The 66406-nt window shown below is 39.7% G+C and overlaps 3 protein-coding genes across 3 annotated transcripts; 1 reads left to right on the top strand and 2 right to left on the bottom strand.

Moving 5' to 3' along the window:
• The first annotated feature begins 7368 nt into the window (after positions 1–7368).
• On the top strand, positions 7369–13337 carry LOC102699899 (double-stranded RNA-binding protein 6). The gene is made up of 3 exons (XM_006661805.3): positions 7369–7822; positions 10842–11061; positions 11892–13337. Exons 1-3 carry the CDS (start codon positions 7577–7579, stop codon positions 12992–12994), a joined length of 1569 nt encoding a protein of 522 aa, XP_006661868.1. The 5' UTR covers positions 7369–7576; the 3' UTR covers positions 12995–13337.
• Positions 13338–19729: 6392 nt separating this feature from the next.
• On the bottom strand, positions 19730–26128 carry LOC102699624 (homeobox-leucine zipper protein HOX9). The gene is made up of 18 exons (XM_006661804.3): positions 25720–26128; positions 25271–25430; positions 25089–25171; positions 24892–24982; positions 24707–24802; positions 24175–24288; positions 23994–24077; positions 23742–23897; positions 23582–23656; positions 22956–23062; positions 22688–22868; positions 22329–22517; positions 21961–22041; positions 21599–21733; positions 20995–21314; positions 20702–20807; positions 20446–20595; positions 19730–20259 (listed from the first exon to the last, which is right to left on the bottom strand). The coding sequence occupies exons 1-18, from the start codon at positions 25956–25958 to the stop codon at positions 20113–20115; spliced, it is 2514 nt and encodes an 837-aa protein (XP_006661867.1). The 5' UTR covers positions 25959–26128; the 3' UTR covers positions 19730–20112.
• Positions 26129–53187: 27059 nt separating this feature from the next.
• On the bottom strand, positions 53188–57626 carry LOC102699342 (auxin response factor 22). The gene is made up of 3 exons (XM_006661803.3): positions 56489–57626; positions 53609–54495; positions 53188–53511 (listed from the first exon to the last, which is right to left on the bottom strand). The coding sequence occupies exons 1-3, from the start codon at positions 57572–57574 to the stop codon at positions 53415–53417; spliced, it is 2070 nt and encodes a 689-aa protein (XP_006661866.3). The 5' UTR covers positions 57575–57626; the 3' UTR covers positions 53188–53414.
• Between the last annotated feature and the right edge of the window lie 8780 nt (positions 57627–66406).

Below are 66406 nucleotides of genomic sequence, written 5' to 3'. Positions count from 1 at the left end.
TTTACAGGTTCAGAAACATGGGTGCAGTGGCACATCATTACTCTTCGGGACATATATATTTTCTGGGCACCAGGCACGCATGAAGTTACTCTTGGGGGGTCATCATTTCGCTTTTTAATAGAAAAAACAAAATAGGATATTTATAAATAAATATTTTATATACATATTCTTAGTGATTTAAACGCAAAGATTGAAAAATAACAACGATAAAAAAAATCTTAAAATCCAGTCGAAAATTGAAATCTTGTTTTATAAACATAAGAAAAAAGAGAAAAGGTTAGGCCGTCGAAGAAAATCGACTAACTTCTTCGAGATGAGAGGAAAGTTGGAAACAGTTTCGCAGAAGAAAAAGAGAGAGAAAGATAATAAATTGAAACTATTCTCAGCATCCAAACATTCATTTTGGTTGCATGGATCAATTTGGTAGTACATGTGTAGCTAGCCCATGGGCCGCCCCTGTGGCCCAGTCCATATCAGAGTTCAGGCCTGTCTCGCCCCATTTAGGTCCAGTACTGTCTGGGCTTGAAATTGCCTGCGGCGTGTTGAACCAAAAGCCCATTATCCAATGGCATCTCTGCCTTCTGTACTGCCCCTCGCAGATGAGATGAGCCTGGCTGTAGCACACATGTACTTCCACTGTACTACTCTCTCTGTTTCCTCTGGAATTTAGCCCTTCGATTTGGTCCAAGGCCTGCAAAGAAAATGAGGCTTGGTGTTTGATGGACAGTTAAGGGCCACAATCGGTTGGCCAAATATAGGAATTATGCCAATAAGCGGATTAGTGTAAAAAAGTAATTTATAATTAGAACTTTTATATTTATGTTCTTGATGACTTAAACGCTAATTTTAAAAATGATAAGAAAACATCAAAAATAATTTCAATATTAAGTTTTAAAAAAATATGCAGCACCATATGCGTTAAAAAATTTGTGTAGAAAAAAAAAATAAAAAGGCTAAATTTATTAGTAAGTTATGATCATTTTTTTCTCGGTTCGGTAGCCGTAAGATAAACAGCACCCCGAAAGAAAAACGCGGGAATTTCTCTAGGCTCGTGAGGAGAGAGCGCTACGTGTGTGAGAAATCGCAACGAAAACCGTATGAAAGTGTTTATACATTTAAAACGGAATTATCACTGGCTTTACAGGCCGGAGTGCTGGACCATACTTATCTCACCTGTGCTTGTGCTAATAAGCTAAAACTCAAATTTAAAATTAGTTTTACGATTTTCTTTAATCGTTTTCAGCATTTATTTTTAGATCCTGATAACACGTACATAAGAGTTTTACTCATAAATACATTTTGTTCATTTGACGAACTGTTTCGCATAATCACGTGGAAACAACTAGAGGCTAATGACCTCGGGGTATCCCAGTGGGGAATCGAGTTCGTTTGCCGGCACGGCCATGCATGGCGTACGTATCAAAAGCACAGCAGCATGAGCTCCCGGGCACGAATCAAAAGCAGGTTTGAACTTTGACCCGTCAACCGATCCCACAGATTTTGCACAACCTGACAGAGAGACCAACGCCACAAGTCAAACAACTCTCTCCATCCTGTTGCTAGTCTCTGTCGTCCCAGATCATACTGCGGGGTGTTTAGGTAGGGAAATAAAAAATTTTTGATGTCATAGCAGACATTTGATCGGATATCTGAGTAGGTTTTTGGACACGAATGAAAAAATGAATTTCATGGTTCGACTAGAAACAGTGAGATGAATCTTTTGGGCCTAATTAATACTCATTAGCGCATATGAGTTACTGTAGCACTTACGGCTAATCATCGACTAATTAGGCTCAAAAGATTCATCTCATGATTTCCTATATAACTGTGCAATTAGTTTTTCGTTTCATCTATATTTAATAATCTATTTAGATGTCTAAAAATTCAATGTGATGTTTTTGGCTCAGGGTAGTACCAGTGGTACATATATACGTAATACGTACGCATCGATCCAGCTAGCTAGTGCGACTAGTGACCAGCTAGCTCGATCTTGACGTATACTACTATATCCGCATCAGATCGATACGTGCATCAATGGCCATCAGAAAATGTGCAGCTGCATGTAGGTAGCACGCACGGACGCAGGAGCAGAATGGTAGCACGCGGCCGAAGTGTCCAAGGAGAGGAGGGAAGATGTTGCCGGCGGTGGCGCGGTTGTAATGGCCGGCCGGTCGTCGTCGGTAAATTTCGACGCGCTGATCGATCGACGACTGCTCTCCGTGCGGCGACCGGTGGTGGAAAATTGGCGCGCGGTTGAAGGACCAAATATTGTGGTCACTGAGGAGCACCTCGCTGCTACTCGTTTTGAAGTTTCTAAAGCCACCTCACTGCACCGGCGCAACCCCCGCTCACTAATCTTACCACGCTAGCACCGCCGCGTACTCACCCTCCCCTTGATCCGGCCGGAGAAACTCGTCGCTGTGGTGCCACTGCACTGCTCGTGCTCGTCGCTATGTTGGCACCATCGTGATCATCCCTCGTTGCCGCATTGGCATTGTCACCGCCTACTCACCTCACTCTACACCGGCACAATCACCGCTCGCTGACCTCGTCATACTGGCACAGCTGCGTACTCTTCCTTCCCTAGTTGCGTTACCGAGATCCTCTAACAAAGAACCCCTACCTCCCTATCTTCCTCTTGCATCGCCGGACCAATGGTGGAAAGGATATGTCCACAAGATCCGGATGTACAGTAGTGAGGGTGAGCGGTTAGCCTCCCTCACTAATTTCCTCATTGGTGATAATAGTGGCCGCTCTCTCAAGGGTGTCGATAACGGCTGCACCTACAGATTTAAGAAGGCAGCGATTTCCAAGGTGAAAACCTTTGCTCCCCTAGCCTCTTCTCTCTATGTCTCTTTAATCCATAGGCACATGCAACAATAGCAAACACCAATGGAAAGTTGTATGTGACAGATCTAAGGTCATCAAATATGTCAAGCTTAGCAGTGATGGTAATAGAAGCTTGTTGATGATGGTGACAATGGCTTAGCCACTCCCTGTTATCAAGTACAGTTGAATACGGTCAGAAGCGGTTTGAAGAACGCTTAAACCATTTATGTTACCATATTTTTTTTGATAAACCAAATTGCAACATAGCTTCAAAAACAACATATCACAAGGGCAAGCAAGTCATATTCATGTTCACACTATAAATTAAGGGAATTAATGTCATAGACATATATTGTAGAAAATTCGAACCAATAAGTAACTAATTTCAATAATTCATAATGATATTATTACATCAGCAATTATAGTACACACGGATGCAAATTATATAACCTATATTCCAAGCCGATTGGATATAGTTTGAAATTTGTGATAACCAATTAAAATTTGTGGTAATCAATCAATGTTGCTCATTGAATTTTCTCTCTCATTTCGTTTTTACCTCCAGAAGGTGCATCACATGACTGGTTTTTAGCAACCAGTGGTGATAGTTGTGGACTATCACTTTTGCCTGCCTACCGTCGCGATAACATTTAACATGATAGTGTGTGATGATGTGTGTTACCTCATATTGGTATGTTTCTCAAGCATGTATTACTACTCACATCTACTGAAATGCACATGCTTATCCGTCACTCGTTGTTTGGAAGCAATTCAAAATGAGTTAAAATAATTACCTAAAACCAAAACTAAGAGAAAATAAGTTCAACATCACAAGAACCAGTGTTCAAAGAAATCTCTTTTTAATGGAAGGGTATGTGCACATTCATGGACCTTAGCCATCATCCTTGCATAGCCAATGTAACAAGCAATCGTAAGGCACCACCATTTATTTATTTCTATTGCTTAGGTACATCATTTTCCCTATGTCTCCACCCACTATACTTACACTCTTCATATTTATCTTCTCATGTAGGTTTCTAATGTCTATAGTTTCTTCTATTTCCCCATGTACAATTAATAAAGAAAAGACAGTTAGATATGAACTCCATTTTTCTTAGTTCAATATCCAAAAAAATATCATTAATGACACTTGTAAAAAAAACCAGTGAGTAATACATGTAAAAGAATTTCAAATTCAATGTATAGCACACATTGTATAGCAACCACAAGGTGTTTTCACCTAGCACATTGAGTACCAACAAGGGCTAGAAATGGTAGGAAAGATATATCTAGTTCAATTACATGGTGATGATTGGAACTCTATTGGCATCATGTTGGATCGATAATGGATATGTGCGTTATTCACATCGATATAAAATTAACTACATCTACAAAAAAAATTATAAAATACCTAGAACCAAAAAAGAGAGAAAGAAGTTCAATTTTAGATACAAATGTTCAAATCAACATGTTTATGAGGGAAAATGGCCATCATGGACAAAAAGTGAGTTTCGCTACTTTTAACCCTATTATTTGATGATGAATAGAATATGACATGTCTACATCTACGTACCCCAATTCTTATCCCCTCGCATAACCAACCCGTCTTATAACTAGGTCTGCCATCGTTTAACTCTTTCAAGAATATGAGTTCTAAAGAAAATAAAACAAGTCACCTTTGTCCACACTTGACACCATGCACTCCTCCACTAGATCTTTTAAGTAGAAACCTTATATTCCAACATGTCAATAATGGAGACTGTATAGAGGGATGTGTGCTCTATGAGGTGATTGTTTTCTCTCTCCAACCATTCAAAACTATACACAATTCTAAATAAGAATATGGCAATTACTGCAAAATATATATTCAATCATCACGAAAAGTTTTCTTTAGCACATTAAACAACTATCTCTTAAAGATATCCTTATCACTTCATGTTCCACCTGGCACATATGATGGTAATATCTAGAAATGATAATAAAGAAATATTTAGTCTAATACACTAAATCAGACCGAACAAGCTATGATGGAATGTGTCACTTCATTGGTATATTTTCTAGAGCATGTGTTACACTCGCATCCACTGAAATGCTCATACTTATCTAGGACTCATTGTTGCGAAGTTATTCAATATAAGCTAAAATAATTACTTAAAACCAAATTTGAGAGGAATTAAAATCATAAGAACCAATGTCCAAATGAAACTCCTTTTAATACAGGACCACCACAATTGGGCATAAGAGTAAATCAATGGTTTTCAAATTTGATAAATAGCAAAAAGGAGCCGCGTGTGCTCCATAAGATGATTCATTTTCCCTATCCAACCATTGAAAACTAGGGATCATTCCAAATAAGAATGGTAATTAGTGCAAAAGATGTATTAAATTATCTCAAAACCTTTTCCTTGGCACATTAAAGAACTATATCATACATATATGATGATCACTTGATATTCCACCTGCTATGTTGAACACTAGCAACAACTAGAAATGGTAGCAAATAAATATTTAAGAAAACACACTAGACAATATGTGTAATGTAGATTGTTGTTCAACTAGCACATTTTAGAGCATGTGTTACTAATTGTATAACTGGAATGCAACCGCTTATCTGTCACTCAATGTTTGGAAACAATTCAATACGAGCAAAAATAATTACCTAAAACCAAAAACAAAAGTAATAAATTAACATCACCAGAACAAAATTCAAATCAAACCTTTTTTTGAGAGGGCCATCACAAACATGGGATGATAAATCAGTGGTATTTCAATATTAAATTCTTTTTAATATGATAAATAGCAAAAACGGACATGTGTACTCCATAAGGTGATTTTTCCATATCCATCAATAAAAAATAGGAACAATTACAAATAAAAATGATAATTAGCGCAAAAAGATATATTCAGTCATCTCGAAACATTTTGCTTAGCACATTAACTATATCTTATAGATATGCGGAATCACTAGATCTTCCACCTGGCATGTCGAACACTGGCAACAGCTAGAAATGGTAGCAAACAAATATTTAATTCAGTACATTAAACATGCTTGTGTGATGGCGTGTATCACACTATTGGTACATTTTTAGAGCATGCGTTACTGGTCGCATCCACTAAGATGCGACGGCTTATTTTGGCACTCATTGTTTGGAAACAATTCAATACGAGAAAAAATAATTACCTAAAACCATAAATAAAAGGAATAAAATCAACATAATGAGAACAAAAATTCAAAATTATTTTTTGTAAGAGGGCTATCATAAATGTGGGGGTAAAAATGATGAATAAATGAATATTTTAAATCTTTTTAAATTTGACAAATAACAAAAATGGGCGTGTGCTCCATGAAGTGATTTTTTTGTATCCATCCATTGAAAACAAGGAGAAATGCAAATAAGAATGATTATTAGTGCAAAAGATATATTCAATCATCTCGAACCATTGTCCTTAGCACATTGAATGATTATCTCTTATAGATATGTTGATCACTTGATGTTGCAAAGGCACGTTGAACAATGGCATTGGCTAGAAATGGTAGCAACCAAATATTTAATCTAGTACATTAAACCAGATCAGGTGTGATGAAGTGAATCACTCTATTGACATATTTTATAGCATGCGTTATTTGTCACATCCACTGAAATGCAATCGACTATCTGGCACTCTTTTTTTTTTGTGGGGAAACAAAACAATACGAGCAAAAGTATTACTTAAATCCAAGGACATGGGGAAAAAAATAACATCACTAGAACTAAAATTCATCCTTTTGTGAGAGGACAATCATAAATCTGCAACAAACATATAAATCAATGGGATTTCAATTTAAAGTCCTTTAAAATTTTGACATGACAAATAGGTTTCTCCCTACCCATTTATTGAAAACTTGGAGAAATTACAAATAAGAATGGTAATTAGTGCAAAAGATATGCTGTATTCAATCATCTCACATTTTCCAAAATATATTAAACAACTATAAGATATAGATACGTTGATCACTTAATGTTCCACCTGGCATGTTGAATACTGGCAACGGCTAAAAATGGTAGCAAACAAATATTTAGCACGACAAACTAAACCGAACACGATGCGATGAATTGAGTCACTGCATTGGCACAATTTTAAAGCATACGTTACTAATCACATCCACTAAAATGCAACCGCTTAGCTGGCACCCATGGTTCGGAAGCAATTCAATTCGAGCAAAAATATAATTACCTAAAACCAAACGTGAGAGTAAAAAAATTATCACAAGAACCAAAATTCAAATCGAACTCTTTTGGTGAGGGAGGGCCATCACAAACGTGGGGAAAGATATGAACAATAAGTGGAGTATTTCAATTTAAAATCCTTTTTAAATTTGAAAAAAACAGCAATAAAAAAGTCTGTGTGTGCGGCCCCAGCTGTCATCCTCCCACTGCCAGCCCCAACTAGTAACCGCAGGGCGCCACCATTAAACTTCCCCCCAAGAAAACGAATCCAAAATAAAAAAAATAAAAAACATAAATCGCGTCCACCTCCGTCTCCTTCCACTCCACACTTCACCCCTCCTCCTCCTCCCTCTCCTCCTCCTCCGGTAGATCTCTCTCTCTCGCTCCCTCGCTCCCTCGCAGCAGAGCCTCCTCGTGCTGCGGCCACGCCGACCGGCATTAGAAGCGGCGGCGTGGCGGAGAGGTGGTGGGCGGTGGCTGGGTAGGTGGTGAGGGGCGGGTGGGCGGCTGCTGCTGCGGCGGCGGCGGGCGTCGCGGCGATGTATAAGAACCAGCTCCAGGAGCTGGCGCAGCGGAGCTGCTTCAACCTGCCGGCGTACACCTGCCTGCGGGAGGGGCCCGACCACGCGCCGCGGTTCAAGGCGGCGGTCAACTTCAACGGGGAGCAGTTCGAGAGCCCCGGGTTCTTCACCACACTCCGACAGGCCGAGCACGCCGCCGCGGAGGTCGCCCTCGCCGCGCTCGCCCGGAGGGGCCCCTCCTACTCCCTCGCCGCCCGCATCCTGGTACGCCCCCCCCCCTCCTCCTCGTCCGCCTCTTCTCCTCTGTTTGACTTCCTCTCGCGTCGTCAACCCCTTCTCTCTCCCGTGGTGTTTTTTGCTCGGCTATTCCTCATGTCGTGATGCTGCTCGTGGCGGAATTTGGGGATCTGTGGGATTTTTCTCTCTCGAGCGCGGGAGCTTGCATGATCGATCGTGGAACCGCCGCTACCATTGTTGCCGCGATTCCTCGTGGAATTCTCGTGGGTAGTTGCGCATGTAGCTAAGCAACCTAGCCGCGTCTCGGGTGATTGGGTGTTCATGCTCATGCGGAACATTTTATGAGCTCTCTTTCTACCAAAATGTCGCCGAACACGGAGAAATCTACCACCAAAACGCTCTTCATCTCCTGCTATCTCTACTTCTATCAGATTCGAAGTTTTTTTCCTCTCCGACGAAATCATCCGAGCTATTCTTCTCGTTCCTCGGTAGCTTCGGGAATCTGCTTCCGCTGAATTCCGCCTCGTCAGCGGCACGAACTGGAGCGAGCAAAAAGCGTCCAATCTTTTCGCGTCAAAAATTTCCGCAAACTTTTCTCCCCCTCTCAAAAGGTGTGTTGGGGGGGGGGGATTCTTTCGATTCCATTGGAGAAAAAGAAAAGCCACTGTACGAGCAGTACAAGTTCGTTCAATTTTTAATCACTTCGTTATTTTAAAAACAACAGCTAATCCCCAATATTTTACTGCTAATCCCTGACGCCGTAATTTTTGTTGCCCTTGACACGAGTTAATTAATGAACAAACACGCAGGCACGCAGCTTAGTTCCCACACTAACACGGCGTACTAATCGCAATTAAGCCTCTTAATCAGCTCGTACTCCGCGCCGGCCATCCCCCCACCCTCTCCGTTTTCAATTTCTCGTTAAATGGGGGGGGGGGGGGGGCGCTCGGCGTAACGGCGACGGTACTTGAATTAACACCCCGCATTAATTGCCGCTTTCGCAGCGGTAATAAAAGAAGCGGGATGCCTCGGAATTACCGCTAGGGTTCCGTTCTTTTCTCATTTTTTTTTCTTTTCACGCCGTTAATTAGTTACTGCTAGTAGTACTAACCACGAAAGTCTCCGTGCCATTAACTTCCGAACCCTGATTAACTAAATCGGGGTCCGTATAATGGCGCATTAATTGGGGGAGTAATTAATAAGTGGACGTATGGACTTGACCCGGGAGCCTCCCATGAGAACGCGTATGCTACGACGATTACCACCGCTGCTGGTAGAAATGGAGGAATGGAGAATACGCGATGGTTGATTGACTTGGTGGGAGCGTGGGATTAGTGCGCAGAGGGGAGAGATTAGTGTGAAAGGAGATGTGGGGAGGAGTAGATTAGGTTTTAGGTCTTTATAGTGGTGGTATTAATGGCGAGGGCGTGGGAGTGGGTGGGGGGAATTGAATTGGAGACCGCCCGCACCTAACCCAGCATCGCAGGTCAATGGCGGTGGGCCCGGGAAATTTAGTGGCGCGCAGGCCCCCACCACAGCCCACCATGGGGCCGCAGCAGCAAAGGGAGGGGAGAAGGTGCAGTGTAGTGCAACCATGGGGTGAATGGGATCATGGTGGATGGATGGATGGATGGTGGTGGTGCTGCCATTGGAGGAATGGGGGAAGTCTTTTGGCTTTTGCCACCACCACCACGATGGGGGTGCTGCTGCCTCTGCCCGCCGTAGCTAGTGCGTTTCGGCTTGCCCTAGTGCGCCGTGTTGCTTCTCCCTGTCTGGGCTTTAGGGGCCTTGGAGATTATCCGTGGGAGGATTTGGTGGGTGTCGTCGCTGGATGGTGGTGATAGTGCGGGCGTGTCGCTTTGGTTGCTGCCTTTTTAGGGTGTGCCTTTTGGTGCGGCCGAGTGCGACCGCCGCCGCGTTCGTCTGCATGGAGAGATTGTTTTGTGGAAACGGGGTGATTCGGTATGAGACTATCTTGCATGGACGTACGTTTGATGCCCTTGTAAGTCAGTTGGTGTTTACCTATGAGTAACTAAAATTGTGCACAATAGAGAAGTTTGCTAGTTGCTACAGTGTTTTTGAACGGTTCTTGTCAAATGTTAGGCGTGTTCAAAGCTCCTCATGGTTGACTAGTACTGAGGGTTTCAGCTCGGAGTTTTGACTGACAGAAACTGATCTGACCATTTTTTAAACGATCGTGTTTTCTTAATTCTAATTGTTGCTAAAAGAAATATTTAACTACAGGAGAAGCTATCATATCAATTGACCAAGTCAACAATGGCATTGTAGGTAATAACGGATATAGTAGTAAACTCACTGGCTGTGACTATACATGGAACAATTGTTCTTACATAAGTCCAGTAGTGCTACCATTAATGTTATAGCATTCCATTTTTATGTCTTGGAGTTCTTTTATGAGGTCAGTATATGGTACTCAATGCCGAAAAAGTATCCTCTAATTCCTCAATCTAACTGAGCTTTGCTGTCAACTCAATCCAGTCTTCTACTGCTACTGGTTGCATTATATATTAGTTTATTCAAAACTAATGTACAGGGAACAAAAATCTCGGTTCATTTTATCCTTAAATCACCTATGTAATTTAGAGTTGACTCAGGTGTTTCGGTTGGTTCGATGGGTGTCCCTTGTTATTCATTGCCCCTTTATGATCACCTGATCAGCTCACAGACTGCTCAACTAACACCTCTTGTATTAAAACCTCTTAAATCATAATCCTTACATTTGAAGTATTTCTCTGTTCAGCAATACCTTAATCCAGAAGTCATCTTCCTTAGGATTCTGGTGCCTTTTCTTCTTTTTTTATTTGGTTACTTCTGTTTCAATCAAGACTGAGTATTAAAGGAAATTTAACTAGCTGACCTGGACATCATTGTACTCCTGTCATCAACTATTTTAAATAAGCTGTCTGCTAACCTTTTGCATCCTGTATTATTTGTGTTTCACCTTGCAATATGATCTGGCACCCATTGTGGTTTGTGCTGTAAATTTTCTACTTACTCCAATATACTGATATGTTTCTTTAAACAGGATGAAACAGGTGTTTACAAGAACCTTCTACAGGAAGTAGCCCAGAGGGTTGGAGCACCATTGCCTTCGTATACAACAGAACGATCTGGGCTTGGCCACCTGCCGGTTTTCACATGTACAGTAGAGTTAGCTGGGATCACATTTACAGGTGATCCTGCTAAGAATAAGAAGCAAGCTGAAAAAAATGCGGCTTCAGCGGCCTGGTCTTCACTGAGACAATGTGAGTGTTACTATCACCAGTTCCTTTCATAGTTCATTCCACTGTATCATTGGTTCAAAAAACAGTATTGCTATTTCTTATTTATATTTCTCCCTGCAGTAATCATGTTTGGCAAAAATTGTGGAAAATCTTGCAGTACATTAAAAATCTCATTATGTCTTAAGATTCTTTTGTTTAGGTATTTTAGAATACGAATGATGTGCACTTGAACTTATCAAGCTAGGTGCGCTTGTTTATTTTAAGGAGATTCCTCTGGTTGGTCGGAAGTCTATCAGTCTTCATGTTTGTTTTAGTCTGTGCAGAAGAATACCTGTTTAGATGACAGTGTTCTTGACATGTACTGGTCCATGCCCCATAGAGTGTAATATCCATATTAGATAATTTAATTAGAACAGGAGGAACTATATGATAACTTTGGATGTCATCTCAGGAGAAGACAACTTAAACTCTAAACTATTGGTATGAATAATAATTAGATCAAGGTTGCTTGCCAACACCATATTTGTCACCATGTAACCTACGCTTAGATCACACAAAACCTTTGGTTTATTTTAAACCTCTTACCGCAATCAAGGGTAACAAAAACATTAACAACTGCAAGAACATACTTACTTAAAGCCACTTTATCACGCTATGCATGTTTTTAATGCCACAATTTATGCAAGCAAAAAATTCTGTTAGTCTGGGTTCTGGGTTTTAATTAGAACCTGAGATGAGCTCTACTTATGTGGAGTTTCATTGCAAATGTTAGTGTTATGTGGTTATTCTGAATTGTATCATTGCTGTTACATAAAGCCACTTTCTTACATTATTTTTCTTCTTTGGAACAGTGGTACGTCAGGAGGCAAATTCATCGAATGAACCTGAGAGCAATGATGAGCAGGAGCAGATCAGGATTGCTCGAGCTCTTCTCAACTATCGCCTGAAAGAGAAGATGGCGATGGCCAATAATCCACATGCTTCGCCTTTTCCCAAGAAATTTCCAATGCAACCAGAGCGGAAGACAGCGTTTCCTCAATCCTCTCACTCCAGCTACTCGAAGATTCTCCCTCTATTCCGCCCCAAGTCTAATTCAAGATCAAGACCAGAGTCACCAGCAGCATCTGATGCAGCATCACAAACACCTTTCCGGCTGACTGAAAGTCCGAATCCAAGGTCAAGGTTCCCCGCTGCAGAGGCAGCTCCTTATGTCCCAGTTGGGCACTTCCGCATGCCTTGCCATAGCATGGCTCCTCCAGTTACAGTGAGGACATCCATCCCTGTTTTCTCTGCTCCACCTCTCCCACCCCCAGGTGCACGGACACAACAGCTTCCCCCTCTCATGAGCCACCCGCCACCAATTCGGATGGCATCCCCAGTTCGCATCAGGCCAGCTCCCCCTCTCTTTACTCCTTCAGGTCCAGTCCAAGGGCCGAAATCTATGATGCCTGTTCAGATAAAGGATGTGCAACACCAACAAATAAAGGAAACCCGGTCACCTGTGATGCCTGTTCAGGTGAGGGATGCTCAACACCAGCTTCTTAAGGGATCGCTTTCACCTGCGATCCCCATTCAGATCAAGGATGTACAATCCCAGCCACCGAAGGAATCGCTGTCACCTGCGATCCCTGTTCAGATAAAGGATGTACAACTCCAGCCTCGGAACGAACCACTGTCAATTGGTAAGGGGGTGGTTCCATTGCCAGTAATTAAGCCTCCGGTTAAGGTTGAGGGTCCAGCTCATGTTAAGGAAGCATCGCAAGCAGCTGCCAAGGATGTGCCGTGTGTTGCTGCTGATTCTGCTGTGGTGCAATCATCTGGTGATACATCACCGGAATCTCTTCCAAAGACCCAGTCGAAGGTCGCTGATGCCGATAATGGGGACGCTGAGGATCATCTCCCAGTGGACGCTGAAGAAGTGGAGGACATCATCAGGCATCTCGAGCTCAAGTAACTTGAGAAAGGCGTCGGCGAATGGGCGTCATCTGCTGTCAGATTTTGTAATTAGCTGCCTCCTCCTGTGCACATCCCTTTCTGTTTTAGTTTTGTTTGCCTTTGGTTCGGATTAGGGGCGCTGGGCAAGCCGCATTTCTAGTAGGGGACACCTAGCTTTTTGTTCAGAAGAAAAAACACAAAAACAGACAGACGTGCAGTGGTAGGCGGTTTGCCCGTTGTTTGGAGATGGTTATACTTCCCTGGATATGCAGTTGTTGGTGGTCTCTGCTTTTTACCCCCAATGATGAGGTGGATATTGTGTGCCTCTAGGGAAGGAAATTATGTGGCGGCAGTTTTTACAACATCCTAAATTTCTCTTTACCAATTATCTTACTCCTGCTTTGCCATGCTGATCTTAGAAGTTGGTGATATCATCAAAAGACTAATGTTGAGGAGGATCAGAATTCAATTCAGAGGGAAGTAAAAGTAACTATTTTTTTTCCATCCTACTCAACTATATGCTTGTCCTTTTAGGAATCGAGTGTGTAGGCATTGAGATGTTACAAGTTGGTGTATGGTACTCTGGCTGCTGGTCCCTCACCTTGCCATGAGCAGCATGAGCGGAATTTGGGACCGCTGGCTGGCTACGGTTGCTTTCCGTTGCGCGATTAGCATCCGCATCATTGTCTTACCTTAAAAGAACATCACATCACATCATTTGCCTGGCAACAATGCACGGTAGCTCGAAGTAATCAAGTGTGTGTTTTTGGCTTGGTGACCACAAAACCTACCTGCTGTGACTGTGAGTTGGTGGTACTCGGTGCCATGCCATTACCACTCGATTAGCGGCTAATCAGCTGCAAGCAAAAAACAAACAAAAACACCATAATCATTTGCTCGTTCGCTTGCTTTGCTTTGCTTCGCTGATCTGATCTCTGCAGAAAGGGCAGAGGAAAAGGGAGGAGAGGAAGTTGCCGTTGCAGGATTGCAGCTGAGCTGCTGCTGCTGCTGCTGGGTTTTGGGTTTGTGGGTTTGCATGCATGGAGAGCATGTGGCACAGCAGCAGAAGCAGCAGCAGCGGCAAGTGTGGCTGCATGCGTGGCGTACTGGCGTTTTGACCCTGCTACAGCGTGCTGACCCAACCGCCGGTGCCGCATAGGGCCAATTGCGTGCGTGTTGTGTGTGTCTGCCTGCCTGCCTGCGAGGAAAGCGCCGGGGGGCCAAAACGCTCGGCTAGGTTGAGTTTGAGTTGAGTTGAGTTGCTTGCTCAGCCGGCGTTTGTACGAGAAGCAGACCAACCACAAAGGTGCATAAATTTTTTTTATTTTAAAAACTTTTTATTAAGTAATTTTAGACAAAAGTTTCATCCGGTGAAAATAGTTTCATCCGAGGTTTAATAATAAAATTACTTAATAAAAAGGTTTAAAAAATAAAAAAATCAACGGTGCAGGCCTAGAGTAATCGAGTATTTACGCTCCTTTAAAAATAAGTGATGATGGGCAGTGAAACCGATAAATAACCCTACAACTCTCGGTTTTTTGGAAGAAATATAGAATATCTAAATAATAATAATAACAGATTAATGAGGAAAATAATATGTGATTAAAGTTTTTATATATGTGTTCTTGGTGAGTTGCACCAATGCTAAAAAAGAAACTGCGGTGAAAAGTCATCAAAGACAATTTTAAAATTATGTTCTAAAATTTTAATTTTGACAACGTTTAGCCAACTATGAGGCACGTAGTGGTAACCACCAACTCTCTACTTATCTCTACGGAAAAGTAGAGTCCTTTGTCATCTCTCTACTTATCTCTGCAGAAAAGTAGAGTCCTTTGTCATCTTTCTCACGACATGTCACACAAAAACCACCGTTTTCATTAAAAATCAAGTAATTTCTTTAAAAAAGCTATTTCTTTTATCAATATGTCCATGCACTTGTACAGTTCATTACTAATTATATGGGTTTGTTGCAATGCATAGTAATATTAGTATTTTAAAAGCAATATAAGATCATATGAGTATATGACCCACCTATTAATTCCCTGCACCTACCCTCTTGTTGTGGGAAGAAATATAAATAACAATTAAGAGATATACACTGAAAAATTACGATAAAAATAGGTTAATACTTATTATTTTAAATTTAAATCCCACTTCACGCACGGGCAATATGATAATAGTAGTAGCAGCAGCAAGACTATCGTTGGGATACCGGATACGTTAACAGAATAGGCCTGGCAATCCCCTAAAAAGTTCAAAAGAAATTTAAATAGATATTTTTGTTTTTTGGTGAACTTTGTTTGATTTTCACAGCGGTAACCACTGACAATATTACCTCGCTTAGGCCATGTTCGGTTATTTCTCAAGAGGGAGGGATTGGAGAAGATTAAGGAGGAATAATTTCAGGCCATAATAGGTGTGGAATAAATTCCTCCATAATTCCTTTGAATACTTTTGTAATTGAGATTAACCGGATAAGGTCTTACTGGGATTACGACAGCGGTTTATTGACCTCCTCTCTGACAAGGTAGATCCTAGTAGTGCATTGACCGATCTGTACCGTACCGTTAGAATTGCTCACCAGGTTTAGGTCCATACCAAACAGATTTCACCATAAAACCAATCTAGTACCGTGCGAATTGCCGGCAGCATAAGAGCATCACCAACGATCGCTCAAAAGTCCATCCCAAAATTTATTTTCGGGTCCCCAATCATAATTTTAGTTTTTGGATAGGTGGATGTTTTCAACATATATATTAACTAAAATCTGACTCTCAATGATAAAAAAATAAGATTGGTCCACCCTATTTTATTACTAAAAACATAAACAAAAATCGCTCTGTTTTCCACGTTGGCTCTACCATTCTCTCACGTAGTATATTAGGAGGGTCCGACTTGGGGAGAACGAGATCTTTGGCATTAGGCAATGCAATTTTCGTACGTCTATTTTGTATAACTGTTGGAACCAACTTTTCACTCAAAAACCTAAAAATTTAGATTCATATCAATTTTCTGTTGGTGATCCTCTAAGTTGACCAAAATGTATAGTATCGTTTTGCTCACATCGGGCGTCTTCACAAGTGACAAATAAGGCTAACTTCTCTCTTTTCCGTGCATTCTTTCTGAACTGCTAAATGTTTGTTTTTTCCCAAAAAAAATACTCCCTCCGTTTTATAAAAAACCAACTTTTCGGTTTTTGTGTCGAACATTTGACCATCCATCATATTTGAAAAATTTTCAAGAAATTTAAAAAAATTAGTGACATTTATGTTTTATTATCTAATAAAAATAAAATTATTAATCGTAATTTTTTTAATAAGACGATGAGTTAAACATTGTATCTAAAAACTGAAAAGTTGATTTGTTTTTGGATGGAGGGAGTATATATCAAAGTTGTTTAAAAATTAGGTTAATCCATTGCTAAGCTTGTAATAGCTAATACTCGATTAATGTACTAATAGATTTTGCGTGTGCTGGTTAGCCCTGTTGGTAGGGGCAGCTGCCAACACGGCCACTCAAGGTTTAGGTCACACAAAATTCACCACAAACAGTTAATTGTACACCAAATCATAGACAATGGATATCAGGTGAAAACATCAACCAAATACCCCCCCCCCCGAAGAAACGAAACTAAAAGTTCTGTGAATTTACGAAAAAAATCGTTACAAATAGATATAGACATGAACTACATTAACACCAAAAAAAAGTCCAAACTGAATTACACTTGGTAGGAAAAAGGACAAATTTCACATAAACAGTGCTATGTTAATATTTGCCTGATATTTGGTGGTAACGTAATTCATACATACACCTGTCTATTGTAATTTTTAAGTAAATTTAGAACAAAAATTAGGTTTGGTTTCACGGGTTTTCACTTGTTTGTTTGATTTCAACGGATATTTCCCCTCTAAGGTCACAAAAGTATTGAAACTTTAAACGAGTTAATATTCATCTCTCAGCATTTTCAAACCGTCAAAATTCACTCACCTCACCAAAATTTTATATGTGTTCTTAGTAATCTAAATGCTAAGATTAAAAATTAAACTATGATGAAAAATAATTTAAGATTTAAAATTTAAATTTTGGCTTATAAGCATAAATAGAAATGAAAGACGAGAATAATTAAAAAGCAGTAGATACATGTGTCAGTCAATCCCCTTTATTCCCTCTGTACGTATACATTAATAATGCGATTGTTGAAAATAAATGATTTAATTTCTTGGGAATTAGACTAATTCTTATGAAAATCCTGTAAAAATTATTCTTTTTGAAAAAAAAACCGCATCTTCCCTACTCCTCCGTGCTCTATGAGCTACATTTTAATACAGAGAAAGTAGTTCTTTACTTTCCTCGTTCCAAAATAATTTAATCTTTATAGCTTACATTAAAAAAATAAAGTTGTTTTTAAGGGCCTATTTGGTTCCTATGGAATTTTTTTAATCCCTATCCCATCGAATGTTTGGACACTAATTAGAAGTATTAAATATAGACTATTAATAAAACTCACCTCATACTCTGGCTATTTTACGAGACGAATCTATTGAGCCTAATTAGTCCATGATTAGCGAATGTGATACTACAGTAAACATTTGCTAATCGTGGCTTAATTAGGCTTTAAAATTTGTCTAATAAAATAGCATTTATTTATGCAATTAGTTTTATTATCAATCCATATTTAATACTCCTAATTAATGTGCAAACATCCGATATGACAAGTGACTAAAAAAAGTCTCTGAATCCAAACAGCCCCTAAGACGAACGAATTATTGTAATGCGTCGCCTTTAGAGTCTCGATGACATACATAGGCCTGTTCGTTAAGGGAGGGGTATAAGTTAACTTATCCAGCGTGAAAAATATAGTAATAGATTAGTACTTGATTTTTCTATTATTAATTATTAAAAAATATAAAACAAATTAATATGATTTTTAAAACAACTTTCTATAAATTTTTTTTGCAAAAATACACCGTTTAGCAGTTTGGAAAGCGTGTACGTGAAAAACTAGTAGATAAGTTAACTTAGCACGGGGGACTAACAGTGGCGAAGCTGCACAAGAAGGGGGTTCGGAGGAACCCCCTTCGGAAAAATTTTTAATTAAAGTTTATAAATTTTTACCATGTATTTATTACTCCGATTCAAATTTAGATACCCGTGTCACCTCCTCTATTTCGCACTAGACCCTGGGTAAGAATGCGGCCATAGCTGCATACGTTAGGGTTTTGCGACTAAACGAGCAGTATAGTTGCTGGTGCTACATGCCTACATGTAGAGGTGGCCAGGCCCAACGCCCCATTTAACCGGCAATGAATTCGTCCTCGACGGAGAGGCATGCATGCTCCGGATCTCCATGGACTAGAGGAGAAGTAGCGGCCAAGAGGGTCGTCGTCGTCGGAGGCATCGTTTTCCTGCTCGCTGTGCCAACCGGAGGCAGCAGCTACTGCTAGTTGGAAGCAACAGCTACCTCATCACTCCTACTACTACTACCAGCAGCAGCGGCAGCAGCGAGTGCAGTGCAGTGCGACGCAAATGCAGAATTGATGCGGCGGCAGCATGGCCGGCCGGAGGGCGCCCCCCAATTTAATGGCCGGCTAGCTGCATTGCTGCCTGCCTTGCTGCTGGGCTACCTGTCTGATGGATCGATGCCATCAAAACGAGAATTTATTGCGGCCCTCTCGGTATCTCTGCACACGCATACTGTAGATACTACAGTTCTCGCTTTTGCACTTTGGAGTTGTGGTAGAAACTGTGCGCTTTTCCTGTGTTGCCTTTGCCTTTGCCTGCCCACTCCACTGCAACGTCGCTGCGTTTTGATCCCGTTCGTGCTAGCTGGGCCTGCAGAGAGGAGGCTAAGTTTTTTCGGCCAAAACCGATCGAAAACTGTGAAATTCTCGAGGGTGACGGCATATTTTCAAAGAAAACATGATTTATACATAAAACTTACTTTTATGTATATATTTTTAGCAATACAGAAGATAATAATGAAAAATAAAATTCAGTGAAAAAAAATGCAAAATCAACTTTTAAATTGAAGGTTGATAATTTATATTTTAGTTTATAAGTATAAGAAGAAGAGAAAAGATGAGGTGTGCTGGTGTTTTGGTTTCGACAATTTTAATTTGGAAGTGTAAGAGTTCGACCAATGTTTGATCGAAATTTGACAAAATGGTGTCATAGTGCTAGAGGCCGGGATCTGGCACTCAGTCGGGAAAGACGAACCCTGGCGGTGAGGCAGGCGTGTCTGTACAGTAGGTAATGGCCTAAGGCTAATGCTTCCTGGATAGTAGAAATTTTATAGGATTTCTTTTCTAAAAATCGATATGTTCCATAGAATTGGTAAGATTGACAGGACTATATTCTAGAAGGTTTACAAACACATTCTCAGTCTGAGGCTCATGGGTCCATCGAGATGTCGAAAACCAGAAAATTTCGACCAATTTCAATCGAATTTACTGTTTCAGATTTGAGTTTCTGGGTAAACGCTCATCAAATTGTTGCCTGGGAGATGTATTTCCTGCGTGAATGGTTTTTCATATTTGCTACTTGGGCCGACCACATGGTTGCGAGCCCAGCTACCGCTCCGATCCGAGGGCCGAACCCCCACCCCCCTCCCGGCCCAAAACCGGCGGCGCTGCGAAGGCGACCGCGACGAGGGCGCCGCCGCTCACCGGCGACGTCTCTCCGCCGCACCGCCGATCGAGTTAACGAAGGCGAGGCGGCGCAGAAGCTGCAGATCAACGGAAAAGGGGCGGGAGAATTCTTCCGCAACATGCCCATGAGTTCATCTTCATGGATCCAGGTGGAGATTTCCTGTTAGGAATTTCATCATACAGCTGGTGATCACCCCAAGGTTAGTGTCCCCTCACTCAACTCCGGCAAGCTAAGCCAGCTACAATCGCAGCCAGTACTGCCTCCTTTCGCCTGGGATAAAAAATAATCAGTGGAAAACGAGAGCAAATTTACACTAGGCAACACGCTCTTTACAGGCACCTGGGCAGCATTGGCCTTTCGAGATCTAGGAGAAACTAGCATCATATCATTTTTCTTTTTTTGCTAAACAGCTGAGACCCTGTCTGGTTGGTGTTCTTCCCTCTTCTTCTACAGGGATTGCAAAAATGGGAGACTGGTGTTTGGATCACATCACACGAAGGACCAGTTAACGAAGCAGAAGGCGAGGCAGTGCACGCTGTTGTCTTCCCCGAGCACCTTCCATGCCACGGCTTGCTCGAAAGAAACATGGCGGCCCATCCCGGACAGGCACACCCCACCCGGCAGGTACGCGTAGCCCTGAACAATTTTCAGATGATCTGAATGATTAGCTGTGGATAGTAATCTGCTTCCATGAATTGTGTGTGGCCATGGTTACTTGCTCTATCTATCTCTAGATCCAACTGGTTTGTTTAGCAGCTAAGGCATTGCTGTTACTTCAGCAAAAAAAAAATGGGATCTTTTTGGGGCAAGAAGTAGCTATACCTGTTCCATCAATTTTGGGATCTCGTTGTATAGGGCCTTCCTCCCGGCTTCATCGAATATCTTGTCCAGTGAGAGGTCTTGGAGGGCGACGAGAGATGTTTCCAACATGTTCAGTCCCATCTCGTTGGCGAAAGTAAATACAGGCTTTTCCTGAAAGAATATGAAGAGCATACGAAGGCTGAGTTCATTTTCTCCTAAACGCGATGGTGGAAATGTACAAGTTGGACGTTATGAAAAGAACATGAAAAAAGAATACCTTGAAAGAACAGCACAAAATAGCGTCTTCATAATCCCAGAGCATTTTCAGTAGTAATTCCCCAGCATCATCTGCCTGCCTAAGTAACTCCACTCCCAGATGGAACCTGCAAGTGTCATGAACGCCTATCAGATTGAGTATAAGTTAATATTTGGGTAATAAGTTTTTAGCTTTTGGACAGGTGCTGCTCTGTCATCTATACAGAAATAGTAACATAGAGAAGTAATGCAGCTCCTATCTATTAACACCAAAAGGTATTCATAAGATAGAAAGGAAACTAAACATGCACTTACTGGTAGCTTTGGCAAATCCAACGAGCTAGTGTTGGGGCTTCAGGGAAGCCTGAAATTATCTTCTGCCCAGCATTCAAGCCAGATCGAGGAGAAATAGCCATTGATACTCTCTGCACAGAAGAAACAATACTGCGGACGTACTGTCTGGCCATAGTTGCAACGCTATCTTGGAGATGCATTTCATAAGGGAATTGAAAGGCGATGGTTAGCACTGATCGTAGGTTACAGTCATCCAGAGTTGCATCCCCTGTGGGTTGTGTAGTTGAACCAACTTCAAGGCTAGACGCCAAATCTAATGTTCTACCAGTGGGTGCACCATCCTGTGGAAAACACTAGTGGTTAAAATCCTAGCAGCTGACAATCAAACCAGATGGGAGTAACACGGTAGAAACAAGATGTTTGGTCAAAACAGTTTTCGTCCTACTGGAGTTAAAAGGCTTTTACCCTATAATTGTTATGAACGGACAGGAGCCAAAATGCACGCAAAAAATTCAAGAATTATCCATAAAATACAAAAGTTAAATGCATTTAAAAGAAAAGGCTAACACAAGAAATGTGACACCCTAGACTATCCAAGAGTAAGTAAAATTAGTGAAAAACTCACTGTTTTCATGTCCAGTGGAATAACACGAAAGCCTGACGATATTAATGGAGCATCGTCAGGGAAAAGCTCATCGATTGGTGCAAAGACAAGCTGGAAGCAAGATCCCATTGATTTCTCATCTATTCCAGTGCAAAGCTGAAAGATCAAGCAAGATGGGAGACACATTAGAAATTCCCTCTAAAGAGATTAATTATAATCTTAGAATACAATGTTTTTTTACTGGAGGTTTAATTCTGAAAACCAGATAACGACAAAATAAGAGAATTATTACCTTTTTTTTTAGGGTAAACTTCGTTAGCAATTTATTCATCTAAGTTTAAAGGTTTACAATCTTCCTCGAGAAGAGCTAAGAGAATTATTACCTGAAGCAGGTGAATATCTCTAGAAAGAAGACCATCATCATGTGTTAGTGCTTGTCCTTCAAGACGGACAACTTCTAGAATCTGCACGTTGATAAACTCATCAACAAAATAGCATCGAAATTGATCAGTCCTGTTTTGTATAAATGGAACTTGTCTGTTGTTCCCTCCAAATGATATAGACTTCTATAAAGCTCACTTGGTGAACATCAGACAAATGGATCCCCCACACCAGCAGACAAGGATTAGAGAAAAATCAACAAGGAACTAGATGATAACATAGTCAAGGGTAATGTATAGAAAAGAAAACATCGAAAATAGGAGGATAACAGAACCTAGCAGTCATGAAATCAAAAGACTTATAAGCATACCTCCTCATTCTCCACTGTGTGAGCAAGTGGCATAATGATCTGGCTCCCCGAAAATCTCATAGGCCGCAACCCAGGAAGTGAACATGAACTTGTCTTCAGAGATGAAGCCGAATATGCATCGAAGTTATAATCCGCCCATTCAGAACGATGTTCCCTCAGAAATCTAACCAAAACTGCTGGTGGGACACTCTAGGATGCCAAGTAAAAACAAAAAGGTAAGCTCTTGAAAAGTTACAGTTAAGAGTTAAAACCAGTCAACCAGAAAGGAAGTAAATTCCCATCATAGTCACTGGTTTTATATTAAGTTAGAAAAGTAAACAGCCTTTATCAACAGAAACAAATTTATATTTAACCCTCACCTGCAGAAGCATGGATGCCTTAGCACATATAACACCTCCTGGAGGTCCAAAAGCATTGGCTATAGTGCTAGTATTCCTAACCTTCTTTGAATTGCAAGCAATAATCACATCTTCAATGCCATCCCCACCCATGACAGACCAACCATCATCATTGAAACCACTTATAGCATCATTGAAGCCTCTAAATGAGCATAGCAATGTGTTAAAATTTTTAAAAAACTATCCAAAATAAATAGGAGCAAATTAAGTATCTATATCCAGGACATACCTACTCAACCTCTGACTAAATGTTCGCAAAACAGCAGGTTGCCTCCCCAAAGCATATACAACCTCCCCACTTGTCTCTTGAGCTATTTGTCTGATGTGCCGTAGTGCCTTAATAATAAGAATAGTCAAGTAATGATCAAGAAAATAAAAATGATTCAAGCAGTCCAAAGATGCAAAGAAGAGCTATAGTCGCAATATAATCCAATGTCAAAGAAACCCTTGAGAACTTTAGCATACTTATTTGTAAAAGGTTAAGTACCCTTTCAAAAAAGGAGTAACGAAATTGACATAGCGAGCTCAACTATTATTCCAAACTTCCTCTCTAAAACTATATGCTTTCAGGAAAACAAAGAATTTATTGATATGTCAAACACTTCCTAGGTTAGGCATTGCAACACTTAATGTGGGGACTGAACAATGTCTGAACCCTCTAACTAAATGATGTCAACAAATTTGCCAAACAGGCATTGAACCACACGTTTTTAAGTTTTGAACTAGGTTAGTCTTGAAGAAACAATCGATCATAAGTGGACAGTAGGTATTTCGACAGATATAAGTACATAGCAAGAGATATATCATTGAAATTGTACAAATAAAAGCAAACAAGGCAATGTAATAGGAACTTACTGCAGTAGTCATTTTCTGAGCAACTACCCTAGATGACTCATAGAGTGGTCGTAGTACTTCAGGAACACTCCAAGCCTGTAAGTAGATTAATAAAAAATAATGACTCAAATGCACAGAATTTCACATCTAACTAGCAAGCATGCAGAACTTGAGATCACACCTCAAGATCTAGATGATCCACAATATGAACGATTGAACCACCACCCTCGCATGGGCGCACTAGATAGCCGCTAGGAAGCATCTCAGCTCTTACAAATTGCTGTGCAGAGGCTGTACTTGGCCCACCTCCAGAACCACTCAATGATCTCTCACAGACCTACAAGATACATGGCCTTAGGAAAAAGCAACCATCTGTGCTAATTTACAATGTACGCAAAGTAAGATAAAATGAAGATGCTCAAGTTCAACGCACCACAAGGCTACCATCCTCCATTGTAGTTGTGTATCTAAGCGTCCAAAAATCTCGGGCAGGAACCAAAGTAGTTGGAGCATACATCTGAGTGAAAAAAAAAACAAGAATGAATAAAATAGGGAATGCATGTGGCAAAAATAAATGAACCACTTAATTGTGCAAGAAGAAAAAAGACGCTCACCTGCATGTATATAAGTTCGATTGTGCCACCATTTCCAGCTGGAACCCCGGTGAAGACTTCAAGACTTCGACAATCACGGAACCAAGACGGGCGGTCTTTCAAGATCTCCACAATCTGCACTATCACACTATAAGAATCTCCCAACAATTTGCTGAAAACAATAAGGCTCTAGAAAATATTCACATCAATGAAGATTATGCAAAGGATCTTAGGAGAACCTCAGTTGTTAAGCCAGTGAGACTGAACTGTTTTTTTGTATGGCATGAGCTGGAAATTTGACAATTCTTTGCTCTAGTAAAGTGTATTTGCCCCTCAAGTAAAAAAAAAGGACCTCCAAGTATGCACAGCCAGTTATGCTTGTGATAGGTACTTTAAAGGAGATTCTTTGTTCGATAGCATGTCAGCATGAAAATAGAAATAGTTACTTGCAGACAAAGCTGGTTTTAGACACTCTTTTTCTTAGAAGGAACCAAGAGGCGTTGTAGTAGAATGAAGAAAAATAAATAAGTGAAGTGCTGACATACACAATTACCTTTGTTGGCTCTAGATTCACCAAACCACAGGCACGGGCGGCAACACCACGGCAACCATGTGAAATGGCCACAATACCAAACGAATCCGGACCAGGCTTATCAAAGAAAGGAGAACAAACATTAGAACATTTGGGCACACTTAGTATTCGCCACAGGTATAGAATCTCAGAAATTGGCAACCAACCTTCATCCCAGGCATCGGCACCCAATCAACAGCAGTCCCTGTAGCCTTGGAGAGGAACTCTGCCAGGGTCTCCTCCGCAATTGTAAGGAGTCTGGACAAAGATCATATAATTAGTGTCGGAAATGGTAAGCCAATCCCTAGAGGGCATCCAGTTCAAATTGCCCAGAATCAAAACATGTATGGTAAATTTCACTAACCCAGTCGGGTTACTTGCATCTCTTAGAGCGTTCTGAGGAGTGGTCACATTTGATTCACAGCTTGTATCATTGGCCAATGAAGGCTGCAAACAAAGAAAAGAGATGGTAAGAGAAAGTGAAAAAAACAAAACGTAGCGCCTTTTTCGCCCAGTATATGTGAGATCAACAACACAAAGACATACATTCTGAAGTTGCTGCTTCATGTAAGCATTCTCATGAACCAGCTGGGAGACCTGCTTCTGGAGACGCTCATTCTCCTCCATGAGAAGCTTGTTCATCGCCGTCAGTTTTCGGTTCACGGCCTGAAGCCTGGAAGCCTCCTTCCGCTGCTTATCTCGGCACCTGAAAGCACATCCAAGAACCCCCAATAACTCAGCTCTAACCCAGAACTGTAAAACACCAAAAACAAGCAGCTTTCTAGCAGTAAAATGCACCGGAGAGTTACCCATAGCAAGAATGACACTGATCACTTATTAAAACATTTCTAATGCACCGGAGAGTTACCCATCTTTATAATAGCAAGAATGACACTGATCACTTATTAAAACATTTCTAGTGAACCATTCTTGACCAACTTGTACAGATAATTTTTCCATCCCAGATACAGAAAGGCAGCTGCTTGGATGCTCACCTGCGGTTCTGGAACCAGACCTTGATCTGCTTGGGCTCGATGTTGGCGAGGATGGGGCACTCGCGCAGCAGCTGCTGGCGGCGGGAGGAGCTGGGCTTGGGGCACTCGGCGTACACCCGCTCCAGCGCCTCCACCTGCTCCGGCGTGTACCGCACGTACTTGCCGGAGTCCATCCCGGCCTTGTCGTACCCGCCGCCCTCGCTGCCGCTGCCGCTCCGCATCGCCACCGCCGCCGCCATCCTCGATCCCCGGCAGCCGCCGCCGCGTTCAAACAATCACCGCCGCCTCGCCTCGCCTCGCACCAAACAACCTGGGAGATTTCGAGCAAAAGTGAAAGCATCAGGAGAGGAAGAAGAAGAAAAGAAAAACATCTGACATGTGAAAGGAGGAGAGAAGAGAGAAAAAAAAAAGAAAGGTGAAATCGACAGGCGGTTGTGCGATTGCGCAAGCTTGCCTCCTCCTCCTCTCTCCTCTCTCCTCTCTCCCTTGAACAACAAGGCGTGGAAAAGCACGCAAAGGAGGCGCCTTTTGGCTTAAAACCGAGACGGGAAAAGAGGGTAAGAGCAAGGCAAATGCCGGCGATTAGACGCCGCGGAAATCGCGAAATTGAGGCTGAAACAGCACGGTTTCTTGCTTCAGCGCCTGATGGCGAACGCCAAATCGATAAGAACACCAGCTGCTTCCGGCACAACACAAAAGAGTCTATGAAAAGAATCGGTTTGAAACGTCGGATGAACCCGAGGCCCAAAAATCATGCAAACTTCCGTCCAGAAATTAAATCGCAATGGCAAAACGCGGATGAAGAAGAGCAGAGAGCCATGGCCCCGAGCCCTCCCAAAGACGACGAACAGTGGCTGCCTGCTTAAGCATCAGCGACAGGAAGAGAGAGTAAAGCATAACTCTACTCACGTACCTTCACAGCCACCGCCGCCGCCGGCCGTCCGGGGAGGAAACACCACCTCACACACAGCCTCCGCCGCCGCGCGCAGCGCCCCCACACCTAGCCGCAGCCGCAGCAGCACGGAGCCGCCGCCGCCGCCGCCATCACCCGCCACCGACACAACACCCCAGCAAACCACTGAACCACCACCCCCACACCCCCGCTTAGCCGGAGCCCTCCCGGATCCGGTCGCCTCGCCGGAGCAGCTACACCTCGCACCGCCCACCCGAGGCAAGCAACCAAGCGCGGCCACAGCAACCAAGACCAGCAGCAGCAGCAGCAGCAGCAGGGGAGGCAAAAGGCGACAGCTTTAAAGGCCAGGGAGCGCGAGAGTGGGCTCGCTCACGCACGCTGCGAGGCGAGCTACTCCTCCTACTACAAGTAGTAGCCTGTGTAGCTGCAGCTGGTGAAGAGCAGCAGCATCAGCGAGCAGCGAGCTCTTGAGCTGCCTCTGCGTGGACTCGGTCCATGGAGGCCTGGGGCCCCACATGGCTGCGCCCCCGGCGTGCGTGGGGCCCACGGGGCAGTGGTCGCCGCCCCGTACGTACAGGCAGCGTCGTCACTGTCGTGCGGCAGGAGCGAAATTATTTTTCCTGACGGCTGGGTTAGCTGGGGATTGCCACTGCTACTCGGCTCGGCTCCTTTCCTTTCTCCCCACTTGGCAGAAATCTCAAAAATTCGTCACTTTTTCGTGGTAAATGAATAGAACCGCGTTCGGCTTTTAAGTTTTCTTATCTCAGAAAAATTATAAAATAGATTAATATAATTTTTAAATCATCATTTTCTAAAAAAATATATAAAATATACATCGTTTAGCGGTTTGAGAACCGAGAATCTAGGTTAGTTACTGCTACGAGAGTATTACACGTTATCAGACGAGAGAGTGCTAATGAATATGGATGAATATATAATCATATTTATTAGTTTATGGATGAAGTTATATACATCCAGATATCTTATACTTCCTTTATCCCAACATTTAATTATTTTAACATTTAAATCTTGGGTAAAAAAATAAATATTTCTAGCACTATTTATAATAGCACTGATCTCATTAATTCCTTTGTACTAAATATTCTTTCGATTTTATCTCTGTCTATCATTCCACCCTCATATATTACTTATTTTTTAAAAGGCAACATACAAACTCATATTTCCACTTGTGCTAACGCTTATAAGCAAAAAATTTAAATTTTTGACTTAAATTTAGAATTGATTTTGAGATTTTTTTATCGTAGTTTATTTTTCAGTGTTTATTTTAATCCCTGCCTATACGTATATAAAAGTGTTATTCAGATATTATTTCTGCATGTTTAAACGTTCAGGATTAGTTTCATATGTTACCTCGATGATCTTGCGGTTAAACGTTCAGGATTAGTATTTAGACTACTGACATATTCTAAATTGCCCGCTGCCTAAAGAAGTTGCTCCACATTCAGTCATGAAATATTACAATAGGCTATCTTTGACTTATTTTACCGTGTTTTTCCATTGGGTAAGTATTCGGCGCGGAAACGTAGTACTGAATTAATATAATAGTATTTAATTATAAATTATAAAAAATAAAAAAAGGGACTGATATGATTTTTACTTTTCTATAGAAAATTTTCAAAAAAAACATCATGTTTAAAAGTTTGTCAAGCGTGCGTGAATTTGACTGACTTAGTAAGACTGATCAACGAACGCGGCCTAGTGGATCAATAGGCTATCTTGACTTATTTCACATAGTTAGTAGTCAAGTTTAATAATTAGCTAGCAGTACATTTTAAGTCGTAGGATATATGCGCTAAAGAAATTAAGTATATAGGAGTACATAGGCCCAGATGACAACGTTTGTAATCGAAATATATACTATTACTTGGTTGGAACAAAGGATTGCTAAGGTTCTAGTATATATCCTTGTAATATGTATTCTCTTTGTCAAAAAACACTTAATTTTTAGCATACCTCACATATACCCATAAAAATCTATGAAGACAAAAATATGTTGCAAGGTATATGCCTACTATTTTTTAAACAAATCTCAATATATCTGTCTAATACTTTGCCGAATCCAATAAAATAATTAATAAAAATAATAATTTTGGGACAAACAATATGAGCTAAAAATAGTTTTTTAGACAAAGATAGTAGACTAGTAGTACGTGGTTAGGTGACTAGTAGGTTTTATGTTATGGAACCTAGTTTATAGATTTCCTATGGACAATGGAAGATGGTGAAACTCGGTGTATGTTAAAATATTGGAGGACACAAATGCAAATGTCACATGTTTCGAGAGTGTTATGTTTGTAAATCTCTCGTTAATTATTAAAATGTTAAAAATGTTAATTTTAGAAAGTTTGTGTATAATCAATACCGTGCAGGAGTAATTAAGCACCGTGCCTGTCATAATTCCTAGTCGGGAAACAAAAACAAATTACCTCACCAATTTATTGTGCCACAACGCACTTTGGTTGGTTTAACTTTAATGGACGAGCGTGTACCTATTTTTTTATAAGAATATAACTCGGGACGTATACGAACACACACTACAACACACGTACATATATATGCGTGTTTCTATCACACACTTACGACGCTTACGATTTTTAGGTACGTACGCATGTGAGGGGAAAAATCCCCGAATGAGACACGCGAGCTACGATCCCAAGAATCGAACTTGAAGACTGCTCGCACACCGGCATAGCTAGCCACCCGAACAACGTTTGGTTCTCAAGCGTATACCTGTTAACCCGCATGAACGGTTCTGGTACATAGAAATTTTGTATATCGTATACATTTGTATGTATCAAGTTCGTAAACGAATTTAACATATATAGTATCTCCTAGAAAAAAATAGGGTCGTCGTTTGGCATTCACACGAAAAAGAGTTAAACAACATATTTATAAAAAATAAGTTATGAATAAATTTTTATATCTGTGTTTTTCTAAATTAAAATCAAAGACTGGAAAATAAATTACTATGAAAGATGTCCTAAAATCAACTCTAAATTTAAAATTAAAAATTCAAATTTTGTTATAAGTCTAGGAAGATAGCAAAAGTTGAGGCCCAATATCTACATTGAAAAATATCACATTAGAAAGATATAGTATTAGATTGTAACCTAAAAATTGTATATATAAGTTCGTAGTATACGGTAAGTTGTGTGGTGCGGTGTAGCGGACGCGGACGTTCGCCGGTTAGACTCATCCACGCACTTCATCTCATTTCAAATACAACAACACCTTAATTAATTTAAAATCTTTTGTTCGAATAAAACGATTATTATAGAGCAGTGCTATACGTAGTACGTACAATGAAATGGCAGCGTTTGAAGTAGCAGCGTCACGATAAAAAATCAAAACGAGGACGGCTGAAATTTCATCGTATGTACGTCAATTTCCCAATTATACATGTATTCGGCATGTTCTAGAAAACTCTCGATCCTCTCACGGAGAAATGAAAGCGAAGGCCCCCCACCGGCCATCGTGAAATGACCGGAGGAGGCGGTCGCGGCCGGCCGGCCGGTGGAGCTAGCAGTAATGGCGCCGCGGCGGCGGCGGCAGCCGGCGGCGTGGGGGCACGCGCGTGAAGTGAGAGAGAAGACAAGTTGGTGGTGGTGGTGGTGGTGGAGGAGCAGTGCAACGCATGCCGCTACTTTTCACCGGTTTTTTTTTTTTTACCGCAGTGTCCTGCAGCGACCAAGTTATGTCACATCCGCACAAACAGGTGCTTTTTCACGGCCTCTGCCTCTCACCTTTTGTGTGTGTGTTTTTTTTCACCGTCTCCTCCGTAACAACGTGCAGTTTATACGTGCTCGTGGTACCTGGGGATAGTAACGTTTGCATAGTACGCACCATGTTACCACAGAGATTTTTTTTCTTTTTTGAGAACAGGGATTTTAATTATTAAGAGTTTCGTAGTTAGTACTTCTAATGCCTCCACGTCACACGACTAAAGATTTTTTTTACTATATTTATATTTATATGAATGCTAATAAATATATGTGTTACTCTCTCCACTTCACAATTAAGACTTTCTAGCCTCAACTAGATTCATATGGATACTAATTAATCTAGACATATATATAAATTATACATATTTATTAATTGATAAATTTAGACAAGACTAAAAAGTCTTACAATATAAAACGAAGGCAGTATATAATTTAATTAATAGATGAACATAGACATAACTGAAATATATTATATTATGAAACAGACGAAATATTAATTAAGTATGTTGTTGTTTTCGGTGCATACATACGAGCTCATCTTTTCATTTGTGATTGAGATAAAATTTGAATTTTCAATCTTAAATTTGGAGTTAATTTTAGGGTTTTTTCACCTTAGGTTTTTTTAGCTTGGCTTTTAGATTGCAAAGAAGTATATACAAAAGTTTTACTCTCAGACTATTTTTCGTTTGTAAATATGTCGTTTGGCTTTTTCATAAAAAATCCAAATAGTCACCCCCACAGGATAGGTTGGTCAAACTTTCTAAATTTCTACCATCTGGATGGTGCCTCATGTACTTAGCTCAAAAATTGTATACGCAGTGTCGTGTCAGTTTGCTTCGGCTTAAAATTTGTAGAAAAATAGACCAAACAAATTAATTAATATCAGGGTAGGATTTTTATATTTATAGTTTTATTTGTTTAAAACTAAGTATAAATTAAGTAATAAATTCAAAATAAATTTTTTAAATTTAATTTTTGGTTACAGCTCATAAGCCAACAAGTAGACCGTAAGCATGGTGCATTCGCCATAAACATACTACTATTACTGTATATCATAAAAGTTATTAGATCGCACAAACAATTTTAATGCAAAATTGATATTCAGAGTTATAAAAGATTGACCAAATCTTAGCCAAATGGACTATATGGCAAAGATTGATCTATTAGGCACATTCATCGATTGATCTAACAAGTGCTCGATGAATCAGATTATGAGAGGATGCATCATCCATCCATACATACGTCTTCTCTTCAGATTGTTTTCAGTGTTTTTCGGTGCTTTTACATGCATATATTCGAAAACAATGTTTTTTTTTTGGCAAAAAGCTTAAGTTCAGACTTCAGACTGAGGGCAGGCCTTTCCCCCACTTCTACACTCCTATGATCCTATCTGAAGACGACGGTTAGGATTTCATTAAGAGACATGATGCCAACAGAGTTGCGAACAAAAAGAAACGAGTCCAAAGTCAAGTCAACGCTATTCCGCTACTACCTCCGTCCCATAAATCGTAGGAATAATATGTATTGAATTTGCATCTTATTTCGTAGGGATTGAGCTTGCCCATTACCAAACCCCTTTATAGAGGTAGGATGATGATCTTATCTTAAGTGTGTGAAGAAATAAAGAAGTTTATGGCACTAGGCAGCTGCGTTACTGAAAAATATAGTGCTGCAGTGACCCGAGTAGCACGTAAGGTCCTGGGTTTAATCTTTATAGGAGTATGAATTTTAGATTAGGTTATTTAAGAAGTATAATTTTAGATTGGGTTATTTGAGTAGCTAGATAGTTCAGACCATGTCTTGTCTCCATTCGGTAGCATTCGGAGCAACTCATTTTTCTAAACTAGATTTTTAAACTTTATATTAATTAATTATAATATTTATATTATTAGATAGCTATAATAAAAAACCATATTAGCATAGCATGCATGAACCTGAAATTGAGCTGCCAATGTATGCTTGCATTGCATCTTCGATGGATCGTCGGTTCGATGGGCGCGTACTGTAGCGTACGTAGCCACATGCGGTGTCGTCTGGAGTAATGATTCGCGCCACCTCGGCGACGCATGCATGCATGCGTTGCTTGTTTTCCAGGTCACTCACAGGCTCGATCGTGTAATATATCAAATTAAATTTCAAAATATACTCATTTTTTGCCACCTTTTTCAGTGAAATATCTTCAAAGAAAATTACAAAAATATACCCGGCAGCCACTGGTTGTGTCTACGACAACCATCATCACTCGATATATATCACCCCATATCGTCAGGCGCAGTGCTAAATATGAGGAGGGGGTGTCCAGAATTTTGTAGCTCTATTTCAATAAATTTCCAGTGCATTCCCATAAGTTTAAAATTATAGATATGTATCCGTCTAAACTTTGGTTCGAAACAGAGTAAATCAAGAGAGTGCCAACCCCTATATTTCGGTCTAGCTCCATCCCTACTCATCAACAATAAGATATTTTAAATTTTGAAATGGTATGTTCATAAAAAAAATGTTTGGAGAAACGTCTATTTGAATATTTCCATCGGTAGCTGGTCCAATCCATTTCTCTTGGCACGGAACGTATGCATTGCACGTGTCGGCTGAGTTGAATTATTCGTTTGCACGTCATATGCACTGTAGTCGTGTATATGCGATGGAAAACATCATGTATGTTGCTACAGTATCCATGGAATCCTTGTCTGGACTTTGATTATATTGCCGCAGCATTCATGTATTCCAAAATTAATATTACGTACTATATTGTATTTTAATAGATTATATTATTAATTTTAAAATGTTCATTTATGTTATTATAAATATATAATTTTTCTTTAATCATTTTGTCGTTATAATTTGGTCTATAAGACACTTTAAACACAATTTATATTCTTTTGCATATTTATACAAAACATGTGCCAAAAGACAATGCCATCGGCTATTAAAATCAAAGGGAGTACTGCTTCTATCCTAAAATAATTGTTCTAATGCCTAGTTAAAAAAAACAAGTCCTCATTTCATTTTATGTTTTTCACCATTTCCATCTTCTCGACGTTAAGAGTAGAAATAAAAACCTTATACGCAAAAATAATTATTTTTTTATCCCGTCACATATTTTTCTACTTGCAACCGTAGCTACACACACACAAAAGACGCTTTCGAGCATATCCTGAATTGATCCTCAACTAATTAACTAAAGGCTGAAATTAGTACACGTTTCATATACACGAAAATAAATAAATAAAAAGCATATATATATATATATATATATTATATCCCTAAGTTGCTAGTGTGGGGCTGCGAGGTGGGCCCGGGCCCCCTGCACTGCCACTTGGAGGAGTAAAGCAGAAGCAAAGCTGACGGCCAGCCGGAGACGAAGACTATGCTTCTCGTGAGGAGGAGAGAAAAAGGTGAAGAAAAATGATAAGCTGAGATGATCAGCTCCGTGATGGATGGAGACGACGACTGCTGTGCAATTTGCAACTGTACCTAGATATTGTTTTCGTAGCTACCAGCGTTTGCAAAGCAAAGGATAAAAAAATATATTATGTTATTTTTAAAATAAATAGAAAAATATTTTTCATGAAATATATGGCCATCTTTTTTATATAGAAAATATCCATATCAATTTGATTTTACGTGGATATTCAATATTTGATTGATTTTTAATATTACGAAGTTAATTAGGTAAATTATAAAAATGTAATGAGAATAGGTAGCGGTGCCGCCACTAGAGGTTTTACCGTAGTAAAGATATATAGAGCCAGATAATCGATGCAGTAGATAATTTGGTAGAGGAAAATTAAATTAGTCGGATGGATTAAATACATACCAAGCTAACGGATGCTAGCTGAAAAAGGTTAAAATCGAGGGTGATACTGATGTAGGAAGTTTTTCGAGCAAATTGTATATCGCAACACGAATAATTCGTGACTCCATTAGCTGTTTAGAAAACGTGCCCCGGCTATACTTTGCTTTATGACCTGGCCTGTGATAGTGTCTCAGAAGTGTGATTTTCTCAAAAACTTTCTACTCTATAAACAATTTTGTATATAACCTTATGGTAGTCCTTATACGGTGTTACTAATAATTGCTTTGACGAGTTATGACACTAAACTATTTATGGTTTGTAAGATATAGTTTCTAATTTATCCCTATAAACAAATCCGCCTCTCTTTCATTTATCGACCTTAGCTAAAATTTAAACCATAAAACTTGATTTTAATTTTAGAGTTTATTTGTGACTTTTTCTTATTGCGTCTTTTCAACTTGACTTTTAAACTACGAATAATATAGATTGCGCCTTTTCAACTTGATTTTTAAACTACAAATAATATATATATATATAAGTTTTATGTATAAATAAACATTTGGTTGCTTAATTTTTATCACTTTGATATTGATCAAACGTTTGATTTTTCGTTCTTCTATCAAACACGTGCGCAATGAATAGGGGGCTTGGGGGAGGGGTCGTGTATGTGATTTTTGACTTGCGTGTATGTCTTCAAATTATCATCTAACGATAGTGACATGATTTGATTGATGAAATTAAAATTTCAAACGTTTGACCAATAGAGAGACCCAATTTTTATTTATGTATCCTAGCCTAACCAACCAGAGCCGGACACCCATCATCTGCTCTTCGTTCGAAAAGAACAAGGCAGCACCTGCATGCGTCTGCATGACCCAGCTGCTTGCATCCTTTGCTTGCAAGGATGTCGGTGCAGATCAGCAGATCGAGTGGCCTCCATTTCTCGTTGCACAATACACATGCCTATCTAATCAAGGCCCCATATGTATGCATGTATGCAGGGACCAATCACTTTGGCCAAACGGTGCGTAACTTTTGAAAATTAAAAATTAAGTTCAACGCATGGATTGGTTAAGGGGTTGTTTAGTTTGCAAATTTTTTTTCAAAAACATCACATCAAATTTTTAACACACATTTGAAGTATTAAACGTAGTCTAATTACAAAACAAATTTCAAATTCCGCCTGAAAACCGCGAGACGAATCTTTTGTGTCTAATTAATCCGCCATTAGCAAGTGTTGGTTACTGTAGCACTTATGGCTAATCATGCAATAATTAGTCTTAAAAAATTCGTCTCGCAATTTCTTACATAACTATGCAATTAGTTTTTTTTCATCTATGTTTAATGCTTTATTTAGATGTCCAAAGATTTGATGTGATGTTTTTGGAGAAACTTTTTGGGAACTAACCAAGGCCTAAATTAATTACAGACCACTTCAAATATCGGTCGATTATTGAGTGATGCATAGTGAGAATTTAGTAAAGTTGGTTTAGCCTCTAATTAATTTTCTAAGATTTTGTAGTCACCGATTTCCTGAAACTATGTACTAGAGGAACCTGAACTATAGATTCTCGGAGAAGATGTAGCTTCAAAAAATTCTCCAAACAAGCCTATATCATAGTATTGCATCATCTTTCAGGCTTTGACTAGTTACACCATCTTTAAAAATTATTTCTGAGTAAAACTTTTAGAGTCTATTTGTTTTAAAGGGAAAATAAGAGATTGAATTATTTAAAAGACATCCGGTTCGTAGGAACGAAGTATAGAAAAACCAAAATAAATTTTCCTTTCCTATACGTTTGCAGAGAGAAAACATAGAAAAAAATTTATCCACTCAAACCTCTTGGAAAAATTCCTATAAATTAACACTGTCATACATTTTTATTCCTTCACTTTTCATATTCCTATAGATTAAAATTTATCCAAACCAAATAAGCCCCTAGATATGTATTCTTAGCGATGGGATTTAAAAGTAAAGATTAACACAATAAGCTAAAATGAAAAGGCACTAAAACTCAACCTTTTTTTTTCTTTTACAACAGAGTGATCAGTGTATATATATGTGCATTCCTGCAGGCTGGGTGGTGCATGATGGGCGAAAGACAAGACACTACTGTAAAAAAAACCAATTTTTCGATTTCCAGGTCTAACGTTTGACTATCCGTCTTATTTAAATTTTTTTTAAAAATTAGAAAAAAAATTAGTCACACGTAAATTACTATTTATAATTTATCATTTAATAAAACAAAAATATCAATCACAAAAAAATTTAAATAAAATTAAAATTCAAAAATTATAGATAAAAAATAAAAAATTAGTTTATTTTGGGACGGAGGGAGTACACGGCAGCACTTGTATGGTTTTAGTCTGAGTGTATAGGCACGCGAGAAAAGGAGACGACAAGCAACAGCTACTGACTGACCCATCTGACAGTCTTTTTAAACATGGTGGATTAACTGCCAAGTTAACTAACGGTTTCCCGCACGAGCGTGGGCCCGGCTTTGTTAATCCGGCCCGTACGGACGCCATGCGCCTTTCTTTCTTCCCCTTGCTTACGCTTTAGTAGTTGATTTCTCTTTATGATGCTTCCTTTAAGCGATTATTATGTATTCACCATTGAGCTTTTGCCTCCTGCAGCCTCCCTATGAGCCGATGATTAGTGATACTTATCATTTTGAATAAAGTTTTATCATTTTAAATGATCGAATTTTGAATTGAGTAGATTGCCTTTATGCGTATTTGATTGGCTATAGAATCATTAGAATAATTAAAATAATGAGAATTAATGCAGAAATACTTGTATTGTGGAACAAAATGGTCATACTTATACAACTTGTAGTCCGGACATATACTCTTGGATAAGTACAAATGGTGAACAGTGTACACTACCCATATTTTCCCTTCTATTTATGCTTATAAACTATAATTTGAATTTTCAATTTTAAATTTAAAGTTGATTTTAGGATTTTTTTCATTGAACTTTACTTTTTAGTCTTAGTTTTTAGATCGCTAATAATACGTATGTAAAGGTTTTATTCACAACTATTTTTTATTTGTAAATATACCGTTTGACTTTTTTCATAAAAAACCGAACAATCACCCTCGCATTTCTTTTTTCCGTTTGTAAGAGCTTGAGACGATGAGAAACAATTAGTGAATAAACAACTGAACGAGAATATAGAAAATAGTTTCCCAGTTTATCTTCTATTTTATTTTCGAAGTAAGAATCCAAACTGTTTGAAATAGCTAAATAAAGATTCTAGTAGGAGCTGCAGCTGCTAAAAGCTCCACAAACAGAGCCCAGATCAACCTTGCAGGACCAAGGTCACCAAGCTAGGTGCTGTAGCTTCCGTGACAACAAGAGGAGATAAGCCAGATGCACCGTGCCATATGAGCATTTCACGGCACCGACAGCTTGAGAAAACCGTGGTAGCTAGGTTTATCCATCCTAGCCTAGCCCCCAGGAAAAATTTTCTGGATCGATCCACCGTGATCGATGAACTTGCTGCATCCAGGCTGCACACAGATGCAGCAAGGACACACACACGGATGTCGATCGATGGATGCATCGATGCTGTGGCCGGAGCTGACCGGCCGGCGGAATTAAAGCCGAAAGCGACGCGGTGGTTAGCAGCTCGTCGGTCCGTCGCCGCAGCTAGCAATCTAGCTAGCATTCATGCAGCCAAAAGCCCTGTTGCATAATATTGCATTTGCTAGGGGTCTCACGGCCTCATCTCCATCTTCTTCTACCTCAGCTCTGGTTTAATTAGCTCAAGGGATGGCCTAATTAGCTCAAGGGAGGGATGGCCGTGGATAGACCCGTGAATATTTTAGGATCGACTCTAGTTAACTAAATTAATTAAAGTTTATTTTATAGTAAAACTTAGTTCATTTTACTAAACTAGAACTGGCCCTAAACTATTTGCGGGTCGATCCATGCCCATCCTTAATTAGCTTGGACCACTCTCTCTCTCAGCTACAAGAGATCAGAAGAAAACATTCTCTCCTAGCTGCACGTACCTCTCCGTGTTATCTCGCTTTCACACCATTGTCGACGCTGATCCAATGATCCCAATGTAGGCTATATCATGGACATGTTCATGCTGCTGCTGCTGTGGGTAGCTTTAGTTTCAGACCTTTAGTTTTTTTTTTCACTTGGAGCAGTAGTGTTCTTCTTTTTTCACGAATCACGATCGATCTACCTGTGTTGAAGATGCAATTGGAATGTATCAACAAGGGGATGGGACAAGGGTTCGCTTTTCCAAAGCGAAAAAAAATGTACACAGCTTAGATTACGTTTGTTTGTTCATGTATAGTAATCGAAGTCAGCTGACTGAGTGGCTAGCTTTGGAGCAAATATTAGTTTAAGGATGCCCGGGATGGCGACAGCATATCTGAAAATCTTCAGTGTCCCGACTTTATAAATGTCAGTTTAAAACTATACCACCTCCGTTCTAAAATAAACAAATTCCTGAGTTTTTGGATAGAATTTTCAAATCTTCGTCTTATTTGAAAATTGTTTATAATTAATATTTTTATTGTTACTACGTGATAAAACATGAATAATACTTTACATATGATTAATTTTTTTGATTTTTTAATAAAATTTTTAAATAAAACGGATGATCAAATACTAAATCTAAAAAACCCAGAAATTGTTTTTTTAGGACGGAGTAGTAGATGTTGACATAAAAAATGATATTAACTACGGTGCGAATTAACAGGAGATGTGTTTCTTGGTTTCAGATCGCAAAGAAAAAAAATAATAGGGGATGTTAATCTGCAGAGTGTGCTATTATCTCCTTTTTTTTATGTCAGGTGGTCAGATCAGTAACCTGTCTTATATATACGTCTGTCTCAACATTTGATGTATGTTTCGACCAGCTCGACCAAAGCTAGCCTGTCCAGCTCAAAGTTCTTGAAAGAAAAGAAAAAGGAAAAGAATGCATGGTAGAAGAAGAAGCAAATTAAAGGAGATTGGAACTGAAAGAAAGGGAAGGGGGGGGGGGGGTGCAAATCATACAAACATTGTAGGGCCCTTCATGTCACCTTTGAAAATAATTTTATGTTTTGCTCAGCCATATATATCTTTGCAATTTTCAATCCTCTGCAGGGACCCTGTTGCCTCTCAAATCTCAGCATATTTTCAAAGGCAGCTTCTTTGGGTCTTTTCCATCAACAATAACAAAATAAAAAACCTCCCTTTGTTACCCAGTTGGTAGGCCCATGAATGGCATGCATGAACAGTAATCAAAGGGATGCAAGTGGTGTGTTTGCTTTCAGTTTCAGGCTCCTAAACCATGGATGGGCCACACATGCATATATATCCATTTTAATCACCTACTGTCCTGCAAAGTGTTTGTGATGTGCAAAGCTGGGTACAGTACTAACTAAAGCTTTTTTTTTTTGTAAAACAAGGTAATCGCCGCGTCTATTAATTAAGGCCTCCAAAACCTATTTTTCTTCACATCAATCAATTGTGATGTTAGTGCTGGACTTTTCTTTTAAAAAAGGACAGGTTTTTCTACAGATTAGCTAGCACTGTTCCTTACTATTTCAGTGGATTATGATAAGCTCGTTTGGTAAAACCGTCTTTCTATCAAAACATGCGTCTGGTTTCTTTCTTGAGAAATAGACATCTTCCTCCGTTCTAAAACGAGTAATATATCCGTGCATTACATCGTACTTATACAACTGATAACAGAATGCATAAGCCTACAGAGAAAAGAAATACTTTTCTAACAAGCCACTTGATTTTTTTTTTGTTTTTATGGAAGCGATGTTTTTTACATGACTTTGGGTGGAGAAATGGACGTAGGACTGCACTTTTAAGCATTACAGATATAGTGATACATTATCCAGATTTATAACTAAAAGCAACGATACTTTGAGACGGGTCGAGTAAGCCTGTGTTCTTTGTCTTAGATTTTTCTCGGCCTTTTTTCGGTTTTTGTGCGTATGTTTCTTGAACCACTAAACGGTGTGTTTTTAGAAAAGAGGTTTCTATATACAAGTGTATTCTCTCATATCTTTAAAATAGTTTTTTAATCGTTGTCATATCTACTAATTAATTCATCGTCTATAACATTAAATAGCCATCAAAAGATTTCATCTTTCTTCTACGAAGAACACGGTATAAGTAATATGATGATACGTCAGTTATGCATCCGAAACATTTCAAACTTACAGTTCCAGTTTGATATATTTACCAAAACACAATAATAAGCCATTTCGCAACTTATATAACTTTACAAATAATAGCACCAGTAGTACGATTGGGGGCCCTCTCTCTCGCTCTTTGCCAAGCCTGCACAACGTTGGTCCTTTTCACCCATCATCACTGCCCTGGTCGACCAATGAAGCATTTGTTCTCTTCTTCCTCCCTTTGTTGGGCTGTTCCAATCTCCTCCGTACCCTCAAGTAGGGACGCCATGCGTTTCGCGTTGCGTGCGGCACACACATACTGTTCATCCATCCAGGGCCACCCTAACCAGCTAGAATTTACACGCGTATGGAACTATACTATAGGCCTGTTTGTAGAGCTTCTCCTAAAAGTTATTTTTGCCAGAAGATGCTTCAAATGGTCCATAGTTTCTGAGAATCTGTAGTTACAGATTCTAGAAATGAACTAAGAATCCAGAAGGTGGAGAAGCTGGGTTTAGGAGTTTTTCCAGATTCTTAAAAGCTGGCTACAAACCAGTTGCTTCTCAGAATTTAAAGCTCCACGAGGCCCATACACAATGGGGGTGATTGTTGGTTGTTTCATAGAAAAAGAATTTAAACGGTATATTTATAAATGAAAAATAGATTGTGAACAAGAACTTTATATACGTATTTTCAGTGATCTAAAAACCAATGCTGAAAAATAAACATCGGTGAAAAAGCCCTCTAAATCAACTATAAATTTAAGGTTAAAAATTAAAATTTTGGTTTATAAGTTTAAGCATAAGTAAAAAATATAGGGTGAAAGAACAAATTAAGCACCGGGTGATTTATTTACCTCGCATGAACCGTACGTGCCCTGGCTAGTCGATACAGAGGACGAAAGCTATACTTTTACCATCTTAAAAAAATAAATACTCCCTTCATTTTACCACGTAGGATTTTATGGTATTGTGTAAATTAATATGTATGCTAATGTATCTATACATATACACAAATTATATACATTCATTTATGGATAAATTTAGGTAAAAAAAAAAGAACTTGCAATATGAAACAAAGGCAATAGATTTGATCGACCACCTCTTGTCTTGGGAAATACAACTTTTATTTTTCGCGTATGCATTTATACTTATAAGTTAAAATTTAAATTTTAAAACTTAAAATTTAAAGTTGTTTTTGAGAGTTATTTTTGGCATTTGCTTTTAGAGCGTTAAGAGGATATATATATATATATATATATATATATATATATATATATATATATATATATATATATATATAGCATAAGCAAAAGATAGCTAGAATTACAACAAACCATTTTTCAGTCCTTTACCAGTGATGGGATTTGCTCCGCGATTCGTGCTCTAACGACAACCCTCGGGTTCCACCATCATCGATCAGCAAAACAGTGGTAGACGGTACGCAGGATGATGGCGACACGGCGTACGTTTGGATTTCGCCTCTGTGCGATCCATACAAACGCTGCCGTGCAGCGATCAATTAGGGGCAAGGGACAAAAAGGATGGATGGATGGGTGTGGCACTACTGGCTCCATATTTCAACAGGTGATGCCAACTTCTCACCATGCGTACGACTATTCGTCTTATTTAAAAAATTATATAACTATCATAAAATATTTATTTTATGATGATCAGGTTTATTATTACTAGGTATGTTTTAATTGTATTTGCACAAAGCTTTTAAGTAAAATAAATAACCAGACGTGTATAAAAAATTAACGACGTTATCTAGTAAAATATGGAGCGGAGAAAGTACAGTACAAAACACATGTACACAAGATGCAAATGTATGCATGCGAATTCCGACAAATTTATCGGACATACCGAGATCTTGGCGCGTATAGGGGGCAGGAGTATGTTGTATGTATGGTACAATGCATGTTTGGATGGACACATTGATTTGATCACCTTCTTCGATCGCCATCCATACATTTATTATTTATAAGGCAAGGCATGGGGCCATCCTATTGTATTGCATGTGTACGTGCTTGCCAATTGGTATCCTGGACCGCTACGTACGGTGTGGCCACGCATATGCATCCTGTCCCTGCCAACGACTGTGACCCATTCCACGAATCGATCCAATCTTTTTTTTTATTTGGTATGTATATATCTCCATATGCATCTTATCTTTTTCGCTTCTGCTATATATGTTTATCATAATTTTAAATTTTAGATTCAGAGTTATTTTATGGTCTTTTATCATAATTTATTTTTCAGCCTTTGTTGTTAGATCGCTAAGAAAATATATATAAGTTTTATTAAATATGCCATAAAAGCCCAAGCAATCACTCTTGGTATCTATTTTGTTGTACAATACTGGACGCATGCAATTTAATTAGTAATTAGGAAAAGTTGTGGTTTGATCTCTTCTAATTAATTTGGACTTTGAGTTTGATTTGTCGGTTTGCCATGCTCCATGCATGTGTGTACTCCTCAAATATCACCAATTTTTACATATAGTAGCCAAATGTACAAAGATATAATTATTATAATATTGCCTGCTAGAATAAATAAGAAGATATTTTTTATGAAATGTGTTACACATTTTGGTTGCCCATTCAGATTTGACTGGTTCTTAATATTGAGAGGTCACAATAAGTAATTTACAAAATTATAATATGAGTAGGTGGGGTGACTATTCCCTGCCATCACCACAACATTCTTTAAAAGAAGTATATATATAGATATACCCCACCATGGAGTGTCCATTCATGTATGTTGTCCCTAGCTAGCTCTGAGTGTGCATGAAGGATGCATTTCATGCATGAATCTGATTTAAACTTACTCCAACATCTGCTAGCACACATGACACATCTTTCTCTCCCTTTTGGTTACACATATTAGCTAGTTAGAGGGGCCTCCTATCCTTTTGTCTTTGATTGCAAAGGTCACCCTGACTGTCTGGTTATTTGGCTAAGCTAGCCACTCCTCTCCTCCATCACACAGTTTTGTCTTCTCCATCTAGCTATTTCCTATGTTTTAAATATATGACACTATTGGCCTTTTGGACCATTAATCTCATTAAAAATTTTAATGTAAATATGTAAAAATAGAGCTCATGTTTAAGTATCTTTAACGATAATATAAATCACATCAAAATAAATATAAAAAACATTTTAAAATAATATAAATGATCAAACATCATGTTAAAAAGTCTAGTGTTATATATATTTCGAAAGAGAGGTAGTACTACTAATCCCTTAACTCTCAAACAAATGATGTTTTCCGATGTTTATAGTTAAGGGTGTAAATCTCATTTTGACTATATAATTAACACCTATACCCAAAATCCAATTTTCACCTTAAACGATATAAAACCGGCTGCTTTCAACTAAACTTTCGAACAACTAACACCCTAGACCACGTCCACAGTGGTTTTGATCCATAATCAATGTAACAGTGGCTTTCGCTAACATGAACATTAATTAGGTAGATTTTAATTAAGTGACATCTACGACACATGCATAATATGAACTAGGAAAACCTCCTGAATATCAAACAAAACCACAAAAAAATGTCTGGAGTGTTGTTCGTCTGTTTTAAATGTTGTGATTGCAAAAAAGAAAGAGAAAAGGTTGACCAATATATACATCCATCCAGCCTGCCCTTTGGTTGTATCTTGGGCACTTTTGCTCAATTTAGACATGCAATGCAGCTAAGCTAAGCTAGCAATTGCAAAAGATTGCTAAGTCCCATCCATAGCTATGTCTAATCTTAGTTATCCATGGCTAGCTATAGCTAAGTGTGTGTGTGATTAATTGAGTGTGCATGCAAACAGGCATGCATGCACATAGGCAAGCATGCTAAGCCATTAATTAGGTTATCACAGTTGGAGACTTTGAAGGCAAGAATGGTCGACAGATTAGTATTTATTTGCTAACAGCTACTGGAGTAGCTCGATCGCGTGCGTAACATGGGCCATTACTTGTTAATGGCCGGCCATCTATCAATCTGGTTAGTCTATCTAGCTAGCTCCTTCCTTACAAGCATGCGAAAGACATACTCCAGAGATGTGGTAATTAGGGCAATTCTTCGGTACATTTTACTGGTAGTATTATACTAATAGTAGAAAAATAGTATTTTTTTTACTTTGTTAATTACTTGATGAGCGGTATGTATTTGTAATTTTGTTTTTCAATAAAGATCACAATAAAAAGGACAATATTACCCTAACAAATTTCTAATACACCTAATATTGTTGACAGTATAATTTAATCACAATCGTCCGTTAAAAATAGATCAACGGTATGGATTAAATTCTACTGCCAGTAAAATGCACCGGAGTCAGCCCCCGGTAATTAAGCGGGTTAATTAACCGACCAACTGCTGCTTGACCATGCCTTCGTTAATTTGGGTGTACAGTATTATACTACTTCCTCCGTACCAAAATAAATTATTGTTTTAGCTAATTTCAGATAAATTAGTACTCAAGTAAAATAACCTCCATACCCCTATCTATTATCCATTTTGTTGATAAAAAATGTAATAATTGTGCATACCTCTATTTAGTCTGATTTCTTTTCTTCAATACTCCAAAGTAGTCACTAATTTCGAGACAAGGTTTTTTAGCTAAAATAATTATTTTAGAAGCCTGAGCCAATTACTTTCTCCATCTCAGAATAATTCTATCTTTCTAATTTAAATTTGAACTAAGAAGGATGAAATTATTTTGAAATATATATATATGGTATAGCATTACATGGCACCAGCAGAGACATTGTAAAAGAACATGTATAAGCAGATGTGTCTGAGTTGTTCCAGCGATGCAGCGAGGAACATGTCGCTGAAGAATCGGTGAAGACGACGCATAACAAACTGTTGTGAGCTAGGCCAAGGCGCCATCATGGCGTTGCGTCCGTCAGTCACTTGGCATTTCTCTCGCCGGTAAAAATTCCCCAACAAACTGATCAACAACATACATACACGACCCTTCGTCACCCAATCTTTCAGTGCTCCTGTCTCTGCCTATCACCAGATTTCAGTGACCAAACAGCACTCGATCTGACACTCCCAAGTTACAGTAATCCATTTTTAATCTGTAACAACACATTATCATATAGGAGAAGTAGTAATAATCCTTTGAAACAGGGAGCGTTTTTCTTCTGAATCTTGTGAAAACTGGACTGTATTTTTCTTTTTCTATCTGATCATGTGTAGTACTTGCACAAGGGAAGTTAAATCTAGAGAGAAGGGATGGTCAGCAGCTAATGATCGTACGTTGAGGTGAAGCTTACCTGCCAATCCCAAATGTCACGATGATCACGTCAGTGTCATTGGTTAGTCCACAATTAATTAATCAAACAAAAGAGTGTTCAAATTGTAAGCTGGTCTCTCTTCCTGGTCGTCCCAAAATAACTTTATTTTACACCTATCGCTTACCGCTTAGGTATCAATAAAAACAAAAAGATTAAAAATACATTTCGTTTTAATAAATTTCAATGCAATCATTCTCCTACTTTTTAAAAGTTCCCATGGATATATTACCTATTTTTATAAACTCTACTATGATGATCGTTTAAATGATAAAATTATTTAGCCTGGTTTTATTTTAGAGTAGAGAGAGTAAGCCAGGTGCTGTACACTGCAGTTGGCTAACTCAGCTCCCTGCAGGGTTCTTGTCTGGTGAGAGGTTTCGCCTTTCAGAAGGTTAGGTCGATTGCTGTCTCTCACAGGTCACTCGAAGATGCAGTAGTCTATACGTACAAAACTGGTCGCTCCATGGCTCCAACCCAAAGTATATATAAAAATTTAAATTTTAAAACATCTGTTCTCAAGCACAAGGGATTCTAGCTTGTTTTGGAGAAATTAAGAACAGAGAAAAAAGACTATAATGCCCCTCACTAATGTAGAGAATGGTGGGTGGTTAGGGGTAAAATTGAGAGGAATTTGAATGAGTCCATTGATGGGACAATCAATAGTGTGGGAATATAGGATGCCTTATATCGTTAACAAAATTCAAATCTTAGAATACCTTGCATTCAAAGGACAAAGGGAGTATTAGAGTTAATTTTAGAGTTTTTTATCGATCTATTTTAAAATATTTGCTTTCAGATCATTAAGAATACGCACGCACACGCACACAAATACAACACACACACATATATATATATATATATATATGTGTGTGTTTTATCTATAAATTATTTTTTAAATACTAATAATAAGCTAGTTTGTTTATATCAAGTATAAGCGGAACAACGAGGACTTGAATGATTATATAGATTTTAGACAGAAAATTTGCTCATGCAAATGAAGTAATAAGTATTATAAAGCTAATATTTACTCCCTTCATCCCTTTAAATTTGAAGTAAAAAGATGAATTATTTGGAGACGAGAGGGAGGGAGTTTTTTTTATAGAAAAAGTATGTAAGCAATATTGATGTAAAATGTCTTAAAGAAATTATACATTTAGAAGCGTAGGATGATAATTCATACATCTAGCTATTTAGAACTATGAAGCTAACAAATAGTGTAGAAAAAGTTTTAAGCAATATTGATGTAAAGAGTTTTAGCAGAAATCCTACCTTGGAAGCATTGCATGAGCGATTCATACACTGTTAGCTGTTTAGAACTAAGGAGCTAACAAATAGGTTAGACAAAGTTGTCTAAATAATGTTTTTGTAAATTGTTTTAAAGAAATCCTTTTTTTTTTCTGAAAACGTGTCCTAAATGTTTCATTAGTCTATTACTCCTGTTTAGAACTACTGGGCATTACTTGCCATGTGACAAATCAATAGTAGTATTCCTACCTGCACTAGTATCTGAAGCTTGTTTATGCTGTGTACTTCCCATACATCTGTTCCCTCATGCTGATAGATTTGAAATGACAATTCATGGACCTCAGGCAGATACACACACAAGATTCAGAATAGGAACTGAGCTGCCAATAATTTTGCTTCTTGGGTTTACTACTAACCAACAGGAACACAGTAACAGTAAAATTCTCACAGGAGAAAGAAAGAAAAGAAAAGAAAAGAAATAAACAGATAAGAAGATGCAATGCAATGATGCAACTGAACTGTAGTTGGGCCTTGGCATGCAGATGCAGCAGCAGAAAGGCCAGAGAAGGGGCTAGGGTACAATTACAATGCAGAGATAGATATTCAAAGGGGTGCATCATTCGGTTGGGCCGGCCTGCCACTGATCTGCACAGCAGAAAGGTTCGTACAATCGCTCGTGTGGATCGGCAGCTAGCGCCTGTAGTTTTGAGTTTTTTACATTGCAAATCATTGACCTTGAGAGAACGAGTGCCCTGTGTGTGGATTCGCATGGAACATACTGATGATTCTTGCTTTGTATGTTCGATTCTGTCTTTTTACCTGTTGTTTTTTACTTCTACGAAATAGCAGGGTATTACTTAGGTCGAAAACAGTATTGGTTTTTATTTTTTCTTATGGAAATGGTCATGTATTTTATATGTGTATGGATTTAATTATTTAGTGGTAACTTCAATATGACGTCGACAGTTTTAGAAAAATGTTGCTTTCTTCGTTCTAATATAAGTGCATTTCTAGCACAGTATGACCAAATTAGTTTTAAAAAGAACTTAAATACCTCTTATTAAATAAGAAGATGGTATGGAGGTGAGTTAGATAAGGATAAAATAGATAAAGATTAGAATATGAGGTGATTGATGAGACACTATTACTCATAAATCCACACTTTGTAAAATAAATTTGAATGTTAGAAATGTACTTATTATGGAAATAGAGTCAATAGACAGTAAATTTTATAAAAAGTTAATGGTCGAACAAGCTATTGTTTTTATATTATTTTTGGGTAACGGCAAGACTCCAATTTACTGCTAAACTACACTGGTAGGCATTTCACATCACAACCTTATTAAATTGAATGAATTACCCACTGGCTCAATCTCAAGCGGTTTTAGGTTCAAACTAGCGTACACGTGGCAATCCAATCAGCCTAAATGAAAATTTAAACAGGGGAGGGAGCACATGTCAGATATTATACCCTCCTCGCTTCCTCTCTTCCCCGACAAAGGAATAAACACTGACAAAATGCACACGGCCCAAATAGCTCCCAGGGGAGATGATTCCAATTCTGGCAACATTTCGCGAGATAATTGGATTGTTTTCTTAAAAAATAACCCTATTTAATGAGAGATTTGACTTTTTAACACTCGTAAGAGTGAAGTTCGATTATTTGACATCATGGTACACTGTCATTGACTCAGATAGTCCCAAATGTCATACTCACAAATGTCAACATAAATAATTGGCCAATAAAAAAGTATCAAATCATCAAATTTATCCTATTTAACGGGGGAGTACAATGACGATCTCAAACACTCGTGGGAATCTTCACGTCCTCTCTTACCAAACCCTTCCCAAATTTCCCGAATCTGTCCAACTTCCGTCAAATTCGTCTACTGCTCCCTCCATTACAAATAAATTGATATTTCTAGACTAATTTTAAACTGAAAAGCTAGATGAACTTGTTTTAGATGGAGATGTACCAACCAACTCAAAATTGGTAAGAAAAAGAGCCCCTAGCTCGGTCACTGGGCATGTTCTTCCGAGTGTCATCCCGGCCGGTCGACTTGAGCTTTCTTCCCTTGGCCCAGTGATCTCCTTCCGGTCGGCTACTGGCTCCGAATGATCGATCTGTTGCCCGCCGGCCGCCGGCGATCGATCGATCTCGCCGCGAAACTAACCGGCCGCTCGACGGCGTGCGTCTCTCCGGCCAGCATCGCCGCCGCGTGGTCCTACACCCCTACTACCTAGCTAGCTGCGCCGGTGATCGATCGATCTGCAGCTAGGTAGCTACCCTGCCGGCCGGACTTGATCGATCTGCAGCTAGTAGCTGAATTATTGCCTGGGCGATGAGGTAGCTAGCTAGCTGTCGGGATTGACATCGTCGCACGCACGGCCGGTTCGCGTGCTGCACTGCAGAGGCGTCATCGGCGTACGCACGGCTCCAGCTAGCGCTGCAGCGGCGACGACGAAGACGGCCGGATGGTGGGCCGCCAGCAGCTTCCAATTCCTAGATGCGCATGATGATGTCCGGCGAAAACGAACGCACGCACGCACGTACGCCTGCACCCGTGCATGCATGCAACTGCACTACCCATGTGTGCCGTACCTTACAGTGTTATAAGCCGTCTAAATACTAAGATCTTCTCTCACGAGTCCCTATAGCTTTATCTCAGCCCATTCATATAACAGAGTTATCTATTTATAATTAATACATGACCCACTTATCTGAATCATGGAGTTTCTTGGTTCTTATGTCCAAGCTGGCTATATGCTTACAGCCTCCTACTATCTCTCATCCCCTCTATCATCCACATAAGTATTTAGTTAGCTTATAGCCTGCTATTATACTTGCTCTTACGGTCCGCTTCTTGTTTCTCCTTCCATTTCTCGTCCATCTCAGCATTTAGTCAGCCATAGTCTGCTATTATACTTGCTCTTACTGCTGGCTACGATAGCTGTACCCACTTTGTTTTTCTATTTGACATCGTTAATGCATTTTGATTCATTCATCTTGTCAAATAAACTATATAAACATTATAAAATTATTAATATTTCGGTATGATTTAATTTATCACTAAATAAACTTTACATATAATTTATAATTTTGTACATATACAAATTTTTCAATAAAACCGACGGCCAATCATAAATTCAAAATCCAACGACACTAATATCTAAGGAGAAAAAAACCAAAGGGAATATATAGCTAGCTAGACACATGCATTGCTGCGTGCCATGCGTGCAAACACAAGCACACACATGCCAGTCGCCGTACGTACGTACGTGCCGGCTAGTGGCAGCGAACAGTGCTGCGTGCGTGGTGGCCATGGCGTCCTTGGACTTACTAATGATCAGATCGGGCTCGCGTCATGCACCACGTGCACCACCAGTACGATTTGTTTGAGCAAGTTCAATAGTCAACTACTAGTTTTAATGCACTATAGTTAATCTAATAGTTAATTTATACAATAGTTACCTACAAAACATTAATACATAATCCCACGTGTAATACGCACACTGTGTCTTAGAGTCCGTGTGCAGCTGGCTACAAATCAGTAGTCTACCTCTCTTCTCTCTTCTTTCTTATCTCTTTAAAATATGCTTATAACTAGCTTATAGCATGCTATTGGACCTGCTCTTATTAAGCCGGACAGATTTTTTTTGGATCTTTAACTTAAATTTTTGGTTATCAGAAAAGAATAATTAATCAAGACTGATCCGTCTTAAATGAATGAAAGATCGGACAGTTCGATCTCGGTCTTTCTGCAAAGTTTTCTCTAAGTTCAATGTGGATAAGCTTGCTCGATTTACTGAGATCTATGATACAGACTTCTCCAATACTGAACGTGTAACTACAAAAGCTCAACCTGAGATATGATACACGTTATATATGCATGTGAGACGAGTTGATGATTTCACCCAGTGTCATACTGTCATGACCTTAATTGGAAGCTAAAAAACATGTGATCTTTCTATTGATTTACCGTCTAATTAAATTAGCATTGCTCTTACCAGCAGCAGCGGCAACATCTGTGGAAAGACCGGAAAGAGTCATTTTAGCTATGAATATTGTCAAGACTGATTTGCGCAATAAGCTAGATTGCTGATGACCGGCTCAATGATTTGATGATGTGCTAAACCGAGCGTCGGATATTTAAAGGTCTTGATGATAAGAGAATTTATGAGGCGTTTTCAAGCAATCAAGAACTGAAGAAATGAATCTAACTTTGATCGCCTCGTCGCAATTAGCGCTTAAGTAGTACATATGATCAACTATTTGATAGCATGTTTTATATTTAGAACTACAAAATACTTTACCCATATTTGTTTTATATATTCAAAGTGTATTAATATGTGTTACTTTATGAGTGTCTATTTTTTTAGAGTGAAGTGCACCAGCGGTCTCTAAAGTTAGGTGCATATGTCATCTAGGTCTCTGAACTCTCAAAATGTATTTTTGAGTCCCCGAACTTATCCAGGGTGTCATATAGGTCTAATTGGGTTCCGACCCGCTCTATCCGCTGATGTGGCATACCACGGTGTTGCCTACGTGTTGGTGGGGCCATGTGGGTCCCACATGTCAGTATCTCTCCTCTTATTCTTTTCTTTCCCTTCTCGTAGGCGCCACCGTGGCATGCCACGCCAGTGGATAGAGCGGGTCGGAGCTCGATTGGACCTATATGAAACCCTCGGACATGTTTAGAGACCCAAAAATATATTTTAAGAGTTCATGGACCTGGATGACATATGCACACAGATTTAGAGATCTCTGGTGCACTTCAACTTTTTTTTTTTATTCTTATCTATATTAGTAATGACTGGTCCGTCACAGCTGGACTTTGTACCGGATCCGCTACTGCAGATGAGAAGAGCTAGCTATACTAGTAGGAGTATCAGTAGTCTCTTTCGACGAAACGCACAGCCACATGATGATGACAATGATGATTAATTAATTGGTGATAGTTATACGTCGTACAAGTACCGACCGTCCTCGGCAACTTGCGCACGTGTGCCAGAGATCATGTCCTTTCTTCACACGCTTACTACTATGCCGCAAGGAGTAGTTCTCTTTTGACTAAGAGGCGTTTGAGCATGAACTTTTTTTTAAAGTAATTGTGGATGTTTTAACGTTAATTAGAATATTAAAATAGACTAATAATAAAACTAATTGTATAAATAAATGATATTTTATTAGGCAAATTTTTTAAACCTAATTAATTCTGATTAATAAATGTTTACTGTAGCATCACATTCGTTAATCATGGATTAATTAGGCTCAATAGATTCATCTCGTGAAATAGTCCAGAACATGAGGAGGGTTTTATTAATAGTCTATATTTAATACTTTTAATTAGTGTATAAATATTCGATGTGATAGAGACTTAAAATAATTTTAAGTTAGAGGTATCCAAACAGCCCCTAAATCAAAGAGGCACCGAAAAATGGGAAGCACTAGCCTTTGGCTTCAACTTATTTCCCAGATCAACACGCACTCACGTTCATCTCAAAACAAGGAAGAGCCAAAATCGGAAGCACCTTTTCTTTTTCCTACGGGGCATTTAAGTTTTTGTCACTGTTACTGTAGCATCGTTTACCTGTTTATAAATCAGAAGCAAATTTATCTGCAACTCTACACGACATTATGCCTGTCAGGGTTCACAATTTCGTTTGAGTTTCATCGCCCAAATTTCAGAGCTCCCCCAAACCGCTCAGCAGGCCAACTTCGTTCGAGATTCATCGAATTTCACCGAGTTCGTGATCTACCTCAACCCCAGAACGAGAATGCTAACACTGATGCCGTTTTGGCATTGGACAAGTAGGAAAAGTGACCATGTCCTGATGCATTTTTTGACAGATTTCACCACCATAAAAAATGAGCATCCCTTTTTCATTGCAGCAGCAGAGTAAAGTGCACCAGCGGTCCCTAAACTTGTGTGCATGTATCATCTAGGTCTCTAAACTCTTAAAATGTATTTTTGGGTCCCCGAACTTGTCCGGAGGTGTCATAGGTCTAAACGAGCTTCGATCCTCTCCATCCGCTAACGTGGCATAGCACGGTGACGCCTACGAGAAGGGAGAGAAAAAAATAAAGAGGAGAGATACTGACATGTGGATCCACATGGCCCCACCAACATATAGGCGCCACCGTGACATGCCACGTCAGCAGATGGAGTGAGTCGAAACCCATTTGAACCTATATGACACCCACGGACAAATTAGAAGACCTAAAAATATATTTTGAGAGTTCGAGGACCTACATGACACATGCACACAAGTTTAACGACCACTGGTGCACTTCACTCTTTTATTTCAGACCAGGCTCATCCAAGTGTTTGATTTAGGAACTTGAACAGAAGAACATGACAATTCCAACAAAGATACTGAACTAACTGAGGCAAAGATAAAAGCACACACACTTTTAACTTAAGCAATCCACAGCACTGACCATACAAAGCATCTCTGCTTTGTTAACAGCCCACGCAAGTACATATAAAAGGAAAGTCTTTCACGGTAGGATTCATGTCTGAATTAAATTCAAATGGGAGTTTATTGAACTTATCACGCCTGCTCAACTAAGCATTCGATGAGAGGCCTCTCAATTCTCCCCTTGTCACCGGCAATTATTGTAAGCCTCCGTGCAACTTTCATGAAGTGGCTACAACATAAATCGAATAGATTAGATATAATTGAAATAACCTACTAGAGCACTGTAAGGAAAAAAAAAACTGTTGATATCATAATGAAGTCCTCACCTGAATGGTACCTCACCGGTATGCTTCACTACACCGGCTGCGTCACGGTAATGAAGATGGCTTATGATTTCTTGTTTCTCGATTCCAAACATATCAGCCAGTTGACCGTACAGTTCTTCATATGACCTTAAGACAGACAGGTCAATGGTGCGACCAACGTCCTCTGATTCCAAAAATACTTTGCAGTGCCCAGCTTCTAAACCAAGGTCAGAAGCTTCATGACCTTGGGACAAGAAACCAACGCAAATCGATGAACCAGAACCATCAGATGCATTTCCTGCCTTCTGCTCATTGCCAGTGGGTGAGCTATTTCCTGTAACTCCAGGGGAGAGTGTCTCCATCGATCCGCTTGAAGTTATCTGCTGCTCAGTAAATATAGCCTTTCCAAACAGCATTATGTGGGATGTCGTCTTTCTGTCATCACATTTCTCTGTGGTCTGTGGTGTACCGATTGACAACAAACAAGAGACATTGTCATGAGCAGGTGCACTACTGACCATAAAGCCCTTGGATATCCGCGAAGGCAGAGCAATAGCATCAAGTCTGTTAAAACTGCCTCCATGGAACAGACCGAGGTGCAGCTTGTTAAGCTGGTGGTCTGTTATTGGTAAACCAAATTGAGCATGCCTGGCTCCCTGTATGCCTGCAGGAGCGTTGTCCGGGTAACAGCACAGGGGGCTGTTGCTAGGACCAAGTGGGTTCCCGTGGAAAATCGGATTCAACAAATGACCCTCAAATGGGAAGTCAGGATGTGGAGGAACCCGCAACTTCTTTCGAGGTGAAGAAAATGGTCCTAAATGGATTGGTGGAATGCTGGACACAAGCTCCACAAGCCATGGGCTGACACATTTCACATTCTGCAACAGGTCCGGTTCATCCCACGACACCTGTAATAATTTTGAAACCACGGGAATTAGAAAAGGTAATAGGGCAGAAATGAAGGAAAGAACAGTGAGGTCTGCAGAATTAAAATAGGCAAAACTAGTAACTACTGTTGATTTTTCACTTTCATAAGCCAACTCTCTCTAAATATGCTGACAGCTGAAGCAAAATAAATTTCCAATATCTCACTTGACACTACTAGTAAAGCATTTCCCAGGTATCCCTTCATTGCTTATTGTAAATGCAAATGTGACATCCCATGAATTAACCATATGTATATTGATAGAAGAGCAGAGGGAGCTAATAATCATAGGGCACATCTGCCAATAGAATTAGCATGTTCAGTTGGACCAGCACTAGGCCAGTACCATTAGTATTAATATCTATTTCTCCAGGTATACTGCTATATTCTGATTAAAAATATCAGCCAGCAATCATATAGGGGAAACTGGTGGAGATGACAAATTTATGGTAGTAGAGCAGATATTTATTGAGATATGTGGACAGTATAATCGTTCACACCCATCTGAAGTTCTGCTACTAGCATACTAGTACAGTAAAAAATTCATAGCTTTCTTTCTGATGGCATATGTAATACATTGCATTTATTTACGAAGTGCATGTATTTGGCAGCAAAGACACATCTTTTAAAGGTTAAGGTTATCTTCGAACCATAGCTTCCTGTCAATGGTAGGACCAACAATGGGTGGTGTTGGCGATGTATAGCCAAGATAACAGCACCAGCGGCTGTATGGCGGGCAAGCTGGCAAGGCTGGGGGGAGTCAGTTTGCCAGTGACGAAGCAGGTAGCCAGAATAAAAGGAAAAAGCCACTGATCTTCCCTTCCAACCCCCCAGAAGATATACAGATTTGCCTAATGGGTCAGCCTCTCTCAGTACTAGTGGATCCAATATGTCTTACTGGGTCCAATTTGGCCAAGAGCATCAGGGCACGATGACGTGGATCCAAGGAGGGCTGTAGGCCGACCATGGCGGATACAACGTTCAGAAGTCCAATGCATCAAGCAATGAAATTTTTCCTTGTGAAAAATTTGAAACATGTGACGCTAAGGACATTTTCCAGCAACATTTCAATTGTGCAAACAGCTACAGATGGCTAATGGATGATGAAACATGATATATGGGCCCTGTGATATAAGACTGATTGCAAATGAAACTTCTGACAATGAAGACCCTGATCTCAATTATTGACAACTGGAAGAGACCGATGCACCGTATACTACCAATTTGAAGGGAACATATTTCAGAGTGGATCTATCAAACAGTGTAGTTTCTTATAGGCAAAAGATTTTCCTTTTAGAAAAAAATGTGCAGCTCATTATGATTATAAATTGTAAATCCATCATAGGCTAATGGAACTAAATATGGCGTTGCTCATTTAGTTGGGCCCAACCATCCAATTTCTTTTTTCGTAGTGTGTCAAGCATTGTCACGCCTTTTCAATACTCCAACATTTGGACTGAGGTGAAGGCAGGATGCAAAGGAATGCCATATGATCTCAATTCCCAAGTTGTTGGTTGCATAGGAGGAATTTCAATGCTGCACTCAGAATTAGAAAACTGTGAAGTGCAGTGTCAAAAAAAGAAGACAGCTAACAAAGAGATACTCCAACTTGGAAACACCAACCAAGCTCCCAACGAACAGAAAAAGAACACCCTCTGCCGTTCCTACCTATTGCATCCTTAACTGGGAGTAGAGAACCCTTAATTTAAACACAGACCAAGAACGCAGCACATTCACCGGAAAATGAGGAACATCACACTAGCAACCCACTCAAGTTCCACCATCACTAATTGATGAGATTGACATTCAGCACCAGTTTGCAACTTCAGCCGATTTCAAACATAACTAAATAGTATAAGAAAAAGTAAATTGTAACACTTGAGAGTGACCATAAATATTAGTCAACAATGCGGGGCATGCATCCATTGAAATTCTGTGAAACGCGATAACTGTAAATAGCATTGGATCAAGCAAACCTGAAGAAGTCTCCATGGCGAATTTGGCCATCTGTTTGGATCAGCAACCTGAACGGAAGATATTGTCCCCATGAACCAGCTAATCCTTGACGAATCCTCTGTCTCAAATGCCATCTTGAACCTCATCCCGGAGCACCACTGGATCCTCATTGCAGCCTGCACTGATGCAGCCTTCACGACAAACTCCGGCGTGCTCGCCCTCGGGTAGTATGCCACCTCGAACGGCTGCCCGTTCGCCGCTAGGCCGGCGGCCTCCGCGACATCGGCAATCCTCACCTTCCCCCTGCCCCTCATGTACCCACCACCGGGGCTCTTCATCATCTTGCTCTCCTCCTCCTTCAAGAACGCCGAGAAGCCTCCGTAGCCCGGCGCGTTCCACCCGGACATGCACTCCATGCCGCCGCACGCCACGCGCTTCGCCCGCCGTATCCCGACGCACAGCTCGCCGAGCCTGGTGCGCAAGAACACGATCGAGTCCCCCGCGACGAGCTTCTTCTGGTTCACGAACGTGCTCCACCCCGTCGTGAGCAAATGCCGGCGCGGCGTGCCGCGGTAGATGTGCCGGAACTTCCACACCTCCCCGTGCACGTCCTTGGCGAGCACCGTCTGCACCGGCGGGTCGGCCCTGTAGTCCAGCTTGGGGAAGATGGTCTCCGCGCAGTAGCGCGGCACCGAGAAACCCCCGCCGTTGTTGGCGTCGGACTGCGTCAGCGTCTTGGCGAACGAGGTCGGCTTCTCGGGGGGCTCCGAGGGGTCGCCGCCGAGCGGGCAGAGCTCCTCCGGCTCCTGGAACTCCACCTCCCCCGGGCCAACCGGCGCGAGCCGGATCTTGGCGTACACCTCGTCGCTCTCCGGATCAGCCAAGAACTGCACCCCTTCCACGCAGCAGAGCACGAGCGCCGGGAGCGCGCGCGGCCCCGTCGCCGCGGCGAGCTCCGCCGCCCCGCCGCCGTTGGCGTGCTCCGCGTGCCCCTGCGCGAAGTAGTACACGCGGGAGCGCACGGCCGGCATCTGCACCATGCCGCCCGCGCAGGCGTGCCATAGCTGCGGGTCCAGGCACCTGTCCTCCTCACCCACCTCCTTCATCTCCGCCGCCGCCACCACCACCACCAAATGCGATCACTGCTTACCCAACAAACCTGCAAATTCTCCCACCCGTCACACACAAAACAAACACCAAAACGCAAACACGAACAAGAAACCAATCGGATCAAAAAAGCAAACCGAAGCGAAAGCTCTCACCCACCCGCCCTCCCGCCCATGTCCTCCTCCAACTCCAACAGACAGATCAAGAACCAGCGAGTCCACAAGCCTCCGATTTCGCAGCTCCGCGACAGACGCGGGTCACTGGGACAGTGCAGGAAACGATATTGTATCTACATCAGGGCACGCAGCCCCTCCCCCTCGCAAAATCCGAACCTTTCGCGTCTGCGAGAAAGAAAAGAAAAAAGCTCAAATCTTTCTCGCCTCTTCTCGCTGGGGAGAGCAAGAGGAGGAGGAAGAAGAGGAGGGAGGTGTGCGCGAGTGCTACAGCGGCACAGTGGTTTGGAATTAAGGCGAGTTCTTGATGTCTTCCTGGCCATTAGAGGGGTGGGGTGGGGGAAGGCGCTTCGCTTCGCTGCCGCAGTGGAGACCGCCAGGGGATCGGCTGCGCCGCCGCGAGCAGCGAACAGCGCCGGCCGGGGAGGATGACGGGTGGGCCATGGGCGCGTGGGGGCCCGCGTGTCGGCCGGGGCGTGGAGCGCGGTGGTGGTCGGATCCTCTGTTGTCGGTGGGGTTTCGGCCACACGGGCGTAGGCTCCGGAGTCGAGGTTTTGGTGGTGTTTTTTCTTCTTGTTTGGACGAAATGTTTCTGAATTCAGAATTCGGATTGAGTTCTTTGTCCGTTTGATTTTTCAAGCAGGGTTAGGTTATGACGCTAAGCAGACAGCGATATATAGTATCCGGGTTATTTTGAACCCTACCTATCCGAATGAAGTTCTTACCGGGTTATTCTTAGCTACTCCACCAAATTATTATCTTGGATTATCTGCTTCATTATGAAAAAATACCCACATATTTTAAACTATTTTAAATTCACTTTTTAAAATATTTGTGAAATTTATTTTTTAAAATATATTTATTTTATCTCTATCATCAAATATAAATCAACTCTACAGTTAGAGTCCTTAAAATGAAGCCATCATTTTTCAGCGCTACGTCAACTAGACGTCCATGGTGACTTTCATTGATGTAAAAAATTATCGACCCAATGATCCAGTCTTTAGATATACTCGACTTTAGCAACCTCCGTTAAATTATTTAGACAATAAATATGACACCAGAAATTGATTTTTCCATTGAGAGTGTTTACGCTTATAGCGTGCTTCCTAAAAAATATTCTAGATAAATAATAATTTGGCATAACCAAAGACAAGAATTTCTTTGATTACGCAAACATACTCCCTCCATCATAAAACAACTTTAATATCAAATTAGAAAGAAGGAGCTAATCTTGGACAAAGGGAGAAAGAAGCAACCAGCCAATTTCGCTCATGGAATGGAATGAAGTTGGAGTGGCTGATGAACCAAAGATGGCCGAATCTTCTGCAATGTCAGCCTCGACTCCTCTACCACCGATCGATGTCCTACTATCATTTGAGGCATCTGTAGCTCGAGAAAGAAACAGATTACCGGGAATTTGGAGAGGATGGATCATCGATCAATCCATCCAACCAACAAAAACTGTTGGAACAAGAGGCAAATTAACCAGGCCACGAAGCCCTAATTGCAAGGACAGGGACGGGTCGGAGCTGAACGGGCACATCGATCGCCGGTTTTGCGCTACTGTCGTTTGACGATGATGTGTTAATTCGTGCTTTCTGCTTTGATTTATGACGCCTGTGAGATTTATTACTGCTGCCTGACTTTTTGGTTCTTCAGAAAAACTTAATCTTGTCTTGTGGAGTTGTGGGACTGGTTGGTGTGCGGTTCGGGTTCTTCACCAATTGTTCTCAGCCAAATAATGTGGTGGATGAGCAAATTATTGCTTTTTTTTTAATGATCTACCGCGATGGGGGGTCGTTCGTCGATTTTTCTTAAAGATATATGAGTGTTTTTTAAATCTCAATTTACATATGTTCGGACTTGATTTAAAAATATACATATGTCGCGGGATAGAGATACGGTACCACGTGGTGCCGTGTCTTCCCAATGTTGTACTGCACCGCTTCACCACTTATGCCACGCAATGTCGCACTCTCAATTAACACGTGGTACGGTGCCTTGATCCCCTCGTTGGGCCAAGCTGGTGTCATAGGGTGTTTTTGTGGCACCGGTCGGGTGACAGTACGGGTTGGTGGTGTGGGACGGTAGTGCAACACCATAGTGCTACTCAAATAGAGCGTGGTATCATCATGGTGTCTCGCTAGAGCGTAGTACATGTATATTTTTTAATATTTTCTAGCGTGTGTATCCTCCTATCACCTCTCACAGTGAGCAATGTCCACCATGTCAAAAATATCTATGAAAAAAACCAATGGCACATTAAACTATCCCATTGAAAAAAAAAAGAAAAACTAAAGTTTCATTTCAAATGAAGGATTGACAAATGATTTTTAGTATTGATTTTCTTAGGATTTCATAGGATCGAAAAACCAGAGCCCTTCTATTTGTAGAAACAAAATAGTAAAATATTATGGGATTAAGTTTACATTCTCAATCCATAAGAAAATAAGTAAGATGTTAGACTTCTTGTAAACTTTCATTTGCTTCATTTTTTTCGTGGTGTGATCAAAGGCATAACTATATATCTTTATATGAAAAACTAGGACAGGAAAAAACGAGTCACACTAAATGAGTTAGAAACATTGATCCACAACCAACAATGGAGTGGAACCATTGGCCCGTTCATCCTAATTAAGATTCCTTTGTAATGCATAACAATCACCCTACCATTCCACCAATTAAGGGAAAAAGGTATAGTAGTTATTACAGAATCTGAGAACATATTTCTGTAACATGACTCAAAAACATTGGTGGGCCAAGAATTGTATTTCCCTTTCCATAAATCAAACAAAAATATCCCACTAAATTTTCCTCGTACATTGGGTGCAACCAAATAAACAATTAAAAAAATATCTTCACAAACCCATCATCATTTCATGCGATAATTTTCTCCATAAAACAACACATCATTCTATGCAATAATTTTTACTCCCGTGCTGATCCGAAGCCCATATCAAATCGGAAAGAAAAACAGTAATGTTGCACGGGAGCCAGCTCACACGGGATCGATACATTGAAAGGCAGGCCAAAAGGTCGAGGTCAACCAAGCTCGAGCGATCGATCGATCCTATCATGTCTGAAATTATATTTTTCGGTGATTTATGATGCACTCATAAGCGTGCGTGTGCGCGCACCCCCCAGATCTCATCGTTGGCTGTGTAAAAAATGGTCATGAGTTCCGTTGGATCCAGCACCCCGAAACAACCAGCCGCTCGTGCAGCCAGCCCACCGGTCGGCCAGCTAAAATCAAAGTCATCCGTCTCCTATCCGCTACTATCTCCGTTTCGTAACCTAAAATATTTGACTTTTGACTATTTACCTTATTTAAAAAATTATAAAAATATCATTAATTTTTCTTTCGACTTACTTTATTATCAAAAGAACTTTAAGCCCGACTTATTATTTTTTATATTTATACTAAATTTTTGAATAAGGCGAACGGTCAAACGTTGTAACAAAAAAGTTAAACATCTTACATTATGAAACAGAGATAATACTAGATATTTCGAGCTCAGCTAAGGTAACGTTTATTTCCACTTAGTGTTATAGTAATATAGTTTACTTAGTCGGATTACTGAAAACTAAATTACTATAAGTGAAAGTATGCAATGGATGTTAAGTTGGATAATTACTTTGAAGTAACTGTACAGAGACCATGGGTCTTTAGCGCTCCAACAATCGAAAAAAAACAGCCTTATCAGATTATAGCAATACGTTCTCTATATTAAAAAAAATGGCACAATAATTTAATCATTTGTTTTAGATATTTCTATAATTCGAATTGTAATAATTCTAAGTGAAAACAAAACGGTGTCTAAGTAGCGTCTCGCTTTTCCCCTGGATGATTATTTGGGGAGTGTTAGTGATGGGTAATGATGGTGATTAGAGACAAAGTGTTTCTGCTTTTGATCTGGTTGGTATGTTTAACTTTCGTGTCTTTGGTTTCCTCCATTTGTGTGTTAGTGGAGTCGCGCCTGTTTGTTTGGATGATTGAAGTATTATTCAGATAAAAAGAAGCACGACGAGGAGATTCTCTGTGTTTTTTTCCTTTTTTTACTTGCCTCTTATTTTACCTAAAAGTGGTCAAAACTATCGTTACCTTGGAAAATCTACTTAACAAGCAAAAAGTAAAATCATTGGTTTAAACTTGCTGTCCTTTAAAAAAACTTTGATACTAACTTGCTCCCATCATTTCACTTTTTATAAGATAAAAAGCAAAACCGTGTTTCCACAAACGAAAATTAATTTACAGATAAAACTTTTATATTCGTATCCATATCGACTCAAAAACAAAAGATATAAAATAAACCACAATAAAAAAAACCATAAAATCAAATTCAAAATTAAGTTTTAAAATTTAAATTCTGGCACGAAAGCACTTACACATACGGAAAGATGGGAGCCCTAAACTATAAAAAACAATGTTAACTTTGCCAAAAAAAGTCAATCAAATGGTACATAGAGGTTGAAAACAAAACAAACTCACACAATTTATGTGTATTGAGTGCATCACTATCAGCATCCCAACCACTGAGGGGTGTTTAGTTGGTGAAATGAAAATTTTTGCGTGTCACATTAGATATTTCGGAAGGGGATTTTGGACAAAAATGGACAAATGAATTTCACGGCTGGCATGGAAACCGTAAGACGAATCTTTTGAGCCTAATTAATCCGTCATTAGCACATATAGGTTACTGTAGCATTTATAGCTAATCATGTGCTAATTAGGCTCAAAAGATTTATCTCACGATTTCTCACATAACTCTACAGTTAGTTTTTCATTTTATCTATGTTTAATACTGTATTTAAGTGTCCAAAGATTTGATGTGATGTTTTTGGTGAAAAATTTTTGGAACTAAACGGGCCTGAATTTTGGATTGAAAACCAGAGCCAGAAACCACCCATGCGTCTCTGCTCGTTGACCATAGCACAGTGCATGCATGGCCCTATCACAAGCTGAGAACTCCTCACAAGCCCATCCAAAGGCCACGGGGCCCCACCGTGTCAGCGAATGCGACTCCACATGGATGAGTCAACATCAGAGCTTGTTCTTTCTATCGTAAATAAATTCCTATACTACCATATGTAGCTGAGGCAAGTAAATTCTTTTACCATGTAGTAACTGGTTGCATGCCAGAATAGTAGATGAATTGCTCGTAAAACTACACCAGTTTTTTTTTTTTTTTGAAATTGAAGAGTTTTTGTAAATTGGAGGCTTGATTTGCAAACCCCACTCCTCCTTTTTGTAATTGGGTGGGATTATTTGTGGATTATTCGTGTGACATTTTGACAATTACGGCATCAGCGTTGCTTAATTAATTAGATATTGTTCCAAGCTATTTCTTATCTTATGTTTATAACATATAATACTTATTCTTCCCTAAAAACCAATTGACCACCTATCAACTTTCATCCCATTCCATCTTTTTTAAAATAAATAAATAAATAAATTTTACAGCACTTGAAAAAAATATCTAAATGTACTATAAGTTTGCAAAAAAAAAAATTATAATACTTTGAGATACTTATTTCTAAAGACAGAGTTTTAGCTAAAAAATATATGACCACATTCGACGTTCTTTGAGATGATAAAATTACCCATAAAAACAAACCATCAATCATTGTGCATCATTACCATCCTCTGTTTTGGCTGAACTATGCCGGGCTAAAGAAAAAAAAGTTTTTCTTTTTGGGTGCTGAACTACAGTCTACACCACTGCCACATTTGCTGCATGCAGAGACGGTTGCTCTCTCCTGTAGCTCATCAAATGACAAAAGCGCTCCTAATAAACCAATAATATTTATTATTGCGACACTGTTGTAGGGGCAGCAAAGACGTACGCTCGCTCGCTGTAGCGAATTAGGCGATGGCGATCACTATAGTAGGTACCAGCGCACTGCAGCGCTCTGTTGCCCCGGCACACGGTACGCACCAAACTGTTGTTTCTCTCTGCCTTTTTGTGGCCGTGGTGTTCTTCTCTGGGGCACCATCCGCTGCGTTTTACCTCGCTCCGTTATAAAATAAGTACAACCTATCCGTTTTAAGTTATAAGATTTTTTTTAATATTATTTAGATTTATTTATTAATTAATCTAAATGGTTTATGTATATATCTAGATTAGTATTTATATAAATCCAGATAAAACTAAAATATCCTTTGTCTATCTCCGATGCATTTTACTGGTAATATTATACTAACTAATCTCAACCATTGATTAAAAGCATTTTTATATTTTATTAATTTATTGATTAGTATTATTTTGTAATTTTGTTTTTTGGCAATAAAGATCATAATAAAAATGACGATATTACCTCTTTAAATTTTTACTACATCTAATATTATTGTTGTTATAATTTAATCTTAGTCGTTAGATAAAATAGGTCAACGGTTTCGGTCAGTAGAATGTAACGAAGATGACCCAAAAAATGCTAGAGTGTGTTAGAGAGTATAAATATAGTTAGAACGTATATTTTGCATCATAAATAAGTAGTCATGCGTCTTATAGACGTGAATTTTTGATTAAAAGTATTGTATTTACTTAAAAAAATCTTAAAAAATACTACTTATATTTCCGAATAGTACAGACAACCTTATGCTGTGTGTGTGTGTTTTTCTGTTCATTTATTCGTTGCCTCTCCATCCATCGTTGGAGTCTATCCAATATGAAATCCAGGATCCGATCTATCCGGCCTGGATTCGACAGACGAATTGAAGGAGCAAGGAAGGCGACAATGGAGTCTACTGTGTGTGTACATGTGTGTTCTTGGGAGGTTGATTTTGGACTTTTTGATGGGACAGGAGTTGAATGGCTTGTCGTGTGTGTGTGACACTAACAACACTGTATTGTACTGCAGGCAGCAAATCAATCTGATACGGAGTTTATAATTTTTTGTGATGACCTGAACCTCCGTATTTTTGTCATTTGTATAGTACTTGTGTAGAAAGTGTTAACCATGACGAAGAAGTTTTAATTAGTTACTGCTGGAGTGCTGGTGCATACAGAACTGGTACTACAAGCTGATACTGCAAGTGTAAGGTTGGAGTAGTGCAAAAGCTCAATTGAATATAGCAGCACCCTTCATACATATCAATGGTTTTTTGTTTGCTACTGCCTCCTTTGAACTTGGAAGCATAGTTATTGCATATGAATTCTGCAGATTTTTTTTTGCAAAAATCAGTTATATTACGATGAATTAGGATAAACTAATAGTGTTCGAACGAAGGATATTTAAAAAAGTTCCGCATAGCTTATTAAAATTTTATGGTTAATATATATTATATTAATGAGTAAAGTATACGACTGGTCTTCTTATCCACTTGTATCATTTAGGTTTTCATTATATCAAAATACATATCTAAGTCCTAGAACTTATTAAAGTGTATTATTTCGGTACCAAACTGCTACGAGTCCCCTATAATCCCATGATTTCAATTTCCTTTGAGAATTCCCATGTACCTCTCTCTCTATCCCTGCTCCAACAAATGATTAACCTCAATTTTATTATATTTTTCCTATGAGATAAAAATGTTTTTAGTGATTCTGGTGGTTTTATTTCTTATAGTTTTCGCCATGTCCTGCAATTTTACTTATGCGTCTTTCTATCTCCATATAATTTACATTTTTTGCGTTCCAAGAGGCCTTCAAATTACAAGCAGTATAGTATCTTCATTTTTCATATTTTAAAGTACATTAACGCAATGTTGATTTATAACAACAAAAACATATATTGTGAGAAATCTCAAAGTCTTTTTCAAAATAAAATTCTACTCACTCCATTCTAAAATATAAATATGCAAGTGCAATTAAGGTTAGTTCAAGTGAAATTTTGAATTTTAAACGATTTACGTTTTCTTTCTAAGCTTTTGGCTAATTAAAAAAATTACTGATAGACAGCCAGAATCATAAAAACCAACGTAGAAATATTTATACTAAAACGGACGGAGCGCTATAATTAAAAATACAAGCGATACCCCTCTCGTGGTCAGAGCAGAGAGTAAACGAAAACTCGAGACAAAATTAAGTTTCTAACAACGCCTTAAGACGTGGATCTTGGGATTTGTAATCTTGACTGGAACACAGGCTTCGAGTCCTCCAATGGCCAATTAATCCTCCCAAGCAGCAGCAGCTGATCCTTCGGTGTGCACAATACTGCATGGATTGGATCGACGGTGACGTCGTCGTAGCGAGTAATTTCAGCATAGGGTAGCGTAATCTCTGAACCAACCTAGGGAACATCACTCTGGGAACTGTCATCTCAGTGGAGTACTTTCATGGCTGGCTGGCTGGCTGGCTGACACAGCATCTCACAGGATCGGATTACTGCAAAATTCCTTAACTACCAGAGCCGTCTCTTCTCTCTCCTTGTCTCACCAGGTTAAATAGTATAGCCAACAACTACCGACTCCAATTCAATCTAATAGTCGATACAATAGTTAGCTACAAAATATTAGTACATGGTCCCACATGTCATTCACATATTTTATCTTGCAGTCCGTGTACAGCTGGCTACAAATTAGTAGCCCACCTCCTTCTATTCCCTCTTATCTCTTTAAAATATGGCCTGTTATTATACCTACTCTTAGGGTGCTTGTTTGGATTGGACGGAATTTAGGGAGGATGTGTTTAGGTTACGAAAAGAAAAAAATTTTGA

This window comes from Oryza brachyantha, chromosome 10 (assembly GCF_000231095.2).
Source record: "Oryza brachyantha chromosome 10, ObraRS2, whole genome shotgun sequence".
Taxonomy (NCBI): domain Eukaryota; kingdom Viridiplantae; phylum Streptophyta; class Magnoliopsida; order Poales; family Poaceae; genus Oryza; species Oryza brachyantha.
The sequence above is the reverse complement of the archived record's forward strand: the minus strand, read 5'-3'. Positions and strand labels throughout refer to the sequence as shown.

What these genes read in the sequence shown, in the direction of transcription:
- LOC102699342 (XM_006661803.3), bottom strand. Translation starts at nt 57,574, where the DNA reads ATGAAGGAGGTGGGTGAGGAGGACAGGTGCCTGGACCCGCAGCTATGG. An exon ending in CGCCATGGAGACTTCTTCAG is followed by an intron (nt 54,496 to 56,488) that starts GTTTGCTTGATC and finishes AAATTATTACAG; the next exon opens with GTGTCGTGGGATGAACCGGA. An exon ending in ACCGGTGAGGTACCATTCAG is followed by an intron (nt 53,512 to 53,608) that starts GTGAGGACTTCA and finishes TTTATGTTGTAG; the next exon opens with CCACTTCATGAAAGTTGCAC.
- LOC102699624 (XM_006661804.3), bottom strand. Translation starts at nt 25,958, where the DNA reads ATGGCGGCGGCGGTGGCGATGCGGAGCGGCAGCGGCAGCGAGGGCGGC. An exon ending in CTCAGAAAATGACTACTGCA is followed by an intron (nt 23,063 to 23,581) that starts GTAAGTTCCTAT and finishes CTTATTATTAAG; the next exon opens with GCACTACGGCACATCAGACA. An exon ending in TGGATTTGCCAAAGCTACCA is followed by an intron (nt 20,808 to 20,994) that starts GTAAGTGCATGT and finishes TGACACTTGCAG; the next exon opens with GTTCCATCTGGGAGTGGAGT.
- LOC102699899 (XM_006661805.3), top strand. Translation starts at nt 7,577, where the DNA reads ATGTATAAGAACCAGCTCCAGGAGCTGGCGCAGCGGAGCTGCTTCAAC. An exon ending in CCCTCGCCGCCCGCATCCTG is followed by an intron (nt 7,823 to 10,841) that starts GTACGCCCCCCC and finishes TTCTTTAAACAG; the next exon opens with GATGAAACAGGTGTTTACAA. An exon ending in CTGGTCTTCACTGAGACAAT is followed by an intron (nt 11,062 to 11,891) that starts GTGAGTGTTACT and finishes TCTTTGGAACAG; the next exon opens with TGGTACGTCAGGAGGCAAAT.